This window comes from Chaetodon trifascialis, chromosome 16 (genome assembly GCF_039877785.1).
Source record: "Chaetodon trifascialis isolate fChaTrf1 chromosome 16, fChaTrf1.hap1, whole genome shotgun sequence".
NCBI lineage: Eukaryota > Metazoa > Chordata > Actinopteri > Chaetodontiformes > Chaetodontidae > Chaetodon > Chaetodon trifascialis.
The window spans coordinates 8,651,963-8,722,378 of NC_092071.1; the positions used below are offsets into that span (position 1 = coordinate 8,651,963).

A 70,416-nucleotide genomic window follows, 5' to 3' on the forward strand; every position below is an offset into this window, starting at 1 on the left:
CATTAATCTTAATGCAATCTTTGCACTTCAAGTTACTCGGGCTGCAGACATGTGACATTCTGATGACTGGGCTGCAGCATTATGGACAGTTTTGTGGTCTGCCACACCCAAATTCATCATCATCGCTGTCATCATCAAGGGCCTGGTAGTCCAGGGGTCAACAAGTTAAACTTGTGATTGCAAATACCAACAAAATCATTACCATTTTATGCTAAAATTCATATATTTAAAGCCATTTTAACATGTTTCTCTTCAGCAAAATAAAAAACTTTTTACAACAGCAAATGTGCAAGAGCCTTAAAAACAAGCCAATTTTATTTTACAATGAAATAAGCAACGGCAATGTCATAGCAACAGCACCTCCTCACTTCAAACTAATTCAGAATTTCAGAAACAGAACTTTTAATTCGGTGCCCTTCAAAAGGTCTCACATCAGTGTCTTTCCTACACTGGAGATTGTTGCTTTGTTAACATTGTGAGCTGTACAGAATAAGTTTGACTAAAAATATACTTTAGTACAAAATCACAAATTGAGCAAGAATATGCTCATGATATATTTAAAATTCAGAACTAGAAACTTGAGAAAATATCACATTAAAAGAAGAAACATGGGAAATATGTTTTGAAAACAGAACATGACACAATGGACATCCCAAAATAATCTCTTCTCTCTAAGCTCCATTTCCTTAATGTACAAGCATGTACATGCAGCTGTTACATTTACACCTCTAAAGATGTCCTATCCAGCCTGATCCAACCAACGATGATGGATTAGAAAAACAAAAAACGGAACAGCTAAAATTACTCAGAGAAACAAACAACAACAAGAAAACCAACTCATTCCAACGTATTTATTCATTTCTTCTTTTTCTTCTTCCTTGGAGGTCCCTGATCTGAATCGCTGCTGCTCCCCGAGTCTGAGCTGTCTGAGGACGAAGAGGAGGAGGAGGAAGAGGAGGATGAGGAAGAGCTGTCATCGTCGCTGTCACTGCTGCTGTCGCTGTCATCTGAAGAGGAGCTGGAGGAGTCGCTGCTGTCTGACGATGAGTCACTGGAGGAGCCGGCTGAATCACTGCTGCTGTCGCTGGAGTCTTTAGCCCTGAGAGCAAGTGGCGGGGTGCAAAGGAAAAACACGAGCACAGGAAACAGCATGTATTGTTATTGAGTTCTCAGGCTGTACCTGGTACAGTCTGGATGCTGTACCGTCACTGAGCAGAGGAGACGAGAAGAAAAGATGATTCTGAACTGCTTTTTTTTGCCCGGTTGACTGTTCTTCAGTGACACTGACATGCTTTGTTTACCTGCTTTCAAAGTGAAATGACATGAACTGCCAGTATGCCAACTTTTTGTTGGGTTGTTTGACTTAAACAGAGAAATAGGGGCAAACGGGGGACATTATCTGTCCATGCACTATTTTTTTTTCCCCTCTGGACATTGTTAAGACCAGTATAGTAAAGCAATCAGATTAGAATCAAGTGTCTTTTATGAGGGAGAAAGCCACACCTCTAGTTTTCCCCACAGTCACCAGCCTTTGATTTGCCACTCCAAAACAAATAAAGCAACCTCACATGACACGACACCAGAAGTTATAATAACAGTAATGCAAGTAAGTGGTTTCCAGAAGGAGTAGAGGAGTGAAACTGAAGTTGAGCAGACCTTTTGTCACAGCTGACATTTCGACTTGGCTAACGCAGCCGGCGTAGCTAATAACATTATGAACATTTTTAATTACTGCATAGCACTGCAACAACTTCTGGAAGCGAGCCATCGTTGAGGTTATTAGTTCCACCTCTGAGTTTCCTGCTACGACAAATCAAACAATGTCTGCTGGGAAGAAGTTCTACGAACGTGATTCATTGGGGAATGATTAAAAAACACTGTGTGCAGATGCTTGCAAGGCAACACTCTGGTGGCTTTCAGGGACACTTGAATGAAGCAGAGACCTTGTTCATAGTTATTTGTAGCACCTGGGCTTTTCCCACTATAACAAGTCAAAATGTTTGCTGTGAAAAGCCCTGCTGCCAAAATGTGATTCTCAATGGGAACCTAACCTTGGAAAAGCAAAACACAGAACTTATGAACAATGAAGCATAGTTTGGGAAATCCATCAGCATTGCAATAAGATTTAATGGTAGAATCTTTGGACATATTAAAGCATTTACTACTGCTGGTCTATCAGTTGTTCACAAACTGTCGTGGCTCATAGCTGTCACTAGAGGGATCTGTTAGTCACACCTCTCTCAACAATGTTCATACTTCTACAACTGAGGTTTTGAATCAAGCGTGGGACACCAAATACCTCAAAGGAGTTCGCCTACCCTCCACCAACACCCTGACACCCTGCCCCGAGCAGATTTTCACACCAAACTGAAATCACACGACTACGACTCTCACACGGCTTTCATGTGACTCCGACCACTCATCCGTGATCTGATCATCCCCTTGAGTGACAGAGCCAAACAAACTAAAATGTCCAGGCACAACATTCATTCATTCATTCATTTTCTATACGGACTATCCCTTTTTTGGGGATGCAGGGGGGCTGGAGCCTTTCCCACTTGTCAACGGGCGAGAGGCGGGGTACACCCTGAACCGGTCAGCAGACGATTGCAGGGCAACATACAAAGACAGACAACCATTCACGCTCACACTCACACCTAAGGACAAAAAAGCACTGTGTGGAGCCGAAACACCAAACACTGTCAATATATGGTTTAAAAAACATCTTCACTTACTTCTTTTTAATTTTCTTCTCACTGGAGCCTTCTCTTCCTGGTCTGTAAAGAGAAAAAAGCGACAGCCGTCATGATCTTACAATAAGCTGAGCCAGTAAGAAAACGTGTTGTTGATCAAAGCAGACGAAAACACATTCTCCCCATGACAGCTGGATGTGCAGACTGCTGCTTTAAACACTTGTTAATTCCACCTCAAGTACTGACAGTAATTATGAAATCAATTTCAGATAGGAAAGGGAAATATTGACAAACAGCTGTTCATGCAGGATGCTGTATTTATCATTGCATCCTCTAGATGGCGACAAAGAGCAATAACGGATCAGTTTTTGTACAATGACAGTGTCACAGTATAAACTTAATTACTCTGTGTGTTTTCTGAGTACAACAGTATCTCTATTTAATCTACACACTAAATTATCCAGTGCTCCATGGTACACAGAGTCTTACAACATGACACCTCGGCTTAGTTTGAGACCCTCTGTGTTCCTCTGATGAGTCCAATTCCCTGACTGACTCAGACAACCATGAAAATCACATCAGTGTGGACGCCCACCTAATCCAGACTGTTTAGCAGAGCAGGTAATCGTATAGCCTAAAGGTGAAAACACAAGCTTCCACACTGTTTAGAGGCTTCTGAATTGCGACACCATGAGTATTGAGCCAAACGGCAGGCAAGTTGTTCTTGTCTATGTCTAAGTCTTATCTAAGTGGGGTTTTTGTTTTCCTCAAGATCTGCACATCCGAAGAGTAAACTCCAGTCCTCATCTGTATACCCATATGTTGTAAATGGTGCATATGGTGTAAAAATTGGATTTTTGGCATCATAGTGTGTCATTTTGCATACAAACTACCCACATGACTGATATTTGCAGAGATCTTACAGACAGTTCATGCTTCTGAAGCTCTAAATACATGATCCAATCAAGTTGTTTTTCTGGGAAAATGCTGAAATGAAATTTTATATCTTACTACAATTCAATGTGTAACACTGAGAACAGTCTGAAGCAGTGAATAACCCATAAACAGTGACATTAAGTCCCACTGTATCAAACAATAGCATTTTGACAATCACTCTTCTGACCAGCTTGACAGAACTGTAAATGTATGTTCTCATCATAAACTTGTATTTTAGTGGAATAAAACAGAATCAGCAAAGACGTGTTTCTCTGTCACCAGAGGTAAACCTTACCCAGTGATGCCATCGGGTTTGTTTTCATTCTCCTTGAGTTTCTTCTTCATCTCAGCTGTTCGTGACGGCCTGTGCACGTATTTCCTCTTCCCAGTGCATTCATAGGTCCAGTGTCCCATCTCCAAACACTTCTGACAACGCACATGTTGTTTGTTTGCCTCCCTGTGTGTGAAAAAACAGACAAATCGGAACGAGGCTGAACGATGACAGGTGACAAAACAAAAATCATCACAGGTACATTTACTTGTCATCACTTGAGTGTTAGCTGATTATCAAGAGCTATCTCCATGCAAAGTGCAGCTTTGCAGCTGACAGAACTGTTGGAGGTTTGAATTTTATTTCTCAATATGCTTTCCAATATTTTAATTTAAACATACGGTCTGTGTAGTCACACTTCCTGAAGTATGTGCATGCACGTTTCTCCTACGAGTCCTGAATCAATCGACAACTTTGGCAATGAATTACTAAACAATCTATATGAATGCTGTCCGACCTCCATCTAACCATCCCAACCTCCACAATCTTGTCCTGTCATTTTCCATCTGCTGAGAAGGATGAAATAAAACTTGGAATTGTTTCAGGGCTGTTCCTGTGTACTGTGTGTGACTGGCTCTGTTGTGATCTGTGTTCTTATTTATTCTGCTATACTCAGGTCTCTCTTGTAAAGGAAATACTGATTTCTATGAGCTTATCTTATTAAACAACAACAACAACAACTGCAGTTGTAATGATTTCCTAAGAGGCTGGATTCTTTTGTTTTCTAGGGCCTATGGCTGGTTAAATAAATGCTTTACTACTTTGATCATTTTGAGCCATTGAGCCCTGACTAAGACACTAAACACAGAGATGAATAATGTAATATTGTAAAACTATAACGTCTGACCAATCAGTTTCCACAGTAGCAGGATTTTCCTGAGGGGCCTTTCCCATTTAATACGAAAATGAAGCCAAGGCTCAGTTTATTTCTTCAGCAATGTGAAGATCACGATCAGAGGTGGTCCCTGAACTGATATTGTGGCAAGCTATGTGTTGATATGAAAATAAGATTATGGTGATGGTTTATCTCCATATGACTCAGTCCTAAGGCGAAACATCCATAAAACAAATATTTCAGTCGACAACGTGTAACTTAGACTGGAAAAACACACAGTTAGTTAGTGTTACTTGTGAAATTTCACTATAATTTCAAATAAGCCGAATTTTCACAGGTTATTTTGGGTATAGAAACACAACAGGCACGCGTTCAAAGACTTAGTCAATGTCTGAGGACAGAAAACAAACAAACAATTAAATAATAATTCTGTAATGAAGAGAAAGACCGCGGCGCATTTGTGCTCCCATTAAGCCCTGTGGGCTGAAGGGACCGTGATTTCCCTCCTGAATCTGACACGAAGCTCGACGAACTCATCGCCATTTGTGTTTAAAAGACCACAACATTCACAAAACGGTAAAAAAGACGCTTTTTCATCTACTTATCTAGATTATACTCACGCTTGTCTCCTGGCTATTATTCTATGCATGGGAGTCGCCATGTTGCGGTTTACTTTTTCTTCTTCATTGGTATCGGGCCAGTACGTATTTCCGGCAACCTTAATGCGCACCAGTGCCCACTGTTGGCAGCGATGGTTCGCTGCATCTATATACTGTATATTCAGTGCTTCATTAGTTCCATTTATCTATTTTTCTACATATTCAGGGGTGTTAAAGGGTGGCTTTTTGTTCTTTCTTTTCGTTCTTTTAACTTTTTCATTTTCAAATTTTTAAGGCTGTATACTTTATGTTGCACTGGTGTTTATTTTGACAACATCATTAACATTTCGAATTAAAATAAAGCGTAATGCAATCTAATATGATAACACCACAAATCACAGCCAAAGTTTTGGCTTATACAGCGTCAACAGCAATTACAATAAAAAGGTTCACAATAGCAGCATTTATAACAGAACGGCACTGGATTGCACTGCACTGCACTGCCAGGGGTTTTTAATTCACTCACTATCAATCACCCAGAAAACGAGAATGCAGCACCAGGTATCAAATCCGATGGGATTTACGCATTTGATCGACATTTTGACCACATTCAGTTTGGCAGAGACTTTAGAGGTTTTAGGGCAGGCTACTGCAGTGGGAAAATACTCTACCGTCATCCTTTAATAAAACCTCCAGTATTTTATCTTAAATGGTCCTGACTTGTATTAATGCTTCATTTATTAATTCTAACTATAACAATTTATAAAATACAATTCATTTATTTCGTTTGGTTTTATTCTTTGTCTTGGCATCTCTTGTACTATGTTGGATTGCATTTGTGTGTATTGTTATGCAACAGAATAAAATCACTTCAGCTGATATAAATGCTAATCATTATAATGTAAGGAAGAAAAAAAAAGCTAAATTAAAAGCAATGTGGAGCTGTGGTTTGTTCACTCAAGAGTTTAAACTGTGCGGCTGGCTTGTAAAATATGACTTCATACTTTCAACACCCTCATACGGCACAGTCTATTTTTGGTTTCCCACCTAGAGTTGATCCCAGGGATCACCCAGTAAATCAGTCGATGCTGTCTTTGTTCTACATGAATTTACAGTAAATCTCAAGCGCCGACATTATCTCGAGATTTCGAGGCATCTTATGGTTCTCGCAAAACCTCGACTATTGGAGAACCGTCCTTCACATGGTTATAGAAAGGTCCAGAGATATCGAAAACTCCTTAAATCTCGCGATGACTCGACTGTGCCAGTACAGATCACAGACACCGGTAACAGTCATCAGTGTGGATTATGACTACAAGTAGCGGTAGTCCTGCCCAACATAGCGCAAGACAACTATTTCACCCGACTTTTAATACACTCTTCTAAATCTGCAGCTTTACGTTTGTTTTAGTTTTCCAAGTTCAGTTGGAAATAACGTTATAGCTCGGAACTGTCGTATCGCTGAAGATGTCAGTGGTGGGATTTGACTTGGGCTTTCAAAGCTGCTATGTAGCTGTAGCCCGAGCCGGAGGGATCGAGACAGTCGCTAATGAGTACAGCGACAGATGCACACCGTAAGTACCTAAAATACAGTTATTATTGACTGGACTTCTGGAGGTATGGCTTGAGCTGAGAGGGTTTTTTTTATTGTCTAATGGTTGTCTCACCGGCATTGGGGTAACGCACGTGAATAACGTGACAGCTTTACCAGCTAGCGTTAGCTAAACTTGTGTCCTTATGTCTTGCGTTGGCTAATCAGTCAGCCGTTCAGTATGAGTAAATCAGTGAAACGTTTCTTAATGTTTTTATGGGGAACGTGGAACCATCTATAATTCATCCGTAACTCAGACTCCTCGTTGTTCACCCACCAACCATGGCGCTAGCCAGTTAGCTAAGCCTATAGTTTTTTGGTTTTGTTTTTTTTTAACTGTACTGTACGGTTTGAAAACGGGCTTCAGTTGTCCGGCGATCACGAGCGGGCGGTGCTCCCCCATCTCTGTCTATATATTGAAGGCGAAAGCTCCGACCAACCGGTGTGCCCCGTGCGGCAAACTGGGCGCCTTACACCATGACGACAGAAGCAAATCGCTGTTTGGAATATTCTAGCAATTCTTAGCAATGACTTGTGCTAAAGGTAATATATTTTTAAGACATAAAAAGAGTATTCATTAAGAAAAGCTGTCATAAAGGTCTTTGTTCATACATTGTCCAAGTTCGGCTACTTTGACTGATACGGCACACTTTGTACCCACAGTACCTGTGAGTCCTGCTGTATCTAAGGAACAATAATCTTAATGAATTTGAAGGGGTCTTTTTGTGTTGTCTGTAAATGGTGTTGGTATGTTTGGGTGTGTTATAAAGGAAACGTTTTTAAAAAGTTCAAGATAAGGCTGTTTATAACAAATTACTAAACTACATCTTTATAAAATTTTCATTTTGAAAAGGTTTAGCGCTATCTCAGATATTTAGCTTTTTGTCCTGTTTATATGTTTGAAGTCTTGGAAGGTTTTGAGGAATATGGAAATGTATTAAAAACATGTATGTACAATATAAAAAAGTCTGAAAATCATTCTTCCAGAATAGTATTTTTAAAGTCATTCAAAAAAAAGTCAATGTATTACACAGGGTGATTTTTGTAGGAAAAAGTTTGTGCGTGTGTGTATAGTGTGTATAATACAGTTTGGTCTGTAGTGAACAAAACATTCAAGGAGCCTTTAAGTATATTCTGAAGTTTTCATTTATTGTGAAATGAAACGGAAACATTGATCAAGGTTTTTGGTGAGTTTAGCCCGCATGTTACAAACTAATTACGACTAAACAAATAATTGATTTACCAAATTAGTCAATTGACAGAAAGATAATAGATTCTGACTTTTTAAAATTAAATGAACTAATTTTAAATCTACTTGTGTGAAAATAACACCTCCCGATTCCATCAAAAATGATGATGGGAGGCTTGCTTCTTTCTGTTTCTTAATATATCCTGATATTTGGGTTCTTGACTGTTGGTACAAAGGAGGAGGGTCTGCTCACTGTTAGGCTCCAAATAAATAATTTATTTCTCTTTTAAAGACAGGCAACATTTCGATCTGTAAAATCCTCTTTAGGTCTAAGGAAGATCTTTGTCTCACACCTGAATATTGTTGCCTGATGTGTTGCTCCAAATCCAGTCCACAAGTTTGTAAAATAATCTATAAAATGGTTTTAATAATTTTGCAACAACTTTTCTCTGAATGTTCTTTTGTTCTGGTGGTCTGTCATTCACTAGCAAAAAAAAAAAACAAGAACAAAACACCACATCTTACAACTCACTACTCTGTTCTTGGGTCAGCAGGTGGCCCAGCGCCTGTTGAGCCAATTTCCTCAGGGACTTGTTGTGTTGGCCAATCTTTGACAAAACCAACTGGACTTGTGTGTTGACAGTGACTGTAGCTCTGACATCTGTGTTTGACACGGATGACGATGACAGGCATGTTTAGACCACTGCCCACTGGCATACAAGTGGACTGACCACACCACTTCAGACTGTGTTTATACAACACTTTGTGAACAGCGAAAGATGGCTCTCAACAAGCCTGCATGCTGTCACGGTCCTGGTTTCAACAGGGCGTTCTTTGAAAAAAGTTCTGATCTTTCATAGTTAAAAAAAATCTATATCCGTTATTATGCATTTTGGAAGATTTCACTTTTACATTATGCAAAACATCAGAAGAAAGCTGAAACCCTGATCATATTTCACATTGAATTTTACTTATGTGCAAGCAAAAACAAACTGCTAGTGTTGCTGCTGCAGACATGGGAAACAGTCTGTCCAGGTTCATGTGGGTTGGGCTCTGAGATGTCCTGTCATGTGTTGGCATGAGACCCAACTGACAAGTGAATCTGACTTGATTTTGGGTGTATTCACATAATGGTCGATTATACAAGGATCTTAGACTGCCTGCTTGTAATAGCATGTCAGGTTTGGCAACAGTATTCTTATAACCTTGTACATAATGTATATATACACAGTTGATTTTTGTATTCTGTTTCCTTTTTATCTTGATCTTTTTGCTGCTTTTGCTGGTCTTTTATATTTTGCTGGCTGTAGCATTTTCCCCAGCATGGGATTAATAATGTTTTATCTTGTCTTATCTTATTTTACCTTACCATAACATTTTCTTTTGTCATCTTTCAGGTCATTTGTATCATTTGGACCACGAAATCGTTCTATAGGAGCTGCTGCAAAGAGCCAGGTAAAATCAGCTCAGTCCTGTTATCATCCATCCTGTTAACATCCTTGCACTGAAACACTGAAAATGCACCACGGTTTATGCTCATTGTTGTAACATCATTTTATTTTCTCCTTTTTTGCCTCCTTAATCACATTCAGGTGGTGACCAACTGTCAGAACACAGTACAGGGCTTCAAGCGATTCCATGGCCGGGCTTTTGCAGACCCTTATGTTCAGTCAGCCAAGTCTAACTTGGTGTACAATCTGGCACAGATGCCCTCTGGATCCACCGGTATAAAAGTAAGGTTAAGGATTTTATGGTACCTCTGTGCTATGCTGTATTAGAGAATACATGGGCATAGCCGCCAGCAGTGGGAGAAAAAGAAGCAATCATTTCTAACAAAATGCCAAAGTGAGACTTGAGTTAGCACTCTCAGCCACCGGATGCTGTATATATCAGTGACACTGTATGCTGAACTTGGGTAATCACGAAAAAGGGACAGCCATAAGAAATTTAATAGAGAGAAAGCATAGAAAACACAACGTCTTGTTCCTGACTGTGCTGCCCCCCCTCCTCTTACCTGCTGTGCTCCAAGAAGTGCCTCGTGTAATGCTCTTTCCTCTGAATCATAGCTCTTCTTCATCATCTTCTGCTTCTATCCTGTCCACCCTGCTTTTATCCTAAAAAACAGTCTCTGCTTCGTCTCTCTGAAGTTGTGGTATTTGTTTTCTTTGGCGTTTTGTCTCACAGCATTATTCTGTGATAAGAGATTGACGGTTGCCCAGTGTCTGTGAACCAATCAGCTGAATATGTAAATGTGAAATATTTCAGACATCAGATAGCTAGAGCAAGACTCAAAACATACCCAAAGTTCTTGCATGTACACAAATGACAATGCCTAGCTTGCACACTGCAAACACAGAGCCTGGCATGATTCTGTGTCCCTGTGGAGATAATTAATGTGACAGGACCGCAGAGGAAATGACAAAACCGAGAAGACTGCATCAACCGGTTGTTACAAAAAACCTCTTTTATGAGCTCTCACTTTGTTAAAAGGCCGTCAATGAAACTGTGGTGGCCTTTTTCATTTTTAATGAAAACTATGTATAATTCATAGCTATTGAAAGCTATTCATAAACTATTTAAAGGATTTGCCTGAAGAATGAACCTCTCTCTAATTCCCGTCAACTCCAGGTGATGTACATGGAGGAGGAGAAAGTGTTCAGCATCGAGCAGGTCACTGGCATGCTGCTGACCAAACTGAAGGAGACTGCTGAAAGTGCGCTGAAGAAACCGGTTGCAGACTGTGTCATCTCGGTAAGCATCTCTGCAGACATCTGCAATGCTTTCACGGCTTCAGCAGGGTGTCTGAAAATCTAAAAAACTCCTTAAATAGAATTGTCTGTGCAGTGCATTCGTTGACTGCTTATCCAGGTCCACCTAGACGTCATATTTTTGTGGCAACATATCTTATCTAATTGGCTTTAAATGTCTAATGAGGTGTTAATTTTCTTGTCGGATTCCTGCAGACAGCTTATTTAAGGATGTGACACTGCACTGACAAGGCTTCAAGAAATGCGTGACTCACCTTACTTACTGTACTTTCTGCCATTCTCTTCACTTAAATGAAATATTGCATTGCATTTACATCCTGCTATTTTGAGTGGCAGCTATTAATGTCATCCTCTTGAATTTTCAAGTAGATTGGGTTATAAAATACCTGGAGAAAGCTGCCTCCAAGGTGTTTAAATGTATTACCACCTGTTCATGTGACATTTTGAGCTCAAAGCACTTCACCAGATGTCTTGTCTGAAAGCTTAATTTCCTCCTTTGCACCTTGTTGGTGAAGAGTGGGATGTGTGTGTGTTCCTTGCTGTGCTCAGTATATGAATCCACCAGCAGCATCTGTTATGTAATGTTACAGATCTCGACAAAGAGGCTGTTACTTTCACTCGTCCTAAATCTACAGTTTGCGTCAGCCCTGGAGATGGATAACATGTTATTATTACCGTAGCCAATAGCTAAATTTAGCCCTTGAGCTTTTCCACAAGGAGATGTTTTGTTTTGGCACCCGGAGTATCTGACATGGTAACATTATCCAGACATCTTGTGATGCAGGCACTTCATTTTGGACGTCTTTGGCATCTTATCAGTGTCTTACAGTAATAGCATGTGTATATTTTTTTGTTATTGGTGGTTACATGTAAATCCCTTATTCTGAGACTTGTCGACACTAGTACCTTCACTCACTGAGACTCAGTAATGTTTTGTATTAACACTACATTCCCCCCCAGGTCCCCAGCTACTTCACTGATGCGGAGAGAAGATCTGTCATGGACGCAGCTCAGATTGCAGGCCTCAACTGTCTACGACTAATGAATGAGACCACTGCAGGTACGCTGACACGTGGTTTACACTGCAAGACAGGCAACACCTGAGTCATTGTAACTAGTTCATCCCATTTGGGGCTTTTAGATAATTATAACACTGTGCTGTGAAATGAATGAATATTGAGTTCTCAACTAACACCAGATTATACCTGTTTGTTGCAGTGACTCTGGCATATGGCATTTACAAGCAGGACCTGCCAGCTCCAGAGGAGAAGCCCAGGATAGTGGTGTTTGTGGACCTGGGCCACTCGGGTTACCAGGTGTCAGTTTGTGCCTTCAACAAGGGAAAGCTCAAGGTGATTAATGAATAATTCGTGTCCATTTTGAAACGCAGTACTGAAGGGGTGAGAGGTAGCAGGGCAGGTTATGATGATACGGCATTATGTGCTTGTCAGTTTTGCCCCAAAAAGTTGCTAATGGCTTTTTTTCCTCATGTGGGCAGTAATAAACAGTGCAGGCTAGGATGGAACCTATTAGCGAAAAACATTTAATCTGCAGAACTAGGACTGTATTTTGGGCCAAATGAGGCCAAAACCAGAGTGATTCGTTTACAAAAACAGTTACCATTTCTTAACTAATGTGAGAATTTAATAGAAAGACCAAATAGTTTGTTTAATTGAAACCTCGTATGCATTCAACCTAAGCACAGACATATGCAGGGATTTAAAATATTTATCCAGTAGTTTGATAATTTGCCATCACTTTCAAATATTTACCCTGTTATCTTCCTCCGTTGTCAGATCTTGGCCACGGCGTTTGATTCAGAGCTCGGCGGGAAGGGCTTTGATGACATCCTGGTCAACCACTTCTGTGAGGAGTTTGGGAAGAAGTACAAGCTGGATGTGAAGTCCAAGCCTCGAGCACTGGTGCGACTCTACCAAGAGTGTGAGAAGCTCAAGAAGCTGATGAGTGCCAACTCCTCGGACCTCCCTCTCAACATTGAGTGCTTCATGAATGACATCGATGTCTCCGGTAAACTTAACAGGTGAGATGCAAAGTTATTTTCAGAACTGAAAGGTCAACAAGAGGTACAACACAAACAATTTATTAATGAGGGCTTGAGAAACACTAGCCTTTTTTGAGTTTTATTATCTGTGGACTCATGTCAGAGGGCTGTTTTAGCTCAGCACAAATAAAAAATGGTGCTGATATAATTAGAAATGACTTTTGTCAGAGGTACCCAGCATCCATCTGCCTGTCTCACACCGTTCCTGAGTAAGTGTGTGAGTCTATTAATAATCTATGATCATGTGTCCCCAGAGGTCAGTTTGAGGAGATGTGTGCAGGGCTGCTGGCCAAAGTAGAGGGTCCCCTGCGCAGCGTCATGGAACAAGCTAGTGAGTACATCTGACTTCAAAAGCAGCTGGACTATCCCTGTCAGCACATGCACGCCCACACAGACAAGGTTCAGTCACGTGCTCTCACTGAGACAGCCCTACCCTCCGGACACTGGCAGCACGCCAGCCTTCCTGCCTTTCCTTTAATCATTTCTTGCTTTCTCCCCATCTGTGCTTGCTCTTGCTTGGCCATTTGGAGCAGCCATGTGGCAAATACTTAGCAAAAAATCTATTGGGGTGTACCAGAATTGTAGTTTTAATTGTTGTGGAGTAATGTGTTTGAAGAAAAAGCATCGTGGATGTCACAACACGTGTGGCTTTAAGAACGCTGTGCTGCTCCCACTGCTATTTCAGAATCAGCCCTGTGTTTAGTCTGAATATTTGAGTGAAGCTGCAAACTTTAACAAGCGTGTTTTGTAACATTATTTTACCTGCTTCCTGCATCCAGAGCTGAAAAAGGAAGACATTTATGCAGTGGAGATCGTGGGCGGTGCCTCCAGAATCCCTGCCATCAAAGAGCGAATCAGCAAGTTCTTCGGCAAAGAGCTGAGCACCACCCTGAATGCAGACGAGGCTGTTGCCAGAGGCTGTGCTCTGCAGGTACAGCTCACCTGTCATGACTGATGCTTTGGTTCATTGGGAGGAATCTGATACATGCACGTGTTACTGGCTTTATGTCTGGTTACAAATGCAAATCAGATATCGTTTTTCTTTTATCTCATGGTTGGAAATTCAGTGTTTGTATTGTTCAGTGATATTCTTGCTCCTGGTCACATGAAAGTGACTTCAAGACAAAACTTGTTAACTTGTGTTATGTAATGTTCTTCTCTTCTCAGTGTGCTATCTTGTCACCAGCATTCAAAGTCAGAGAGTTCTCCATTACAGATGTTGTCCCCTACGCCATCTCCCTAAAATGGAATTCAGCCGCCGAGGAGGGACTGAGGTACGATCTCAGTGTCACCTGAGAACATCAAATAAGGAGTGAGCTCTTTAGTCTCACAGGGAGAACAGGAAAATTTATCACCCCAATTAATTTGAACATCAGGCTTTACAAACCGATATCCTGCTTTGATTTTACATTTTTTCCTCTGTGCCGTGTTAAAATAATAATAATAATAATAATACTAATACATAACTAATACATTTTATTTGTAGAGCGCTTTTAACAATGCTCAAAGATGGTTTACAGGAGAAGGGTCAGATAAATACATTAAGACCATACAGGATAATTAAAACACAGTCAATAAAAGCAAAGTGGAGAAGAAGAAACAAGACAAAAACAACAAGAACAAACAAAAAAAGAAAACATCTAAACAATTCAAACATTACAAGCTGATCTAAAGAGTTGGGTCTTGAGGAGTGATTTGAATGTGGTGAGGTCAGTGCAGTCACGGAGGGATTTGGGGAGTGAGTTCCAGAGTGTGGGGCCAGCAACTGAGAAGGCTCTGTCCCCACAGCTCCGGCGTTTGGTCCTGAGAGGGGTAGAAAGGAGGTTGGCATCTGCTGAGCGGAGGCTATGGGGGGGATTGTATGGGTGAAGCAGGTCAGTGAGGTAGGAGGGGGTGAAGTTGTGAAGGGATTTGAAGGTGAGGAGGAGCAGTTTATATTGAATGTGATGAGGGATGGGGAGCCAGTGGAGGTTCTGGAGGACGGGGGTGATGTGGTCGTCAGAATGGGTTTGAGTGAGGAGTCGGGAAGCATAATTTTGAATGTACTGGAGTTAATTGAGAGCTTCGGAGGTGGAACCGAAGAGAATGCTGTTACAGTGGTCTAGGCGGGAAGTGACAATGGCGTGAATGAGGGTTTCAGCGGCTGAAAAAGAGATGGGCGGACACGGGCAATGTTGTGGAGTTGGAAGAATACAGTTCCACGTTATACTTACCTTACCTTATACTTTAGTTGTCCATCAGAAACTACTCAGAAATAGTCTTGTTTTCAACAATCCTCAATATTAAACCTGCAGGTCAGACCTTTGTGCTGCCACCAACTTGTGCTACAAGATTTTCTTCCACACCTGCACACACCCACAGTCCATTTATACCTTGTGCACTCAGTCTCTGCCAGCTGCACTGACATTTCACTAAATTATGACGCAATCCCAAGTAGTGTACAGTTCTGTAAAATATGGTGATTTTCACATATTGCTGCAAAACCTGGATCTAAGTTGTAAGAGTCTGAACTTTTGTTGTCCCACTGACTGTGTCTTCACAGTGATTGTGAGGTTTTCCCGAAGGGCCACCCAGCTCCCTTCTCCAAAGTTTTGACCTTCTTCCGGAAAGAGCCCTTCAGCCTTGAAGCTTACTACAATAACCCCAAGGAGCTGCCCTACCCCAACACCTCTATAGGTACTGCAACTTCAACTTCTGCAAGAGATATGTTGTGGACAATAAGTATGGACATAAAGTATGGAATAAGTCCTTTTTTTGTTTGTTTTGTTAAAAAAAATAAAAATAAATAACTACAAGCAGCTGCAAGGAACTTGCCTTTTATGTTGAGTTTGGCGGCCCCTGTGGACAAATGTGGTAGTTTTTCCTAGAAGGAAGACTGCGTTTCCCACAAACACCACTGGCTTTTTTGTGAACGTCTTGATCTGGCTAGTGGGTGCATTAATTTTGGGTAATGAGGGAAAAAATTTCTGTCTTTGTATGTTACACACAGCTGTTTGCGGAATGCATAGCATGAGGCAATGCATCTATTTGTGGCTATGTAAGATGAATAACTGTCATATGACAGCAGTGAAACAAAGTATACTTTGTTTTAGCCACCAAAGTGAATTCATATATTGATGTAAAACCTCATCTTGGAATCTATTTCATAAATGATACAGACATTACATGCCTGTCGAGGAGGAAAAAGGCCAACACAGGATCAGTTTTGAATCGTTTCAAATCCCACATTTCTCTCCATCTGTTGAATGACCGAGCAAGGTTGACTCGTGCTTTCACCCACACTCTATCACTATCCCTTTTATTTATTTTATTTTGTTCTTCTGTCAGTTTCTTTTCTTCTCTCTGCTGATCACAATATAATGTCAACTGCTCACTGCCAAACTTTGCTTTGGAAAATGTAAAGTTCCAAGTGTGACTCTTGTGAATGACTTGGAGATAGCTGATTTTAACTTTGACATATGCTCCCGCTCCTCGTTAGATTTGTTAGCTCCTACTTTTGAGTGGTTGCAGCTACTTTGCAATTAGAATGATGCCAGCCTTTAAGCATGTAAACATTAATCACCAACTGTATTCAGCTTTTAGTTGCAAGAAGTTTGATATCATACTAAAGATGCAATTTCTCTTCCTGTAATTCAACTTATTTGCTCTTTCAATTCTAATAAGAGCATAATCTCACTATTCTAACCTGTGACCCTTTCCTCCGACCCTACAGGCCAGTTCCTGGTCCAGAATGTGGTTCCTCAGGCGTCTGGGGAGAGTGCAAAGGTCAAGGTGAAAGTTCGGGTCAACGTTCATGGTGTGTTCAGTGTCTCGAGCGCCTCACTAGTAGAGGTTGTGAAACCAGCTGAGGGAGAAGAGCCAATGGAGACGGACCAGATTGTGAAGGAGGAGGAGGTGCGTACCGTGTGTTTGCACTGGGCAAAAAGAAGAATGATATACGGTGTGTGCGTGCACGTGTGGGTGTGTGTGAGAGACAGAGATACCCCTGGTTTGTTGTATGCTGTTTGCCTTGTGTTTCCCCACAGAGATCCCATTGTGTCAATCTGGCCACACACCCGTTTTTAATAGTCATCACTCTGGAATTTATATGTCCTGCCTTAACAAGCTTCAATGGGTTAGATTTATTTCTCTAACATGTCTTTGGAATTTGTTTGGCATTTTATTTTGCCTTGCTGGTTAATGTGCACTCCAGAGCCATCTGATGGACTGCATTTGCATTCATGCTGGCCTTTTTCCTCATAGTAATGCCTCTTAATTATGAGGAGGGTGAAGACAGTATCAATGCCATCAAACGTTAAATACGTCAGCCATAAAAAAACATGTGTGTCTTTAATACCTTTTACATACTATGTCTTTTCTTTTGTTACCGTGTGTCAGAACAAAATGCAGGTGGACCAGGAAGATCAAAAACCTCAGGCTGGAGACAACGGAGACAAGAAATCAGAAGCTGAGGAGATGGAGGTAACCTTGTGCTGGGCGATAAGGCAATCACCATACTGTCAATGAAGTTTTGATTCTGTACACAATTAAGAACCAGAGTGTCCTTGTTTGAATTTATAATCAAGACCAAGAATTGCTTGTTCTCTTTCCTTGTTTTTAGTTATTTTTTTAAGCATTACATGATGGTACGTTAGGTCTCATGTTCAGATTGAGAATATAAGGATTTCATGGAAATGGCACGTCAGGAGAAATATCGCTCTGGCATCACATGGAAATTGTTGTGAAATAGTTTTCAGCTGTATCGCCCAGCACTAAGGTGACCATTAAGAATTCCTAACTTTATATTCCTTTACATGTTTTATGTTTCACAATGGCAAAATTGGCATTCAGCAAAGGATATTGTGCGTTTTCATGCACGCACACACACCTGCACATACAGAAAGAATCACTATATTTGAACATTTCAGTATTCTGTTTCTGTTTTAGTGAGTTCAAGGGAAATTTGTAACAGTAACCCCACTAAAAACATTTAAAGAGAACAATAAAGATTCAGAACAATAACTAAGAGAATAATGACTATTTCAAATGTTATGGTTGTCCACTGATCACGTCCACATCCACGTGTCGTGTGGACAAGAGGTGTTCTTGGGCAAGACACTGAACCCCAAACTGCCCCCGATGGTCAGGCCAGCACACTGCGTGGTAGCTCACCGCCATCTGTGTTTGAGTGTGTTGTGTGTGTGAATGGAACCTTGCAAAGCCATTTGGAGAAAATATATAAATGTGACATTTATTATTTTTTACCACATGTACCCACTGAAAAACAAAGGGCAGCACGGTGGTGCAGTGGTTAGCACTGTTGCCTCACAGCAGGAAGGTTCCTGGTTCAAACTGGCCATCAGGGACCTTTCTGTGTGGAGTTTGCATGTTCTGCTCGTGTCTGTGTGAGTTTCCGGCATCCTCCCACACTCCAAAGACATGCAGGTTAATTGATAACTCTAAATTGACTGTAGGTGTGAGTGTGACTGTGATGGTTGTTTGTCTCCATGTGTCACCCTGTGCTGAACTGGCGGCCTGTCCTGTCAGCTGGGATGGGCTCCAGCCCCCCAAGCAACCCTCCAAAGAATCAGTGATGATAATTGGACGGAAATTAATGTTTTCACCAAAAAAACAAAACAAAAGGCAAAATAAAATCTGACCCCACGCAGTGACTGTAGCATCGCAGTTAAGAAGCTTCTCTGCTTTAAGACCATCTTTTAGAGAATAATAAGATCATCCAAATTGACAAACATTGAATTTTGAAGTTGCACTTGCGTATGTCATAGTGTCATAGAGATTTTCATCTCTCTTTTTCCAGACGACGGAGGACGCTAAGCAGGAGAAGAAGAACGACCAGCCTCCTCAGGCCAAGAAGCCCAAAGTGAAAACGAAGACAGTGGAGCTGCCCATAGAGAACAATTTGCACTGGCAGCTGTCCACTGACGTACTAAATATGTTTGTGGAGAATGAGGTAATGCTCTAAAAATCACCAGGAATGTCTCATGTGCACTCATGGTATTTGTCCAAGCAATGTGCTCGTCAGACTCACCGGTCCTGGTTTCATTAGCTTTTAAAACACAAAGGAATGACTGTCGGCAACTTAATCATTTCGAATTATAGTTATTTTAACTTTTATAGAGACTTTTCCTACTTCTAATCTTCACAAGCTTACATTTAGACAACAACATGATTTGAACATTTTACCCAGTTTACTATTATTATTATTATGTTCTCTATTAAAGGTTTATTATCTATTACCAGGAAGTGTGTAGAATCAGTCATGATAATGTTACGTTCTAATCAGTGACACCTTCTTTGTGACTCTTCCAGGGTAAGATGATCATGCAGGATAAGCTGGAGAAGGAGAGGAATGACGCGAAGAACTGTGTTGAAGAATACGTGTACGACATGAGGGATAAACTGCACGGCGCCCTGGAGAAGTTTGTGAATGAAGCTGTGAGTATAGACCGCACTCGAGTCCTGTATATGCCAATATAATACATGTTAGCAGATGCTCGGTAGAAATGAGCAATATTATGGTAATTTTTGGTGGGTTTTAATCTTAAATTCATACATACTGTATATATTTCATCTTCTCCTCTCTTGATGGACAACATGCAGGATCGTGACGCGTTCTCCTTAAAACTGGAGGACACAGAGAACTGGCTGTATGAGGATGGAGAGGACCAACAGAAACAAGTTTACATTGACAGACTAGCTGAACTGAAGGTAACCAGGCATGGAGGGTGTGGCTGGACATTTGTTTCTAAGAGAAACAGTAATGCTTCTCTCACTTTACAGCTTTGTATCCAGAGTAACAGATGACAAAACACCAGTTTATGACGGATTTAACGTGGAGCTCATGTGTGCGGGGGCTTTAAGCAAACACCCTGCTTGTTCAGATGACTGTGATGTACAAAATATATTTATCTGCCGTATTCTGTGTTTTGATATAAAGCTGATATTCATAGAAAAAGTGGTGATGATTGGCTGACTAAACCTAATGATTATCCCCTTTTCCAGAAATTTGGTCAACCAATTCATGAGAGATACTTGGAAGCTGAGGAGAGGCCAAAAGCATTTGAGGAGCTTGGCAGACAGATCCAGCTGTACATGAAGATCATTGAAGCTTACAAGGCAAAGGTAACCTGGCACAGAGAGTCAGCTCAGTTAGATTTTGTGCAACAGCTCTCAATGCTTTTATTCATTGTATATCAGGTGTATATTAGGTGTCTTGTAGGTCACGTGTAAAATACTGTAAATACAGAGATTGCCTTAAAGCATATTAAAGAACAGTTAATGCTTCTGTAGTTCAAATTGTTGATGAACGGTCACAAAACAGATGTCATCACTTACCTGCTTCTCCCAACAGGATGAGCAGTACAGTCACCTGGATGAGCTGGAGGTGACTCGGGTGGACAAGCAGGTGAACGATGCCATGGTCTGGATGAACAGCAAAATGAACCAGCAGAACAGCCAGGACCTCACTCTGGAACCAGTCGTCAAAGTTGGAGAGATTAAGGCCAAAATTAAGGTACTGAGAGTGTGTTCAGCCACACACACAACACTGCATTCTGTCAAGGCCAAGGCAAAGATGTGTGAAATAATAATGTCTTCATTGTACAAATTGATTGTCGAAATCCACGTAATTTAATTTAAAAACTCAGATCGAGTGAGCAAAAATGATCTTTTTCTACTCTTCCTCTCACAATTGCTTTCTTTTTCCCTGCTCAGGAGCTTTATTCAGCCTGCAACCCTGTGGTGTCCAAACCCAAGCCCAAGGTGGAGCCTCCGAAGGAGGAGAAGACAGAGAATGGGCCCGTCAATGGGCAGGAGGGTACAGAGAATCAGCCATGCAACCCAGACAAAACCACTTCCGCAGGCACGGAACAGGGAACGGCGGAGAACAAGCTCCCCGAAATGGACATTGACTAACTGTTGCAGCTGCCACGCCTGAGTTTCACTTCCGTCTGTCCTGCTACTCGCCCCCAATTCTGTCGTTCTTCTGCGATTGTTATTGATGGCACAGTAGCCTCTTTTTTTGAAGACACAGACAGCAGCATCCCTAATCAGTAAAGTTCATCAGTCAGCCTCCTCGGCATGTCAGTTCTCATTTTCTCTGAATAAAAAATATTGCATAATATTAATATTGAATGGACTACTTGACATAAAAGTTGTGAGCGTGGGATGGAAACTGCTTTCTCTGTGTTGCTTTGATGGCAATTATGATAAAGATTGTTTTGTTCAGCACTTCCTGAGCATTTACGCTAAGAATGTCAGATTTGAAGAATTTTAAGCAAAGTGGCTGTGAGTAAGAAAACTAGTAATACACCCAGCAGTCATGATAATGTTAAATATTGCAGTATGTCTAATTAAGGTTTAGATACAGTGGCACATGTAAACGAACATGGATTGTTCCAAGTTGTACATGACAAACAGTGCATTTTCTCCGCTACAAATAATTGTAACTGCTGGATTATGATGTTGTCAGTTTGAAAGGACGGAAAGGATTTTTGTTAAGTTTACCTGTTCTGTATGTTGAAATTAGATACTACAAGTTACTGTCATGCAGGATTTCATTGTTTGGCTTTTCTCATTCAAAAGCAATGATCCGTTGGTTGTTCTCTGGTAGCCTTGTATTGTTTTTTTTTTCTACTCAACAGTGTGAATGCTGGTCCAACAAGTCACCTTCTGGGTGCTGCTGTTGCTGCCACATCACCAAAAAAAGCAAAAATAAATCTTGTCAAAGAAAGTGGCATATTGACTGACAGTATTGTTGTTAGTGAGCACAATGGCTCTCTGCTGTCTTCAGTCTACAGACAAAATGAATGGAGGCTTCGGTGTAACCACATAACTTGTAAAGTCTCAAATCAATTAGTAAACCTGTCTTACAATGTTACCTAACAAAAAAGTACCCACGATAACAGTTTGACTGGGGGGAGATGAGGTAAACTTGTCGTACACTAAGCAGACTACAGGCGGCGCTGTTACACCATCATGCCTCCAAAGTGAAGGACTAAGTTCTGCTTGATACAGAAACGGCTGTCATTCACACACACGCCTCATAGTCTACGATTACTGAATTCAGTATCTTTTTATTATGCTATATTATGCTATTTAATTGCTTATTGTTTAATTGTTTCTTGAAACGATGAAATTAAGGATTTGTTCTTCATTATTGTTACTACTCGTTATAACTGACTATAAAAGTAATTATTTGTATCGAGTGTATTTTTAAAACAACATAACCTCCGTGGCGGAAATAAGGACATTTAAAAAAAAAAAAAAAGTACAAGAGATTTACGGCCGCTGACCCGTCGTGAGCAGAGAAACTCTGGCCTCTATTTGACAGCGGGAGCAGGGAGGCGTCTCTCAGCTGCCGACCGAGGCCGCCCGCCTACCGCTGGCTGCCACCACCTGCCAGTGCCACTAGGAGGATCCTGCCCCTGCTGGGTGCTTGGGTCGGACAAGGTAAGAACCGCGTCATTTTCACGTTATTACTGTGTTATCGTACTTTCTATAGCGCTACTTGAACGTTCAGATGAATTCGCCTGTTCTGAAGCTGCCACAGCAGCAGAAGTTCCAGCAGGGCCGAGCTCTCGCTGTCGCCATAGCCACTGTTTACATCAGCTAACACTGCTAGCTAGCTTGAATGCTTTACCCACTGCTAGTTTCCGAGTTTGCTAGCTTAACTGTCTCCTGGCCTGAAGTTTGGCAGCTTGCCCCAGTCCACAACACTCGTGTTATTTAAGAGAGCGTTAAAATATCATTAAATTTCGAACGTGTCTAAGAACGATAAAGTTTGTGTTTGCTAGCTAGCGTGCTAACAGTCACAGTCTAGCCTTGACGTCAGCTTAAGTGAGATGATGTTATTGTTACAGCAAAGTTGCGTTTGCTGTCATCATTGATGTGGCCTATCACCTACTCTCTGTTTAAGAGAGCCTCTTGACTGATGATTAACTAGCATTAGATCAAAGTCAAAACACAGAAGGGTCTTCAGTGCTGATTTGGCTCTGTGTTGACAGTAATTAGTGATAAACGTGATTAGCCACAGCTCTTTCTGACAGTATGGTGTCTGCTGGTATGGTTGTTTTGGCTTTGCTACTTCTATGTGTTGCTCTTGCTGTTTGTCGTTTTTTTCGTAAATGTTCATAATGTTTAAGTTGTGTTTCACGTGTGCCTGTTATTGCAGGAATGTAAATGTCTGAGGACAAGGAAGCCCAGGAGGATGAGCTGCTTGCTTTAGCAAGTATCTATGATGAGGAGGAGTTCCACCGGGCGGACTCTGCACAGGGCGGAGAGATCCAGCTTTGTCTGGAGCTCCCTCCTGATTTCAAAGTCATTGTCAAAGGTACACCTGTCAGTAAGAAACAGGAGTGTAGAACTCAAGCACAACTCTTTTGCAAGTCAAATGTAGTAGGCGCTTTTCATATGTTCCCTTAGGCCTATATTTTAGATGATTTTCAAGTAGACATTCTCTTATTGAAGCATGTTTTTCAGTCTGGCTCCCATTAAGATTGTAATGAAGTCTCCTCTGTGTGTTGCAGGAGAGAAGCAAACTGAACATAATGTTTGCTTCTTGCCTCCTTTGGTGCTCAATTTTGAGCTTCCTGCAGACTATCCATCCAAATCCTCCCCAATCTTCACTCTCAGTTCTAAATGGATGACCAGAGCACAGGTAAGACTCATGTTAGTTTATGTCATTCTTATAGACCACTAACCAAGAGCTGACCAGCACATGTCAGCAATGTTTGGTAAACTAATCAATTTGATTGTCAGCTGAGGTAAAGATATTTGTGGTATCACTAAAAAGAAGATCCCTACATTCATCAGTCTACATACCTGTTCCTTCTCTTCTTCCGTCATACCGCCTCAGATGAGCTCCCTTTGCAGACGCCTGGATGAACTGTGGGAGGAGAACCAAGGCTGTGTGATTCTTTTCACATGGATCCAGTTCCTCAAAGAGGAGGCTCTGGACTTCCTGGGTATCCAGTCTCCTCTTGAAATCATCAGGGGAGGAAGTAAGGCAGTTGGGGAGCGCAGGAAAACCGACCCTGCCGTCACAGGTACAGAATGCGTTTTGTTAAAGGATACAGCTCTGTTATCTAAGATACCGCTCTAATAGTCATACCAGCATATAGCTATAAAAAGTAGGTATTTCCTTTCATTTAGAGTTAAGTTGAAAGAGGAACTTGGTCAGCAGAAGCACAAATATACTCTTCAATTGTTCTGCTATTCTGCTGTGAAGGAGATATGCTGATACTGTGGATTTAATGGGTGCAGTACAAGCAATTACAATTTATTTACTCGGCCTAATTTGCTATAGAACAACTGCTCGAGTCTCAGATAAGTACTTCATATGATCAAAGTACATATTGTTTAAGAATTCAGTTACATGACAAGCATTTTTCTTCCATGAGAAAGCTGCATTAGCTGCATTATTTTCTAATAATATTGTGCTGCGATTGCAGTCTGCCTTTCACTTCTTGGACAGTTTGGCGTTCTTCTTGGCGGCTAAATTTAGCCTATTTGTAGATCTTTTTCGACTCCGTCGCTTGTTTGAAAAACGCTTTAGTAAAATGCAATATGGAAACACCGCACTCTAGCAGCAGGATGCCGTCATTTTGTGGGTCACAAAATCGACATGCATTGTGGGAGATGTGGTAGTGTAAAGCAGCTCAGACCCTTATTTTAAGACGATCATATGCCTTTTAAGCTCTTGCGGGCCACATCAAACGACGTGGGGTGCTGGATTCAGCCTGAGGGTCTTGAGTTTGACGTGTGCACTTTTTAAAAATTTTAACTGAAAAATGAAAAAAGGAAATGTTTTCTGAATGTGGTTAATAAGTTGATCAATTTCGTTCAGCTCTGCCACAGAGTGAGAGTCATTCTGAAAACACTGAGGAGAGGAAGAAGGAGAAGCGAGAAGTGAAGAAGGAAAAGTCTGAACCGCAGTTGTCTTCGTCTTCTCAACTGGACCCGCGGGCCGTTCTTTTGATGGACCCGCGTGCCGACCTCCTACCTCAGCTCCTGGACTTTGACGAGGCGCAGCGGCAGAGGGTGTTTGACAGCAAGGTGTTCTGCTGTGGAATCTGCTTTGTAGAGAAGCTGGGCTCCAAATGCCTCTGCTTTAAGGAGTGCCAGCATGTCTACTGCAAAGCTTGCATGACCGAATACTTCCAGATCCAAATACGGGACGGCAACGTTCAGTGCCTTAATTGCCCTGAGCCCAAATGTACCTCCTTAGCCACACCATTGCAGGTGAGCGAGCTGTAAAGTAGATGTGTGTCTTCATTGAAGAGGGTTTATCTAAATCCCCACTCTTAAACTTCAAATCGACTTTTTAAAGTTTTCCCACCTTATCACTTGTAATGATCCAGTTCCCTCTGTCTGTTTCACCTCTCAGGTAAAGCAGCTGGTGGATGAGGAACTGTTTGTCCGTTATGACCGTTTGCTGCTCCAGTCCAGTCTGGACCTCATGGCTGACGTGGTCTACTGTCCCCGGCAGTCCTGCGGCACCGCCGTTATGGTGGAGCCAGACACAACCATGGGCATTTGCTCGGCCTGCCAGTATGCTTTTTGCACACTGTGCAAGCTGGGCTATCATGGTCTCTCCAACTGTAAAATTCCTGCAGGTAATGTCACGGAAAATACAGCAATTTTAGTTTTCAGTGTAACAAGAGACGTGGAGAAGAGTTAATAATTACACTGATGACTTAAGTTAAATACTAATTGGCATGCGTATCTTAAATATAACTCATACTTTACAATACATTTAAAAAATAAGTACAACCCTGATTCCCTGATGTGCAAAATGCAATTTAAAACAGAAAGTTTACTGACAACAGTTTCACAAAGTGTTCCTGAGCTCATGTACTAATATCCTTTATACAATCATGTGTTCACAAAGTAGTGAGCCTCGCCTTTCATGGATGCCCCTTTCACACCCAATCATGATCTATCACCTGTTACCAATGAGCTTGATTACCTGTGGAATGTTCCAAACAGGTGTTTTTGGAGCATTCCACAGCTTTCTCGGCCTTTTGTTGCTCCTGTACCAACTAGTTTGAAATGTGTTGCCACATCAAATTCAGAATAAACATATATTTACAAAAATCAAGCCCAACGTTTTCAGAATTGGGATTGTAAGTTTCTGTTGAAGTGGAGACATTGTGAATAGTTCTCAGGTGTTGTATTAGTAAAATTTTACCAAGAAAAGGTTAAAGAGTTACATTTTTAAAGAAGAATTATTAGGTACTACATTTTGTCAATCCCAACCCTGAGTCCTCAGTGATGTTGCCATTTTCTGTCCTGTGCCACAGATGAATTGCGTAACCTCAGAGATGAGTACCTGTCAGCCACAAACGAGGGGAAAAAGTTCATGGAGCAACGCTTTGGGAAGAGGGTGATCCAGAAAGCAGTGGAAGAGTCCTTTAGCAGAGACTGGCTCAATGAGAACTGCAAATGCTGCCCACGCTGTGGAACCAACATACAGGTTGGGCTCCCCCTGCTGGTCACAGTGGCGTAGAACAGGCTTTGACTTTGCCACCAGGGGTCACTGTTCACCTGTGGCGGGTTTGGAAATGAAACAAACAGCATTTTTTTTCATTCTCTCTGCATCTCTCTAGAAAGTGGATGGCTGTAACAAGATGACCTGTACCTCGTGCAGACAGTACTTCTGTTGGCTGTGCCTGGGCCTGCTCAGCAAAGTCAACCCGTACAGTCACTTTAACAACCCACATTCACCCTGTTACAACCAGTGAGTGATCCATATTGTCCGTTTTGTTCATCACATCAGCCAGTTTGTCGTTGACACTTACGATCCAGGCATAAACAGACTGATTGAACGCATCTTTTCGTCCTTTTGCAGACTGTTCCAAGGCGTAGATCTCGATGAAGAAGATGCCTTCTGGAGTGATGAGGAGGACTGATCCCAGTGCAGTTCTCCCATTTGAATGCACTTTATCTCACATAACCATCACTCATTTACACCTGCATTAGCACAGCAGTGCCACTGCGCCCGATAACCCGGTACCATTGTCTACGTTTTGAATATGATGAGGCGTCTTTGTTATGGATCATTCAATGCCTGGGTGCAACTTGTTCATATTTACTCATTATAATGCAAACATCGTGTGTAGAAAGTATTCGGTCTGGAATGGCAAGAGCAGTTTTAGGTTTTGTCTCAGAGGGAAATAGAAACAACTGTGGTCATTTTGGTAAAAGTAGACGTTTTTTTTTAGATGACGCTCTTTTGGTAATGACAATCAAGGATATATACTTGAATACGTGACTAATTGGCCTTCTAAATAGGATGTCATAGGACCTGGCTTGTAACTCAAAAGTCAACGCAAGTGAGGTTAAATTTCTCTTTATATACAGTAAATTAGGCCTGCAGATTTACACTTCTTAATTGGACAAACGCTGACTCACATGGTTTTAGATCTTGCAAGCTATTTATGATAATGGAACCACTGATTAAGCTCAGTTTGGTAAGCTAAAGGTGTTTGCTGTCAGTTAGCCAGCAGATGGACTGTTCATTCGCCCTTCTTTGTCATAATAAGCATCCTGCTTCCTATATTAAGCATCTACCCCTCTTTTCTTCAGGCAACCTTAAACGTGGATAATTCAGTGAAATTTCTGATTTTAATTAGACTTTCTGACACACACCCACCATTGATACAGGATTAAATCAATAGAAGCAAATCTAGATGTTCATTACCCAGCCAGTTGCAAAACTACTGAGGTTTTGTTCTTGATCCATAATGGGAAACCCTTGTTTCTCTCGGACAGACACGCTGTGCTCCATCTGTTAACATTTTCAGGCTGGGGTCATCTCTTGTCAGGATGTGATTTTTCTTTTTCTTTCTTTCTCTCTGTTCTGAAAATTATGTTTATGTTCAATTCTTCTGGAGATGAGTTCATTTACAGGAAGGTGTATTTGTGAGTCATATGATAAAAAATCTGGCAGGTCGAGGACAGGAATGTCATTTCGTTGATTATGGAGGGCGCTTTCATAATTAGTTTGAGTCCCATGTTTGTATATACAGAATGTACTAAAGGAGGACACTGCAGGAAATACTCCTCTGATGGGAACACTGGGATTGTCATTGTGGTGCATGTGGGAGAATATTTGAGAATGTGAGAAAATGTATTCACACCCTCCTTGGTACAACATTTATTTTAATTTTGCCAAACATTAGTGCCAATGAGAGGCCATTGAATCTTGATAAGATGCATAAATAGTTCCGTATAATGTTATTATTATTATTATTATTTTGTAACGCTTTATCAGAAGGAAGACTGTCTCGTGCAGGCAGTTCTGTTTGAAATTGAGCCCTGCATCAAACCCGTTCTTTTTCAACACTGAGTGATTTGCCCGTCACTGCTTTTGAAGCGCGGGTCACTTTTCTGAATTCATGCTGGTCTGGATGGATGAAAAGACAATCTCTTGTTCAGGCTTGAAATGCACATGGATTCACTTTCTTGTCAGTGCAGAGCCACTGTCATTTCACGTCTCATCTACGAAGCGTTTGAATACATGACCTCTTGACCCGTTCAGCATACTGTTCCTTGAAATAAACGTTACCACTGAGCATTTCGTCTGTTTTATCCGTTGCATCTGGGACTGAAAAATGTGCCTTTGTGCCAGCAGAGTTCCTCTGAGAGGGTGATATAAAACTCAGTGAATGATCACTGTTCCTGTTCTATAGGCTGCATTTCGCTGGGATTCTACCTTATATGATTACATGTGACAAATAAATGATTGTCAGGAAGTAGTACCAGCAGTGAATGATCAACATTAAGTCTCCGTAGGAAGCACAGCACAGTGATTAATCCATGTAAACATGCACAGAAAGCCCACAGACAAAAAGAAAACAGATAACAGTTTTTTTTTTATTTTTGACCAAACAATTGCCCAAATTGAGATCCTTAAATGAAATCTCAAAATCAGGAATATTACCAAGATTGAGTATTTTCTGTCCAATTATTTGCTCGCTGTTGTGTTATAAGTAGCCTTTACTTGTCGTTACCTGAAACCTTACCCATATTTACCCTGTACTCCAGAGGTTATGCTGTCACAGAGCGAGAAACAATGAAATACTAAAGAAACAAAGAGCCCATGTTTTAGCCTGAGATTGAAAAGAGACGACAACATGGGGTAATCCCTTTGGCTAGAGTTGCTGACAGGGGATAACCCTTTAAAACGGCCCCTCTCTCCTGTCCTGCCCTCTGTTCAGCCGCCCCCCCAGCCCCTGCCTGTCTTTCTCCATACACTCACTGACTGGCTGAACTACTGTTACTATGCTCGTAAAGACACCTGCTCTCACGAACACAGGAAACCACCAGCAGCACCTGACCAACACCGAGGAACTTCACTGACCCCTCAAATCGCTCGTCGTTTCAACCTCGATCAGGAAAAGGTTAGTTGGCTGATGGGATGCGGCTCGGGCCTCGGATGGTGAGGATGAAGTTCCCAGAGCTCAGTGTCATGGATGTTCCATCAGTTGTCAGCCATGTTTTTGTGGAATGCGGTGTTGAGTCGACTGGATAAGCTATTCTGTTTTTACAATGCTCTGGACTAACACAGGCCTGCATTTATGTCATTATAACCCAGGGAATCATTGTGGTGTGATTATGTGTAGAATATTTAATTTTTTGATCTCTCTAAGAAGCATCTTTGATTGAGTTGAAGCAACTCCAAGTATTTAGACATCTATTTTTTGCAACAATGTCTTGGTCAGATTTACATAACATCTGAAATGAATATCCTCACACAGTGCTGACAGGTGGCCGTGTAAATTAAATTCATTTTTAGCGAGACATAGTTAAATATGAATGAATGAAAGTCTCATATACACAACTGTGCCCCTGACCACATGGGCCTACAAGCCCAAAATGAAGAAGACCAATTTTAATCATTTTCACTGTCAGATTTCAGGCCCTTCTGTCTACAATAAAATCCACAAATCACTGACAAACATGCATAATACAGGAGAAATTAAAAAAAAAAAAAAAAGCTTATTAAATAATATATTTTGCAGTTTTTTCAGGCTTTAGAGAAAAATTGCCTCAAACAGCAAATTTAAAAAGCAAATCTAAGTTTCTGATCATCTGTACACCAGAATATTTTTGATCAGCCATTTCATGAGACATGAACACACACTTACAGTAAATCAGTGTATCCAGAATGAAAGAAAATCACACGCTTCATGCATGTTTTCCTCCTCAATAGTTTTTGAATACCTAGAGGAAAAACACCAGTCCTGAAAAGTGCAAGCAATGAGTTTGGGTTTCTAAATAATGAACACCTTTTGGAGCATATTCAGAAGCTCTTTGAAAGAAAATCTTTGCATTCATACACTTATCTTTGAAACTCTTCGCCAGTAATGAAGTAAAATAGAAAGTACCATTTACTCAAAATTGTGCTTTACTAGAGTAAATGTGCTTTTTGTTACTATCCATCTCCTGTTAGAGACATATAGTGAGACCAAAGCATCCACAGCTCAGCCACCGCGGGACCGAGAACACAACTGAGCCATCCCATCATGATTGAGAGTGACAGAGAGCTGTCGGCTATGGTGCAGGAGCTATGGGACAACGACGTCAACAGACTCACGCCTGGGAAAGACTACAGGATCTCTCTGCAGGTGCACACACACAGTTTCTATCACTTCAGTGCACATTACATACACTTACATTAACCATAACCATTACCACCGCTTACCCAACCCTAACCCTAACTAGAACTCCAACTTAAACTGAAACCTAACCTTTACTAATTTAAAGATTTACATAATTAGGACTTTTGTCCTCTCAATACAGGTTTATGTCCCCACAATGTGAGGAATACACATCCACACAGACATGAGGCTGCTGCCTTCATCAATCGTGACTTAAATGATCTTATTACGTGCAGTTTGCTTGTTGCCTACATGTTTAATCTGGACTTAAACACATCTGCAGTTGCTTATTTGGTCATCTTCAACAGGTTTTGTGGACCACATTGAACCATCAATAAATTTCCACAGCACTCATTTTAAGACATTTAATGACTGCAATGAATGCAAAATGTATGGTACCAGACAAGAAGAGCATTTCCTGAACAGCATATTAAGTGTACGTGAAAACATAACTACATAAACTATTTGCACAAGTCGAATCTTAAAGTGTTTGTGTGTTTGTCTTCCTGCTGCAGGGCAAAGCTGGAGACAGCATGGCCATCAACAATGATGACAACAATGATGGAGCAGGATATCCTCTGTTTACACATGTCGATGAGAACATTTTCAAAAAGGAGACGTTTTTGGGTGAGTGCATGAGGGTGGACACGCAGAGACGTAGTTTTTGCACGCAAGCTGCAAAATCGCCACTTGATTTCAGTCAAAAGTGAGTTATCTTTCTACATGATGAGGCTGCCTACAACTGGATTTTGTGGATGGGGAACGAGTTGCTGCTTCTTACACGGCTGCAGTGCAGTGATCTCTTCACACATTCAGCTGCACCATCTGATACGATCCTCCCCGTCACCTCCCTTCACAGTAAAGCTTTTTCATCTACTCATAATCTCCTTATGACGAACGGTGGCATGTTGCATAAGCACAGAGCACGCAGAGTTCAGTGCACTGGGTGCAGAGAGATGCTCATCTACAACCACTCCTTCACATCTTCCTCCGCATGATAACTGCTGAAGCACGTTTCCCTCCGGCACTTTTTGTCTAGTGATGTTTTCACAGATCTTTGTTGTGCAGCATGTAGGAGAGAGCTGTATAGGGAGTTGTGTTATATAATAGTTGGGATTCAGAGTTCACCCTGAGGCTGCGGTCCCATTGAAAAAGGAGTATTCCCCCCTCCTTGCTATTTTTGTGCTTAGTTTGTCTAGTCTCTGGAAATCTGCTTCTCTGCCCATCAGTGCTCACTGGAGCTGCTGAATTTAGTCATGCCAAATGGATCCAAGCAGACCCACAAATCTCAGTTTTGAGACTTTCTCCCTATTACTATCCAGATTTTGTCAGTCACTTGTAAAGCACTTTGAATTGCTTTGAAATTGTTGAAAAGGTGCTGCATAAATAAAGTATGACTGATTGATTGATTGATTGATTGATTGATTGATTGATTGATTGATTGATTGATACACTCTAGCTTTGCTTAGCAGTCTTCGTAATTGTCATCATATCCATGTTCCCAGAATTGGACAGCACTCAAACATATTACCTGTTTTGAAAAATTACACCATGTTTTATTCCAGACTGAACAAAATCCCTTTTTTGAAGAGCATCTGTGTTTGTGTCTGCAGCTTTCATCTCCCTGTTAGATAACTATGAGAGTGACACCGGTGAACCAGAAATTGTAACCCCTGAGGAGGTAGCAGAGAACCACAAGTTCCTGGACTCCATCATTCAGACTCCCACGATGAAGGTACCTGTGGGGAAGTAACCCCCCCCCTTTGCTGTGGGGCCCATCTCTACTCAGCATATCTCATACACATGACATCAGTGCCAAACAAAGAAAACATGCAACAACTGCAGAACAAGAATTCAGATCCAAAACCAGTTTTGCCTCTCTCGCTCTATGATGCTCATGATGGTGAACTGGACTGAGGAGACTGATCCCAGTTCAGCATTGGGCAGGCTGTCTGTCAGCCATGATTACGACTCTGTTAGGGAGACACAGCTTTGCTTTGGGCTAAATGCTAATGTCAGATGCTAACATGCCCACAGTGGCAATGTTAACATACTGATGTTTAGTGGGTATAATGTTAACCATGAACACCATCTTAGTTTAGCATGTTAGCATATTTATTAATTAGCATTAAAAACAAAATATAGCTGAGGCTGATGAAGATGTTATTAATTTTACAGGTATTCATTGTTCAGAGTGGACCAAAGTGTTGGACTGCCCAGCTGATATTGCCAGCCTGTGAGCCACGCCGCTAGCATGGCTAACCGTGTAAATAACAACATTTTATAGGAACTTCTTGTTTGTTTGCAGATAGCTCACAAATACCTGGTAGAGAAGCACCTTTCTCCGGCGAATGAGACAGAATTCAAGGAGCAGCTGTACAGGATCTGGTTTGAACTTTATGCGAGGAGAGGCTCCAGCAGGTGGGTGGAATCTGGCACAGCATTTAAAAAACTTCAGCAGTGGAATCTGGCGCTATGATGGTACCACATTCTGAGAAACTGCCTGTGCAGCTCATCCAGAACTATACTGAAAACATGTATTTGTTGTATGTTCAGGATGGAAGCAGCAGACTGAAGACAGCTGCATAATTTTCATTGATGCAAAGCTGCACAGTTAAAGAGACAAAGAGATTTCAGACCAAATAACTGGCATGTGTTGTGTCTCTGTCTCCCACCAGGCCAGACTCCTCTGGGTTTGAACACGTGTTTGTTGGAGAGACCAGAGGAGGGCGGACTGTCATCGGCTTTCACAACTGGATCCAACTCTACCTGCAAGAAAAGTTAGGACACATCGACTACAAAGGCTACAGCGTCAATGCAAACTCACCCCAGGTATGAGGCTGCGTGTTTCTTGCTTACACTAAGATGGACCAAAATGGACCAAATACAGCACTGCTGCATTTATACAGTGTTAAAAGTATAATCTTAAAAATCTAAGCTTCCTCTTTGACTTGATAAAGGACTCTTTCTTTTGCTGTTTTCACTCCCAGTTGACTTTCTCTCTCTCTTAGTCTTTCTCTCCTCTCTTGCTCTCTCCATCGTTTCTGCACACTGATGAGAAACCTCACATCCTGCTATGACCAGCTTTGTTTTCTCGCCTTTTGAGACGCTCACTGTAATCTGAGCACACGTCCGGGACCTACATTTAGCAAACTAACCTGTGCGCACATTTTAAATATGAAATCTTCACTCGTCTCTCTCAATAGATGAAGAAAATAGATGAAAGGTGATGATAGTAGGAAAAAAGTGACACTATCAGGTTTGCTTCCAGTGATCAGCACCTTACTACAACCCTTGGTGTCTTTTCTATCATCAGTTATGGATGAGAAACATAAACATACTAATGCTACATCAAACTTTGCTAAGTCAGAATAATGAGATAATGAGTTATAATTATGAGATACTAAATCAGAAGTCAACAATTTTCACTTATTAATCAATTATTATGAGATACATACTCAGAATATTCTCCTAGTTAAGCCTGATAATTACATGCTGACACCTCAAACAGCTGAGTCTGTCTCACATCTTCAACACTTTCTTTCCATCCTGCCTCCTCTCATCAGACTGAAGAGAAGCTGCTTTTGTCAAACACTCCTTCCTTCTCCGTCCCTCACCATCCTCTTCTCCTTTCGTTCATCACTGGCCATTTCTTTTTGTTCTCTCTCTCACTGCAGCCTGATGAGAACAAACACATCCTGGCGTTACAGTTCAGCTGGAAGAATGGTATAAAGCCCAAGGGCAGCATCTTCATCGGTGTCAGTCCTGAGTTTGAGTTCGCCCTCTACACCCTCTGTTTTCTCACCTCGCCCAATGAGCGTGTCAAAGTCCAGTTCAGTTTCTACGATGTGGAGATTGTTTGCCACCACTACAACCAAAAGCACATAGGCACCACATACCCTGTGCTCCTTAAATACCGGAAACTTGAGTAACTTGACAAGATATCAGTTTGAGGTATATCTTCTCTAACTCTTGAGCTTACATTCAAAGTGTCACAGGAATTGTTGTTGTCTTTTTATTTTAGATAAAGATACAATAAAACCTTACAAGACCCAATTACATTTGTTTTAGTTTTCTTGCACAATGATGCCAATTCTGAGACTGTGTTAAATAATACATATGGATAAGAATATGTATTCATGTCACATCCATCCACGCACACGCACGCACGCACGCACGCACGCACGCACACAATTTTTCCCCTATGTAATTCTGTCAGTAACACTTCAATAATGTTCATGGTTGTTTCACTTTATTTCAAGTGGGGGCGGTAGAGGGTTTGTTGTGACCAATGACGTCAATCGCTTGGAAAGCAAGACCTGCACCAAGTTAGCAAGAATGAAGAAGAAACTGGTCGCTTTTGGCTTCATAATAAAAGCACGGGGAATCTCTAAATAAATAAAATGTTATTGTTCTACAAAGTTATTTCATAACGTGAACAAGAAATGACTGAATAAATTAGAAATGATACAGGGTATTTATTGTTTCAGTAAGAATAACCTAATATACTTGCAAAGATGCTGTCTGTGTCCCCCGCATGGATTTTATTTCTAAATGTTAACAGGAAGTCTTGTGATTTATGTTGACCAATACTGTAACTTTACGACAGTGTGAGTGCTGAGCAGTCGAGGCAGAAGCAGTGTTTCATTGTGGAGAGGATTGAGTTTACAGTTTGTACTGTTATATAATTTCGTTTTTGTTGGGTGTCTCGGCGGCGTGAACCTTCTCTGTTATTGATAACCAGCCGCTCAAATCGGAATGGCCGAACCGAGCGCCCGATATCAGCAGGTATGAGAACACCATCAGTTAATAGGTAGCTAACACGTTAAAGATTTATCATGACACTTTTACGTCAGCTGTAACATTATACTGTTAACAGTGTAACCCTGACTTAAAGAAGATCACCCTCACCCGGGTGTGTTGGTGTCACTCTCCTGAAAATGACGGTTTCCTGGATGTTTGTGTTGTCAATTATATCTTTTTATATGATTAACCTCGTCATTTTCATCGTTTGAAGCTGGCTTTTAATAGCACGCTAACAAGCTAACGTTATACTGATGCTAGCGTTTCCTTGTTAGCTGTTTAGTTCAAGCTAACGTCACATGAGCGTGAACTTGATTGTCTGTGCGGCCGTTTTGTCTCTACTTGTTTGTGGGTGTCTAGCGTTGAGTCATGTCAGGAAGGCTTTGTGCCAGCTAGTTAGCGTTTTTTGAATACTAACGTAAAAAAGGAAAGGTGTAACTTCATGTTACTAGCGCTTCTCGGCGGTCCTCGATGCAGGCTAACCTGAATGTCTGGGCTGTACATGACCTACAGCAGTGGGTGTGTTCGCTGGTCATCGAGCTTAACTTCTAAATCTGACAGCTAACCTGCTTAGCTAGGTGTTGGTAGGGCAGACAGTACTTATTATTACGTCTTGCTTATTTTGTGGAAAAAATTATTTTAGTTGGCGCTTCTTAAAGAGCAACACTGGAAAAAATAGATTCCAGCTTCTTAAATGTTAATATTTCCTAGTTTTTTCACTCATTTGTGACACGAAACTGAATATTTTTGTTGTGGACAAAACAAGACCTTTGAGGATGTGGAACACCCATCCATTTCACCTTTTTCTGACATTATATCGACCAAACAACTAATTGATTAATCGATAAAAATCAATGACAGATTAATCAGCAAAGCATTCATCTTTAATTTATTATTTTAATAGATGAGATTATGAATCCTCCCTATATGTTGAAGCATGCCTGTGGACAAATTAAATATTTTTGCATGTTAGGTGATGTGACTGACTAAAACAGCTTCTTGGTTAGGTTCACAAGTAATTGATGTTAATTAATTGGTAATAATTAATAAGTTGTTCCTTTGAAATGTGCCAGTTATTGATAACTGCTGTCTTCGTTATCCCTGTAACATAATCTTATCAATTTAAGGTGGGTTAACAGTTCCTTATATAGGAAATGTTTAGGAAACTGTGGGATCTGTGAAATAAAGTGTCACCTACTGTACACCAAAGAGGTGTTGTTATTGTGTAATTTATACCTCTGCAAATCCAGTGTTGCAGACTTACTGTGTGGTATTCTGTAGCACCTTAGTGTCCTATCTGGAAACTGACACTCATCTTAATTGATCAAATGGGCTAAAATCTTTAGCTGAATCAAGAGTTAGGAGTCTGGCCACTGTGTTTGAAGTGACAGATAAGACTGTGATGAAGTGTTTTTTGATTGATTGCTCTCCTCACATGTTTCCTACTTTTGATGAAAGAAAGAGAAATAAGGAGAAATGAGAAACACATTGTGGTCATTTCTGCTTTATAGTTTTCATATGTTCTTGAAAAACATTTTTGTTGTGGTCCTGGTTTCTGTTCCTCTCGTCTGATCATTTTATTGATGCTGACTTTGTGAGTTTTTTTTAAATAGGCCATGGGCCTTTAGATGATCATTCATCACTGCACAGGAAGTGTGAAGTGACAAGCGTGTGTTTCAAATGAAGAGCAGCCTGTGCTGCCACCAGTGCACTGTAGCCTTAAATAAACCAGGAAGTGGTTTCTCTCTCCATCCACAGCTGCCCAATGAGGAGGACCCAGAGGGGAGTCCGCAGGTAGCAGCTGACGCTCCACCCCCATACAGCAGCATTGCAGTGGACAATGTTGGTAAGGCTGTCTGGTTATAATAGTTGACTCACATCAGTCGAAAAGAACCACACCTTCTCAGTTACATTACTCGCTATAGAGGCAAACATTTGGTCACTGAGCAAAATCTCACTCAACAGGGATTTGTCTTGTTTGTACAAACAGTGCTTTCAATGTAATCTATTGTCAGTGAGTCAGCTGTTGGTGGGGATTAGTTTGAAATTCTGGTTTAGACATCACCCCAAAGTCTTGAGCTTGTTTCCACTTCAAGAGCTGCTTCAGTGATTTAGCAGAGGAACAAGAACGCATGTTAAATAGAGCCTTTAGTTTTGGTGATGAAAGTAAACACAAGATGCAGTTGTCAAAATATGAAATGAGATTTTGTATCAGTAAAGCTGTCGCCTTTATGTGTGATTTCTTGGTGCTTTCTCCCTCAGCCTACTTTGACTACAAGGAAGACGGGGCTCTCCCCAAGCCTCCATCATACAACGTAGCGACCACGCTACCTTCCTATGATGAAGCAGAAAGAAGCAAGGCCGAGACGACTGTTCCCCTGGTAACTGGAAGAGTGAGTGTCTCACTTTTTTTCCTTTTTGCCTGCAGTCACATTCAGTATGTACACTGCGTGCGCTCACATAAACGCTGTAACTTCCGCTCAAACTCTCAGGAAGTGCTTAGCGCCCTGCTACGGAAAGTTTTTTGTTTTGTTTAGTTGTCAGAACAAACTGTCTCTCTGTCTTTCCTGCGTGAACTGCTGTCTGCCTTTGCTGCCGGTTCGATCAACGGAAAAACATTTATTATCAGTCATATTAAAGGACGTTTAGTCCACAGTTTGTCTCACAAGTGCTCACAGTTGCCTCCCCTTAACTACCATGTGTGCACTTTGTGGAGGTGAATCTCTGATGTTGTAGTTTCATGGCTCAAGACCTTTTCTGACCTCAAGGCCTGAACTGAACTGATTTGTTCTTGTTAATATACTGTTTTTGTTAGACGCGATAAAACAGGGTTCTCAAACTTAATGCTCAAAGGTCTTTCTCTGATTTTTATTCAGATCAGAGGTCTGGAACGAGTGGCGATAAGAAAATAACACTGTTCCAGTTCAAAACCAAGGCATGCAAGGCTTAGACAGCTAGTCCGTGTTTATTTCTGCCTCAGACATATTCTCACAGCTACATTTACAACAAAGGAGACACACTGTGTCTCTGCGATTTAGGAGCTGATACAAATTCTCCAGTGTAACGTCTTTGCATGAACTTGGCAGAAAGAACGCACAACAATCTCTCCAGCTGTTAACAATGTCAGCACTAGGGAAACAAGCCACGTTAAAACCACTTTCATCTGGGACAGGATCGCAGTGGATAATCTCTGGCTACAATGTATTTTCAAGGTCACTAAGAGTCACTAATTGATCAACAGAAAATGTATCTTAGAAAATGTTACACTGAATAACTAATTGTGCCCTATTCATAACACCAGGTGTGGGCTGGGTCTGGATGTGGACCAAGATCCGGACTTTGAGAAGCCTTGCATTAAAAGTTTCCAATGCATGATTGTTTTTGGAAAAATCTGTGCTCTTTTATACTCACAAAACGTTCGTGTCTGGGAGCCCTTTCCTCTCAAGTTATTATGTGGTTATCCTTTTATTTATAAAGGGCAACGCACACCTCATCTCCCACAACATGCCATTAAACTTGTATTTAATGCGTGACGGACTGTTTGAAAAGTAATCCGACCCCCCGTGTGCAGGCGTGTCACGAGCAGCTCATACAGCAGCTTTCCTGACGTGCCTTTAAAGGACCAGTGTGTGAGATTTAGGGGGATCTATTGGCAGAAATTGGATATAGTATTCATAATCATGTTTTCATTCGTGTATACTCCATCAGCTCTCTGTATCTACAGAGGGAGCAGGTCCTCTTCATTTGAATCTGCCGTGTAGCACCACCGTGTTTCTACAGTAGCCCAGAATGGACAAACCAAAGAGCACCTGGCAAGTTTTGTGGCCACCCAAGGTTTTCCTACATGCGTAGAAAGGGAGGGGTGAGGCGAGATGTGTTCAGTTGTTCGCAGCCTTCACCACTACATACCACTAAATCCTTCACACTGGTCCTTTAAAACATTAACCTTTGAAAGGAAAACACGTACTGTATATCCAGCAAGTGAAGAACCTCCGTTAGCGCTCACTGTGATGCCTTACTGCCTGTGGAGCCACCGTGTTTGATTGTTGGTATTGTGTTTCTCTGCCACACACTGCCTTGCGCTCAGCAGCAGCCTCAGCACAGAGAACGCCTGGAGACTTTTGACGATGTAATTCGCAGTTCACTGGAGGTAACTGGGAGGAGTGGGAGGAGGGTGTATGATGAGAGGAAGTGTATTTGGTCCTGGTGTGTGAAAACACAGATGTCACTTCAGTGTGTGTATTCAGTACCCCACCCTTTATAGTATGTTTTTGTCTGTAGAGTGCTAGCTAGTACTTAGTTGGTAGTTGTACAAAATCTGCTGGTTCCCCCGATGTCCCACATTGAATTTGACTGACTCTAGATCTGTGGGTAATGTGACAGTAATAGTAATTAAATGGGCTCGCTGTGTTGTGATGGTTTCATTGGTCTGCTGGTTGTTTGTGTTGTATTTACTCTTTGTTGTCAGCAAAGTTTGGTTTCCACGAGCAGGTGCTTACCCGTGCTTCATCTCACGTTGATCTCAGGCACCACAAACACATCACCCTGAACTGGTTAAAATAAATCAAACTTTATCAAAATTGATTGATTTGTTTGATCTGGAGACAGGAAAAAGCTTGTCATAGCGAAGAAAAGCACTGGAAAGCTCTGCTGCTGCTTTGTTGTGCCGTGGTGACGTTGGTTAAGTGCTTAAAAAGCTTACTTTTTGTTTTGCCCTTCTGTCGCTTGTTCCATCACAGGATGAAGACTTTGTGACCAGAGACGACTTTGAAGATGCTGATCAGCTGAGGATAGGAAATGACGGAATCTTCATGCTCACTTTTTTCAGTTAGTTGCCCAGTCTGGTCATCTCTGTTGTTCTCTTTTTGCTAATTAGCGAACTTCTGATGACATGTCTAACACTCTTTTTCCCCTCCGTCCTTTGTCCAGTGGCATTCCTGTTCAACTGGATCGGTTTCTTCCTGTCTTTCTGTCTGACCACCTCAGCAGCCGGCCGCTATGGGGCCATCTCAGGCTTTGGCCTCTCTCTCATCAAATGGATCCTCATAGTCAGGGTACATCAAGGAGCCCACACACAAACACAGACGTTTCACAGTGCACATACAAACACATAAAATGTGGTTTTATGTACGCACAAACAACTCAAAAGCCCCAAACACCACTCTGGTATTTTAATGTTGTTTCTGTAGTGGCTGGCTTGTTGGCGCTGCACTATTTCCTCAAAGGTCTCTTTAAAGCAGCGTTGCTTTCTTCCTTCACTTTAAAAATGCAGGACTCATTTGAGTGAAACCATCGCAAGCCATATTTATTCTAACCAGTCATTTCTGTCGCTCTGGTTTGGTTTCTAGTTCTCCACATACTTCCCTGGTTACTTTGATGGACAGTACTGGCTGTGGTGGGTGTTCCTGGTGTTGGGTAAGTAGCCAACCTCTGAACTTAAATCAATCAAATAGGGAGTCGGATGGTTTTTGCCCTGCCTGTGACAGATTTCTGCTCTGTGGAGCTCCATTGGAACAGTGTTGATGTGTCATATGCTGCAAATATGTTATAGAATAGATACATCAGGATAATTATCTTTACAAGATGATAAGATTTCTGTTTGCCAGGAGGGCTGTGCGATATGACCAAAACCTCATATCCCCATGTCAGTCATTTCATATCCAGCTCATGATACATATCATGATATATCACATTTTCTGATGAATACATTTCTATGACCATATGACCACATGAAAAGACAGACTTCTTGTCCTATCTCACAGCCTCACATGACAGTAAGTGCAGCTTTATATGTTTGCTTTTGTTTACATTGGTGATCCAGTCAGAGCACGTAGTCACGTTCATCACTGCTCACAAGTCCTAACATGGACTAACAATGGTGTTCCCTGTAGCCCTTCTACTTGTGTCTCACTGTCTCTGTGTTTGCTCTTCAGGCTTCTTGCTCTTTCTTCGAGGATTCATCAACTACGCCAGAATCCGCAAGATGGCGGACACCTTGTCCACCCTGCCCCGCACCCGAGTCCTCTTCATCTATTGAGCTCACAGTCCATCAGTTTACATCATCTTTTTTTTTTTTCCTCCTTTTCACTGAGACACCTTCTGGCTTTATCCAATCAAAAAGGGAGAAAAGGACTTCTTATTCCCCCTCTGCTTGACATGATTTTGGACAAAACGAAGTATACCGTCTCCTCTTGGTGTAAAATAGTGAATGCTGAGAAATCTGTAAAACCCTTCAATTGTTAGTGGTGAACTGTTAAGTGCTATTTGCGGTTATGAAGTGTGTGATGTATTAAATTAATGCCTTATTTACTGTTTGTTGGTAGCAGCAGCGTGCACTGTTCTCCTGTGTAGACACCAGGGGGCGGTCTTGCTTGTGTTATTTTTCACCACTCTTCTTTCTGATGAACTCATTTGTATAGAGAGGTGCTCTCAGCCCAGGGGCCAGTGAGTAGTGTCAGGGTTATGGGTTGATCTACGCAGTGTGAAATAATATATTTCAAGTACCGGTTTAATGTGTATTTAACTTTTCCAACCAATATTTTTTTGTCCCTTGTGAAATAGTGCGTAATTCAGGTAAGATAAGAAGGGAAAATTAGGTTTTTTTTGGGTTCAGGGGCTGAAAAGGTTGAAGACCACGTAAATGAAAGATCAGGGGAGATCAGAGTCTTTTTTTCCTTCATGTGTTTAGGATTTGTCCATGCTTGCACACAGTGTAATCAGGAAAAAGGTTGCTTATGTATGATACATCAGCAAAGAGGAAACCCTGCCCTATGAAGAACAAGGGATGCAGTATGTTAATACAGAACATTGATTTTTTTCTTTTTCCCCCTTTTGACATTACAGTGAAAAAAAGTATTGAAAGAGTCATTCTTATTATGTTTACCCTCATTCTAGTGGAAGTGGAATGATTATTTTGTATTGCAAGAATTTTAAGAATCTGGCTTGGAAAATGTTTGGAATTAAAGTGGCAAAAGTCGATTTGGAGTCGAGCTATTTATGAAACGGCGATAAGCTTCCGGTAAAAATATCACATGACACAACAGCCATTTTAGCCGTGCTGGTTATTCAGGTTGCAGGATACCGCTTCCTCTCAGCTGGCTCACCACAACAACTTGAAATTATAGCATGCTGTCGGACAGTATAGGCTGACATCAGAAGTGAGAGCTATTTCTGTCACCGCTGGGTTTTATTAAACTTGTTTACATACAAACATTTCAGCTCACTTGTTCCGTGCTGTCGCTCTCTGGGCCGCGTGAGAGGTAGCTCAAGTAACATTTCAACAAAAGGCTTTTCCCCCTTTCAGGATCATTAAGACATTGAGATTTGGATGTGTTGTTTTCTCCAAAATGTGGAGAGAAGAAGAAATTTGAGGAATTCTGTCAGTGTATAATAAACTGTTTGAAACGTTGATGGTGTTTAATTTGAACTCAACCTCACCACCATGTTCAGTATTTTAGAGTGCGGATGGTGTGTGGAGGCTTCGGAAAGCCCTCAGCCGCAGAGAAGAGGAAGCCTCGCTGACCATGATGTTCACTTACTGACATGAGACGCCAAATTTAACACACGAGAGACACGTGTGCCGAGGAGGCGACATGATTTACTGTTGGTGGCTAATAACACACGTTGGCTGCGTTTTTTCCTTGCAGTTTGAACAGGAAGTGAAGGTCATCCCACCTGGAAGACATGTCACACCAACTGAAACGGTCTTTGGTTTCACTGGAAACTTTTACTGTCACTCAGTGTCATCTCTCCACCCCGCCACGGCTGGATGTTGGCCTCTAGTGGTGCTCAGCTGTTATGACATTCGTTCCGTTCAGGTCATCTTTCACAGGGCACAGAGGGAGGATGTGTCACTCTCAATTCACTAAAATGGTTACTTTCCAATTTATGATTAAATTATTCCCAGCACAGGAACACAAGAGTCGAGCAAAACTGATTTTCATGCTTGCATAAAACTTTTTAGAGGAGTTAAAGTGCTGTGAGTGAGATGAGATGAAGAGAAACTGAACTTGACACTGCATGCTGAAGGGCAACTGTTGAATGTCAGATGATATTTTTAACAAATCTTTCTCTTCCCCGTGAACTGTAAGTTTTCTCCGTTGTTTACCTCTGAGTTGCTGCACCACTGCTGCTTTCTGAAAATCAGATTTCCTGAAGTCATTTCTCCTTTTGCATTGCACACTATGGAAAAATAGAACCAGCTGTGGTTCAGAAATTACAGATGTTCAGTAGCTCTGGGCTGAAAATGTGAACTTTAAACCGTCTCAGCTTTAGAAAATTCATTACTTGAGCATTTTCAGACTGTTTTTCCGTTCATTTCTTCGATTGCGCACGGCACAAACAGCCCGTAAAGGCAGGGGAGTAGAAAAAGACAAATGGGGCAAAGGTCACGTGCCAGACCATCATCACCGGTCCAGTGAACCACGTCACCAGTCGACCTTGAACAAATAAACCTCACTTTGCCAGGTGTAGACATGTTTAACTGCTGACAGTGTTTCAGCTGTAAATTTTGGCAAAGCACACAAACAACAGAATTCCTTATCATCCACATCTTACACAAATTCAGCCTCAGTCCACTTGGATCCCTCTGTAACGTCATTCTTCCTCCGCTCCAGCAGGGTCACCCAGTGCAGGTGTTCTTGTTATCCAGATGTCATTCATAAAATAACTCCATTGTGCCAAGAGCTGTCTGTGTCTTGTCAGCTGCCCTCGATTTACTGAGACGGAAGTATTTCTTGGAGTAATTGATGGGAATTATGTGTGCTAGCCAAGTGCCTGCTCTGCTTGCATGTTTTAGCTATCAGAAGATAAGAGGAGGGTTTTTTTGATTTACAGAAATCCTGGGAGCGAGCCATCTTTCCCAAAAAAAGACATGCTTTACTTGTCTGGCTTCTGTTAGACAGACCTTTTGTGCAAAGAGAATTTGAATTTACGGTGCTTGATAATGGCATGAAATGCTTAGGTTGTGTTCTTATGGCTATTTAAACAGGAAAATACTAGACTGGAAACTAATGTAAAATCTTGGTTATATCTAAAGCCTGATATTTTTAATATAAATAATAATATTATATATACTTTAATTTAATAAGAACTGAGTGAGTTATCTGTCTGATAAGGCAATTTGAGCATGATTTTAAAGAAAAATGGCCGCTGTGTGAATATGGTCCTTGTATAACTGTCAAAAGCACGGCAGACTGGTGGACCAACTATCACTAAATTTCACAATGTGTCACACAAATCGGATAGATTGGTTGATTGACTGATCAATTTTATCACCACAAAGTGAGGTTGATTTGCAGCTTGGGGCCAAAACTGAACATGCAAACAAATCGCAGACAGCGTGCAGTGCTCATAAGAGTTCCAGAGGGCAGCGTTCAGAACAAATGGAGCTGAAGCTTTCAGAGTTTTCTCAGAAAGGATGACGATGGAATGAGTGAGAGAGCCATGGAAAAATCACTTGTAACATGTTTATCCTTGTCAGACAAAGGAGGATAAAACCTTTGGCTTTAAAAAGATCTGTTCTGCTAACAGGAAGAGGGTTCTGGGAAATGTGGTCTTAAGTCTGAGATACTCTAGAGCAACAACAACAAAAGGCATCTAATGTGATTTAGAGGATGATGATCATTCTCCAGCAAGCTCTAATTAAAAAATTGATTTCAGCCCAAATAAATACATATCAACAGATGAGAACATGTGAGACTGGAGACCTTGGGACCGGCGTGGACAAACTGCTGCAAACTTTTCACGTTTTGACTTTATGCATATTTATTCAAAATCAGAACGTGCTGCCACAGAATTCCCATCACCTTAGACAAACTGCAGTCAGTCAGAGCCTCCTGCTGTCAGTCTGAGTTTCAGATGGGAGGTTCCCCAGGATGTGGGGAGGATGTGGGTTGCATCCAGATGATACGTCCTTCTTCTGTGTGTGTGTGTGTGTGTGTGTGTGTGATTGGGGCAAGGGGAGGGGTGCTATCATTGATGTGTGAGTCATCCTGACCCTCCCCTTCTCTCCCTGCACTTCATGTGGCGTGTGTGTGCGTATTAGTGTGTGCATCTATGTGCTTATGTGAACATCCTGTAGGCGACGCGTGTTTACGTTGCATCGAAGTCTACATGCCTCTAAGGCCACGAAGCAGGTGCATTTTTACATGTATGCGTGTCATGGCGAATGACGTCCCTGTGTATTGTGTGTGCGTGTGAGGTTGGTAAAGCGGTGGTGAGTCATCCACAGGCCAGCATTGCTTGTTACCATGGGTCACACACAGCAGGTACCCCACCTCCCCATGTAATCTTTTTTTTTTCTTTTTAACCCACCTCTCTTCCTTATCCTCTTCCTCCTCTTCTTTTTCCTCTCTGACTCACAGATGACTCCCCCACCATCACCAATGACATCACCATCCCCTCCCTAACACTTTGTTGTGGTGAATCATACTGTACGTTGAGATTTTCTCTCCCCATGTCTTCAGCCAACCAGCAGGGCAAACCTGAATGTCACTCATTCATTCAGAAAATCAGACTGAAGTCGCTGAAGCGGTTATCTGTCATTCATGGCCGCTGTGACTCTTGACAATCAGGAAATGTAACATTATTCTTTTTTTTTGCACTCAATGCAAGATAGTCTGCATATAGGAGTAAAATGCTCAGTGTGCCAAAGGCCAGTTCGAGAGGTTGTTTTTTTATGGCCTTCACTGTCACCATCAAGATTTTGCACCTTTCAGATAAATGGATCACTGCCCATTCAGTGTATTTCTTGTAATAATCCATTCATAGTAATGTAATGTTATCACATCTCTCCCTTAGGTTTTATTGCAGTGGGGCATTATTTAGTCTCTGATGTGAAAAATGACCCTAGTTCCTCACTTTACTGCTTACCTCCACAGACTGCTGACGAGCTGAGTTCCTGCGGACGTTTCTGAATGTCACAAAGCGCAAATCCGCTGTGTTGTCTGCGTTATTAACCGGCAGAGCGTCTGTGAACGCCAGCGGTTACTAAGATGCTGCTCTATCAGACGCAGGGAGACGAGTTTATCCATGACTTCATCCTGTAGTGATGTCAGAGATGAGAGAGTGCAGTCACCTTTTTTTTTTTTGGCTTTCACACTGCCTAAGAGACTGGAGATGATTGGTTAGAAGCTGTGACTATAATCTTCCCTTTGCTCTGAGTGTCTTGTATTCTATTATAAATCTACTGTTGTGATGTACTGCATGATGTGGGATTATATTACAAGTGCTGCATACATTCTATTATATTCTACCCATCACTGCCACCTATTACACCCATTATCATGCTGAATTGGACAATGTGTTTCAGATTGCATCACATTGCTGCATATTGTACTCTAAATTACATTTCTATTCTATTCAGAGTTTCAGATTTTGAGTTTTTGACTCTGACTTGTCTTGGACGCCTTAAAATATACTTCCTGTCAACAGTTTAATTACTGTTACAAATCGGTGCTCTTGGCAATCTAGCTCATATTTGACTGCACACGCTGTAACCATGGCAACAACAATCCTTGCAAAACATTAACGGTTGAACTCAAAAGTCGTGGTGAAACTAACCCAAGGTTCAGACAAAGATGCTCGTGACATTCGCTAAGAAGTTCCTTTTTTCCTTGTCTGCTTTCTTTAGTATAAGTACTGATAATTAAAACTGCAGTATTGTGTTGTGCTCTTCTGAAATGAAGCATATTCTGCTGGCGTGGCACGGTTTCTCTTCGTTCTGGTGGTGTGAATCCACCTGCTGTCTCTCTCTCGGCTTACAGGGCTTTTTGTGAATGGAGACTTGCTGTGCTCTGACGGGAGGATGGATGAATGGGAGGGAGCGGCGGGCGGATGAATGGGAGGGATGGAGGGACGCGAGCGGCGAGGGGAGGGAGAGATGGAGGCTACGTCACATTACGTTTCCGCAGTGCATCAAGGGAACTGGTCTGTCTGTGACTCATACTGTCAGGATGGGGAGGGGAGGAGGTGATGGAGAGGAAGAGGATGAGGAAGAGAGAGAAGGAAAGGAGGGGGTCTGGTCTTTTTTTGTCCTACCTTTTTTTTTCCCTTTTCCATCGCTCCATCCCCCATCAGTGATGTAATACAGGTGACCTATTCATCACAGGGAGGAAGCCTTCCTCCTCTTCCTCTCCTCTCCTCTCCTCTCCTCTCCTCTCCTCTCCTCTCCTCTCCTCTCCTCTCCTCTCATTTTATCTCTGTCTCTCCTCCTCCCTCCTTCCTCTCTCCTCACTCAGCTGACTGGCTGAATGCATGAATGAACAGGCCTCTCTCCTTTTATTGTGGTGGGGGGAGGGGATGACACAGGAAGCCATGAGGCAGAGGCAGAGCAGGAGAGGAGGAAAGAATGAGTGATAAAGAAGAAGGAGAGGGAGGAGGAGAGAGAGTTCCCATGGCATCTGAGCAGATACAGACTGACTGCTGATCTCACTCTTTACGTGCGAAGCTGCTGCTCTTGTCTGTCTGTCTATGCGAGTACGTGCGCAGGCATACGCACCAAGGTGCATAACGTATGAATGGATTCATTGACAAATCCATGCACATTCTCTGCCTCTGTCTAGCACGAACACTTCCTCTCTGTGTCACCTTAACCTGTTTTATGGAAACTATGAAAGTATGTAGGCAAAAAATATAAATATAGTGAGCTGCCACAAACTGAGTGTCTTGAGTCTGCAAATATTTTATCATATATCATATATATCAATATCATATTTTTGACATTTTGGTGTTTTTTTCTAAATTTCTCTTACTGTAAATCAGTGTTTGCTGTCTTTAACAGTGTAGTGTTCATCACAAAGCAACACCAAACAATGTCTGTACATTAACAATGGAATAACAGGTATTTTGTGAAAAGGTGCCTCCACAGTGATAACCCCACAGAGAATCATCACTGGACTCTGCAGTTCCCCTCAGCTATTCAGAGCATTTTAGTATCTTTCAGCTTATTGTTCTGGTCCACAACTTTACTGTTTTGGTTCAGTTTCTTTCAGCCTACTTTGCAGGTGTAGCATCTGACTGCAATCATCCTGATGAACCTATTGAATGCACCAAACCACAAAGTTAGTGACAAGCTGGTGAACACATGGAGCATTTAGCAGCTGAAGAGCCAGATATTTCCTCCAGGAGTTGGCAAAAGCGAGTTCTCGGCAGCAGAAATTCTTGAAGTCAGTTGAACTCCTGGTTAGATCTGTTTCACCAGTAAGAGTTGATGGTAGTGCAACACAGAATTGCTGTTCCTATGGTTACATGCAATTTAATAGACCTTGTGCACTGACTTAGAGCAGAGTTTAAACTGTTAACCAGAACTGTGCTTGAGGTAATTTTATTTTAAAAGACATCTGCCAGGCAATCAGACATATTTTCTGTGACCATGGAATAAATTATTCGAAGATTATCCAGTAAGCTCTAAAAGGAGCTTCACAGGATCTAGACAAGCAGAATTGTTCTCAAATATAAAACGTGATCTTAAATATTAGAATAAGCAAAACTGGAGGGAGTGGTGTATTTGATCATGCTAGTCTAGACAGATTTATTTATTTTTTCTGACCAAGGAGGCAACATATGTAAATTTCTAAATAGATATATGTCATCCTGGTAACTGACCATGTAGTCTGTCCATGTCCCTGTCTATCTAAAGTATGTGCAGTTATATATATTTTGCATCAGTGCACACACTGCGTGTATATTATGTCTATACCATATTACTTTGCTTTATAGACCATACAGTATATATGAGTGTGTGCATGTGTATGTATGTGTGCCTGCGTGTGTGCATGCTCATTGCCAGTCATCAGACCCTGGTTGTCTCTGCCTCCACCTTGTATGAGTCAGAGCTGCAGTACAGTGTGGGAGGGGCTGGGATTGGATATCCTGCTGGTGGCTCGTCCACACATGCACACACATGCGTGCATACACACTTCAGCATTATTATACTTGTGAGGGTCCTCGGTGATGGAAACCTCTGGAAGTGAGGACCAGCAGGTCACCCGCCGCAAAGGTCTAAATGTCAAATTGGTCCCAGATTAGATGTAGTGGGACACACATGATCGTATGCGCACGGAGACAGATACACACTCCCCTCATGTGCAGAAAGACATATATACATATATGTCTGCACTTAACACACATAAGCACATATACATTCAGTCCACAGACACACACACACACACACACACAAACACAGCATGCTGTCACATCCGGCCCTGCGCTCCACAGCATGGCCTATAATTAGCTGCCTGCAAAGCTGACTGCCTAGAGATGAGATGAGCTAACCAGAGAGAGAAGGCGAGGAAGAAAAGGAGATGAGCTAACCACATGGAGGTAGATGCTCCTCCACTGAGACAGGACAAAGAGGAGGATAGAGGAGGAAAAATGCTGGGGAGGGAGGTGATATAAGGAGGGGGAAATAACCAAATAGAGTTGAAACTTCATGAAGGGAAGCCACATATGATAGAGGAAGAGATGGAGCACATTCACAGGTATTTATCCAAAGTACTGCGAGTGCACACACTCTGAGTGTGGGTGGCCCCAGCAGGGATTAAACACCATCTCCAGCAGTGACACACACTCGTCCTCAACCCATTCAGCTATACAAGACGACCAAATAAGGGATTGGAGATGTGTGTGTGTGTGTGTGTGTGTGTGTGTGTGTGTGTGTGTGTGTGTGTGTGTGTGTGCCTTCCTCTGCACACACTCTGGAGCAGACTGGAGCATTTTTATGAATGGGGCTCCAGCAGCCAGAGCGGTAAAATATGTCAGAGCACTATAATGAGAGCTGGGATGGTCTCTTAAGTAGCACGATTTCATCTGTGTAACAAAAGTAGGCTTGAGACTGGGCTGTGAATGAATGAGTCAGGATCGACGTAACCCGGCTACATCGGCACCGTAGGCAGGGAAGAAGGGGCAGGGGGGCTGGGAGGGGGTGAGGGAGGTAGAGAAAGAGGGAGAGAGGGAGATGGAGAGAGAGGGAGGGGTTTGTGTATGACTCATACTCTCTCCTCTCTCATTGTCACTCCACTGCAGTAGCATTGGAGGACTTCTGGCCTGCTGTGGGCTCTCCCCCCTTTATCTCCATCTGCCCGTCTGCATCTCCACTGGCTCCTCAGCTTCCCTGCCACTGCACTGTCACTTCATCCATGTGTCTGTTCTCTCCCCGTAAGATCTTCATCTCTCACTTTCTATTTTGAAGATGCTGATGAGGGAGCCTTTTCGCCTCTTAAACCCACTGACCCAGACAGTGGGTCAGTCACAGTGATAACAGTAGGTCAGTTTTTATGTATAAATATGCAGTTCTAATATGAATAAATGCTGACATCTAAAACGCTGTATATTGAACATAAGTTGTTCTGTCATTCATTAAAATACCGTGGAACAATTTAAAAAGGTCGCATCGACCTTAATCAATCACTCATTTAATGCACCACCCGGCAAACACGCGAAGTGACACGAATCAAACACACCCAAGATGTTACGTGACCAACAGGTGTACGCCAGGTTTGGCTACACGCTAAATGCTAAATTTCTCACGTGGATCCTCTACATTAACTACACAGCTGAGCAACTTCTTCCTTCAGTGAGGTGCGTGAGGACTTTCTGATGTTTCCTATAATGTCTGTCACAGTTTTGACTGCAGAATCTCATTCAGCTCAAAATGCTTGCAAACCTTTTTAAAGCGCAGTGTGGCAGAGATGCTGACCCTGCTAGAAAAACCAGCATAGACCAGCAAAGCTAGCCACCAGCAAAAACCAGCATATGTTGTGTTTTGATGCTGGTTATGCTGGTGACCAGAATTCCATGTTGGTTATGCTGGTTATGCTGGTCCAGCATCCCGTACTGGTTATGCTGGTTCACCAGCATCACTAGCAACAACATGCTGGTCCACCAGCGTTATTAGCAACACCATGCTGGTGTACCAATATAGCTATGTTGACTCACCAGCTAAACCAGCATCAATCCAGCATAAACCAGCATAGACCAGCATGGACATGATGCTGGTCTATGCTGGTTTTTCTAGCAGGGGAGGGGACTGGTTACAGTGGTATCAGGCACAGAGGACTGGTTATGATAAGATCTGAGACTGGTCAAGCAAAGAAGACCATCCAGACACACAGAGACAACAACAACCACTGCCGTGTGTGTAACAACTGTGCAGCTCCTCTTAGTTTGTGTGTGTGTGGCTGCAGCCGCAGTGGAGTGTATATTGTTTATACACCTCTGTGTTGTCCACCTTAGTGATGTTTTTTGATTTCTGTAAGCTGACATTGCTTGTTGCACCTGCCGTTGTGTCCATAACTCTTTTTATTTATTGTTTGTTATTTGTGTTTAATCGTTTGAGATTTGTCCTCTGTTCTGCTTGTGAGTCTATGCAGAGGACGTCTGTTCATAACTCATAATCACTGGTATACATTGGCTGCAAAATTGTCCATTTTAATGGAAGTTATTGTTGCATTGGAGTTTAGGGCTTGGTGGCATGATGTGATGTTGTTCCACTAGTGTTGTTGGATTGACATTAAATGCAGCTGTTGCCTAAAGGTGTTCTACAATTTAACAGCAGCATCATCTTAGCTTTGTATGCAATCACACTACCTCTAAAATTAACGTCATGATCTGTCTGAACACACAGCAAACACTCCAGCTGTTGTTTTACTGTTGGACTACTTTGGGCTAGTTTTGTATTTTCCTCCTTTAACTTTTGCTCTTGCAGACTCGATGTGTGAGTTTACTTCATTAGAATTCCTTTGTTGTACATCCTGTGGGCACTTAATGATGATGCTACACTGGTGATTCTTCCTGGCATGAGGCACGATGTAACTAAGGTGACAAATACTGTACTGTTCACAATTGCTCCCACCGAAAATCTCAAAGGCCAACTGCTCTGTTTGAGTTTGCTTGCTGCATAGCTGTGCACCTACATGCATGGTCACATTTGTGATGTTAAAGCCTCTGTCTTTTACAGACTTGCCAACCTTGGGATACTTCATTCATCACATGAAATAAATGCTGAATGTTTTTTTAACAAAAGTAATATAAACTTGTTTAATGCCGCCAGTGTGCAAAGCTGCCGAGTGTAGCTGTGAGGAAATAATTTCCCTCTGATTTTCCGCTCTCTTAAATGTGCTGCTCAGTCCAGCAGCTGCCTTCCAATACCATTATTTTGGCTTTCAAGAATAAAAATAATAATAGAGTAGAGTCAGGTCTGTTTTTTATCTTTTTCCAAAACAGCAGACGAAATATTGGGCAAAGCCAGATGCAGCATGGATCATGGCTTCACGTGAGGAAAGACTTTATGGCCGGAGGCAGAGCTGTTTTCTCCTTGTAGCTACAATATTGGTCTGATGAGCTTGTTTGCACAACAGTAAAACTCATAATATAGTTATGCAATCATTCAGTAATGGAAAACAATAATAAAAAACTTAAAAAGTGAGAAGCTTTTATTAAAAGCTCTTTGTGACATAACAGCAAGCAAGCCTTTGAAAATCAGATGATGAGCAAACCAAATGCTGGACTACAATCAGATGCAGTGTTGTGACCATGGTGATTAATAATGACGCGGATGTAATGACAAATCTGGATAAAAACGATGGCTGTAAGACAACCTTTGGGAGACAGAAATATGTAACAATTTGTCCACTTCATAGCGCTGACAACTGAAATCTCCCTGCTTGATAGAGGATGGAAAGATCTGTTGAAGTGAGAGAGACTTACGTTTTACATGATGGAAATACCTCCTGGAAACTCACCGGCAGTGGCGGCGGCAGCGACGGTGGGCTTTACTTGCTCATGCGTGTGAGGTGCGTTCATTATTATTCCATGCCTTCCTCGGCTTGACTAATGGGTGCACTGGGCCCTACGCTTTCACGCCGGGCTGGAGGAGGCATGGAAACAAGATACATGGTGTGTGAGTCAGTCAGTGGTCATTCGAAATTAACAAACAGCTGGTAACCTAAAGACTGCATGCAGCCACCGCAGAGCTTTAATTAGGAGAACTTGGCAAGGCAAGTTGTGTGTTGCCATGCTCTGTCTGATGATGATCATGGCTTCTTGTGGTCTCCATTGAAAAAAACTGTACATACGTGAAGAGGATTGTTGATTATTAACTATGAGTAAATTATACTTTGATATATAATATGTAGAGAGCACTTTAAACCCTTCCACAATGTGCTTTGCTGCATTGTTGGTGTTTTTTATCTGACCTTATTTCATTTTTTATTTTTCACTCTTTTGATTAAAAAAAAAAAGAAGCAACATTTAACATTCAAACTCTAATTTAAAGAAATTATTTTTGAATAACAAGAACAAGACTGTCTGCAGCCATGCTAGCTGCTCTGTGAAGCTGTACTGGCACAGTGTGGCTTGGAGTAAAATGCTAATGCTAAATGCTAATGCTAAACACTAAGCCATGATGTGACAATGGTTAACATTGTAGGGCCTACTGTAGCTGCTAAAAAGCGGCATGTTAGCGTTACCATTGCTAGCATGTTAGCATGCTAACATTTGTCAAAGTGTACTTATCGTATATCTTATAATAATTGTACTTTAGTGTGCAAACAAATAAACAGACACTTACAAACACCATAATACATAAAAAGAAGCTGTTCATGGCGATCACTAGATTTGTTAGGTTTTATCGTACCTGAGATCTTCATTCAAGCTAGCCATGGGCAAGCTACTGTAGCTGAACACTAGTTATTTTTTATTTTAATAAAATAATGACCACTGTTCTGTGGTGCAGAAGAAACAGCTCTGACAATGGTTAACATTCCCTCTATGAGTCCTGTGCTTGGAGTGCAGGGTTCCCACACTGCCATGTACAGGATTACGTTACACAGGACTTGTTTGGAAATTCTTCCGAAATTGTACAGAGATTTGGAACTTTAATTTGAGACACATCGTCGAACTCTATGAAATAACAAAAAACAGACTTCTCGGCTGATGTTGTGTTATACATCAGAGCCCAATGAATCATGATTAGTGCTCCCATTTATGGTTCCCATGAGCAGCTCTCTATCAGACTGTTTTATTATTTTACCTCCCCACTCATTTTGACACGTTCACTTTCCAGTCCAACAGAGACGATGTGTAAAGATCTGTCTGGAAATGGAGACCGAATCCTCGGAGTGAGCCAAAACAAAGCTCAAAGCTGATCATTGTTCTCGTAAATCATTCCACTATTTGTAAAGTGATATTGTTTAAATTATTACCTAATATGACTTATTAATGTGATTTATTCAAGACAAATTCTGCAAGAGTTGCCTTTGTTGAAACTACGCCTGACAGAATTTGATTTTTGTTGCCCAGCAGACCAAAACACAAGTTCAGTCCCCGCGGTTAATGCTGTGCAGTGCCAAAATCTAGATGGGAAACTAATATCAGTTTTATATTTTGATCTAGAAAATATTCAGCTATAATTGGAAGATTTAGATGGACTGCAAGATTTTGCTGGTTTCAATAAATGCATTTTTTCTGGATAATGTACTTTTTTCAGGGAAATTACATCAAACATACAAAAAATGTCTTAAGGCAATTTTAAAAATTGAATTACATGCTTTTAGTATGATTTTAAAGGTCGGTTGGCTGTATTTAGCAAAACTAATGTCCATACATAATCACATAATGCAATGAAAAACCAAAAGAAATCCTGTAACACATAAGACTGGATGATAAAATTACATTTCAGGTATGTCATTTCTTCCAGTGTATAAACAAGGCCTTCCAATGATTGATTGCAAACTGGACCTTACATAAGGCCTCCTGGGCTGTGTTCATGTCCCTGTGTGTTACGTGTCATTTGCACAAAAATTTAGTGACTAACTGCTATAAAGCAAATTTAGGATGTCAAAGATACAGATACAGTAGGTAGCTGGAGAGAAGATATTTTAGTCGACACTAAGTTTTAGTTCATGTGCAAGAGTAACTTGCAAACATAAGATAAAAGCACTATTGTGGATTCATTTTTCAAAACTTTTCCTAAATAGGTGCTATTTTTACGAGCAGACAGGTCAGCTGCTGACAGATGTGAGGTGTCACAGGAACAGCGAGTCATTGTGAAGCGCTGGCCAGGAGGAAGAGAGGAAGAGGAGAGGAGAGGAGAGGTAATGAAGGTGTAATTTGCTAACCATCTGTGAGGTGCCTGGCTGCCCCGGGGGTTTCCTCTTCTCCGGAACTCCCCCTCCGCAGGGGCACAGGTGCTGGAGAGAAGAGGAGGAGGTGAGGGCCACTGTGAAGAAGAGGAGGGAGGGGTGAGGAAGGAAACATTGGAAAAAAACAGAGAGGGAGGATAGATGAGGAGGGCAAGAGGGAGAGAGGGAGAGGAGGAAGAGGAGGCTTGGAAGAAAGCAATAAAATAAAGGTAATATGTAAGAGGATGCTGGGATTATTGGGGAGGAGAAGGACGCTTAGGAATAGGAATGGGCAACGTTTGGTGCTTCGATGCCTCAAGCTTTTTTTCATCTCTACTGCATTGTTCCAATTTTTATTTTGAAAATGCGGCAGGAAGTCATCTGTTTCTGCACCACCTTGTCCCAGCAGCCTTCATCTCTTCCTCTTGTTTATGCCTTAGTACTCCACCGCCAAAGCCATTTTCCCTTCCTTCAAACCCTCCTTCCCCATCCTTCACCTCCTACTTTCCATCCTTAAGCTCTGCTATAACTCCACCACCATCACTTCCTCCCTTCCTGCTCCGTCCCATCCCACCACAAACATCCTCCCTTCAGATGACTTGTCATCCGCTGTAATGCTTCACATCGCAAAAAAAATCATTCATGCCAAAGGCCGTTTTCAAGGCTAAAGTGTACAAAAATAGCATTTTAGTTTCACTCATCAGTGTAACCCTGACATGACACAAGTGATTTAACTTTAGCTAAATTGTGACAGCCAAACAAAACTCTTTCACCTCCAATGTGTTGGCATGGCTACAGAAATCTCAGACACAGATATTTCAAAACTTCAGCAGATAAGACCAAAACTGGTGAAAACAAGTCCTACAAAATCATCTCCTTCCATCCAAATACCCTTGTATCTCCCCTTATCCACCCTGCGCTGTAACCCCCATCTCACCCTGTAAACTCCTCACTTCCCCTTGAACATGCAGGCTGGTGGAGGTGGAGGTGGAGGTGGAGGTGGTGGCTGGGTTCCTTCCTGCTTTGAAGCGCTCCAGTCAGCTGTGTTGCCTCTTACTGCCTCTCTCTGAGGGGCATGTAATGGCTTTAAGACGCCCTGGCTTCCTCCATAATAACTGCTTCCTCCGCTCCTGTCCTGTCCTGGCTGGCTGGGTGTGTGGGTGGCTGGCTGGCCACCTGACAGGCTGACCAACGCTTAGCTCACATCTGTAGTATGACTAAAAAACTACACTCTTGTCTTCCCGTATCTCTGATCAGGTTTTTGTATATGTCTTTGTGGTAATCGTTGTAGTGAAAATATGTTTCGACCTCCTTTCCCTGTCGCTGTGCTTGTTGTCGCTCTGCGCTAAGGCCTTTCTCTCTGCAAATGGCTGCTTGCTATTTAAGCAGTAAATCCCACTAACTGACTGAATGGTTTACAGATTGACTGGTTAGTTGTCTTGCTGATTAACTGGCAGGATGGACGGTTGCCTTACTGCCTGGCTCTTTGACTGACTGGCTGATTAAAAGCTGGCTCCTTAAGTAGCTGACTTATTGGCTGTGGAATGCAGCAGGTGGCTCAAAATCTGAATGGGTTTTGCGGTTGTGTGCGCGTGCGCGTGCACATTCATGTTCGAGTGTATGTGCGCGTGTCTGGGTGCATGTTTTTTCCCATGGTTGGAGCCATTGAGCTTGTCTGCAGGCCCTCAGATTGCCCCTCTAATCTGGCCTGTTTCACATTCCCAATTTCCTCCGCTGATGCATGACTCCTCCACTCTGTTTTCAGCTGGAGACTGCAGAGGGGAAAGTATGACAACTGCCTGTCTGTCCGACTGTCTCTCTCGCTCTGCTTTGCTGGAGAGCTTCCGCCTTGCTTTTGAATCTCACCTACTGTATTTGTCTGCCTGTCTGTTTTTTTTTCTTATCTCCTGTTCTGAATGCATGTCTGTGTTTCTGGAGTATAATTTCCCACACAGAGAAATCAGCTTGCAAGACAAATACAAAAACATAACATAGGTTTACACGAGCAGTCCTGCAAAATTAAAACACATACAGTCCTTAAAGATAACTAATCATGCGATACATGACAGGGAGGGTTAAAACAAACAAGACACAGTGTAACCCAGCGGTCATGTCTGTGTACTGACAAGCTCTTTCTTTAGCTCAGTATGTGTTGTCACCTAATGTATACAGACATCGCATTTGATAAAGTTGTTTTTTGAGGTAAGTGAGAGGAAGTTGCACTGATTGACAAAAATAAAAAGCCAATCTGTTTGCACAGACACTTCAAAAATTATAATGGAGTCAGGTCAATAAATGATTTTAAATGTTGTTTTTCTTGATTAGGAAATGTTAGTGTTCGTGGAAATTTTTAATGTCCTTAATATGACTTATCTCTCTGTTTGCAAGTCTCTGGACATATTCACAATCTACGACTACTTCAAACCGGGTGGATCCAAGAGCTGCTTCGCCAACTGTCTGCAGGTGAATCTGGGAACTGAGCTTGTGACTTTTAAGTTATGATGGCCTCTCTTACCTCGAGGCTGTCCTGATGCATGTTGCTTGAACCTGTCGTTCTGGAAATGCTTGTAAGGAGTAGATCAATTTCATGAGAGTGTCAATGTGCAAATGTCCTCTTTGCTTTGGTTTTTACTTCAGACTGAATGATACAGTAAAAACTACCACTAATTCTCCAGCCATACTAGTAACTCTGTGAGTTACAGCGGCAGTTTGAGCTAAATGCTAACATGCTCACAAAGACAATGCATACAGTGTGTTGATGCCTAGTTTCTAAGTAACAGTAAATGTGGTTTAATATTATAGGTCATATAATTGGGGGGGTAGATAAACAACCACTGTCGTATTAATAAAGAAGTCAAGCAATAATTGGCCTTTTCCATCATTATGTGAGCAATTGTGATCTGGTTTGATGCTGCGCGTGGCGTGATTCTCTGAACAACAGGGTGCAGTGAAAGGAGTTCGATAGTTCGCCGAGAAGTTGGAGGTGTGCAGCCTGTCGCCTGCAGCTCTTCATCTAGCAGCTCACTGTGCTGCTCCTTCTTGTTCCATCACTCCCTGCAATATTTCAAACTGATCCGCTGTCAGAACTGCCAAAAAAATAACTGCCATTGTCTTGTAGTCTTGTAGTTGCATTTACTGTGATTTCATAATAAAAGCCAAATTGTGTTTTCCCAGTTAAATGCGTTTAATGTGAAGCTGCATCAGTAGGAAGTGGTTGGTTTGCATTAGCAATAACTTAATACAGCCTTTTATCAGGGAATGTCGCCACAGATAGCCAGTTCATAACACTGCAAATATATAAAGTGTAATTAGCATTAATCTTCTTGAGACCACGAATGTCTGTACAAAATTTCACGGCAATTCATCCATGTCGCTAGATTATTCCGTATTTTCCAAATATTACAAATGTCAGACTCGTGTTTGGCCTCAGTCCTCAGTGGTTAGATTTACCAGTGAAATAACAAACCCTGAACACATGCCGATTTAACCGTCTCCTAGAAATTCTGTTTATATACTACTAACTGGATATAGCTAAAAGGTTTTGAGAGAAATGTAATGCCACCTGGACAATGTTTTTCGTTTTAGCACGAGGAAACGTTTTTAATTAACGCCTGTGCCGAGAGCCAAATCTCTGGTATCAAGGTCCTGCACTTTCCTGCACTTTCACCAGCATGTTGACACAGAACATAATCAAGGCAGAAAAGTTTCTCTAAAATCATATTTGGCAAAACAAATTAGTAGTATATAAATGTAATCTCTGACAGACGGCGATGCTCCAATTATACATTAATGTACTCACATAAGCATATAAAATGTGGACTAGTTGTGGCACAATGGAAGCTGTTCATGCGCACACACATGCTTACATACAGATCCACTTTATCATTAGGTAAACAGAGGGCAGCGGAAGCTAAGGAACACTCTATCAGCAGGCTATCTACAGTACTGTTGACTCTACCGTCCCTTATCTGTTACATGAACTCTACACTGTCACATAAACATGCTCTGTGTGTGTGCGTGCGTGTGTGCGTGCACATTGCATATTTGGCTACGCGCTCATATGAATATACTGTGTGAGTAGGTTTGTTAGTCTGTGTGTCTCCCAGTGAATATGTGTGTGTGACAGTATATATTTGTGCGGGTGGGTGTGTCTGTGTGTTCGGCTCAGGATGAATTAAAGCTGCAGCGCATGTGAACGTGATACCAGCATTTGCTGATGCAACAGACGCTGCTGGATTAATTTTGTTTGTGTTACACATCATCACACCCATTACTTCTTCACAAGCACCATGTCTCGCATTGGATGCGTGTGGTGTACTCACACAAAATGAATTGCTAACAATACTGATAATTGATTAATTACTTGTCATTTATCAAGCAAAAAAAAAAACAACCAGACACTCTCTGGCTCAATCTTCTCCAATGTTAAGATTTGCTGCTTTTCTCTCTTTTGTATTGTAAATTGAATATTTTAGGAATTTCATTCATTTCATTTAAGTAAAACAAAAGATGCAGACATCGCCTGCGACTCTAAGACTCATTGATTGAGAAAAAATTCTAAATTAAAATTTCATGCAGCTGTGTATACGTGCTTCATATCACGAAATAAATGTGAATATATAATTATAAAATTAGTCATTACAATTGCCATAAATAAGATAAATTTGTGGTTGAGAACAAGCGTCTAGGTTTAGTCTAATGTCAAAATTATGACTTTTGCAGTATTGTATGTATAGTATGTTTCATTCCTTCATTTTGTTTTGTGGAGAGATCAAAGAAAAAATATATGCTAACATGCTAGTAGGAGGATTTATGCTAGGCTAAGCTAACCTAACCTAAGCTAACGTCCTCGCCGTAGCCTCACATTTTAAGCTGGAGTTGGTATTGTTCTAAGTATCCTATATTTTAGGAAGTATACTGCCAAAAATCCCACTCCCCTCTCTTAGCATTAGGAAAATTTGGCTGCACTTTCTCTGTCATTCTTGTGTGACTAGCTCGCTATAACTTTAGCATAATATCTGCCATGCCTCGAGGAAGACTCCGGAGAAATCCACAATCTAATATCCTGCAGTATAAAGTGCAGTGTGCTCGCTGTGATAGCAGATAGCTGTCTTCTCCTTGACAGATGTACAGACCTTCGCTTAACATCAGCAAAATCAAAACAATATAACAACACCCGACACATGTACTGTAGCTGGATAGGAGAGGTTCAGTGGGATTTCTGGAAACGTGTCACGTGTTGCTCATTTGCTTGTTTGCATAGTGATTTGCCAGGAAAGGGTGACATACAGGTCTTTCAAGGATATCATAAAGGGAACCCAAGTACACCCGAATTTATCAGGTGTTTGTTGCAAGTCAACTTTTCCCAGGAGAGAAGGTCATCAGCATGAGTTTGCCATGTAGTAATGGTAATGGAGGGCAACCGAGGTAAGCCTTGTTGCGATGTAAATGAGAATAAAATCAATGCCTTTCTGTATTACAGTCTAGCTCCAATTCAGTTGTGTGGGTTTGAAGAAGAACAACGGGGACACTGTGACTTTCTTATCAGTTATCATGTCGAAACACCAGTTCACCAGTCGACTTTATCACAATCCCAACATCCCACCAAAAGACAGTCAACTCTGTCTTCATTTATCATTGCCTGGCAGTCACCTCTCCCTTTTCACTCACCCCTCTCGTTGTGTCCCGCTCCCCCTTTCTAACCCCCTTCCTTCCTCTCCCTCCATCCCATCCTCCATGCTAAATGAGAACCAGACGTTCAGCAGACCTAATCAAGATGTCCTCAGCCGAATGAGCCTTATTATGGGATGGGTAAACAGTGAGTTCCGATGTTGCCCGGGGATAAAATCCCGGGACAAACCGGGATTGATTGAGAGGAATGATAGTGACATCGCGCACTGAGCGCTTGTCAGGAACAACTACTATTTGTTGACGTCTGAGGAGGAAGAGGAGGAACAGATTTTTCTGGAGCCGACAAAAGGTTGTGAATGGATTTTAAAAACCTGAGGATTAGTAAACCGTGATTAACAGTTTACAAAGCAACTCATAGTGCACAGATAGCTATTTTCTGTAGAAATCAGCATAATATAGTCCAACTAAAGTTTGCCAGTGTATTATATACCTTGAGGTAGTCGCCTATGTGTTTGCTGTTACTCTCTTGAACTCTCTTAAGGAGTCTAAGAGGGGTTTTGTGGAGGGCCAGGGTTTCCTGTGGATTACTGATTTGAGTGGTCCTGCCATAAACTCTGAGCTGTGCTTGTTTTGTGCTTAATGATGAGAGGCCATTCAGACTAACAACCTGTACATAAAGCACGGCCGTAAAAAGCTGCGTGGTGAGGCTGCTCTCAAGTGTTAACTGTAGATCGGATTCCTCCAGGCAGATGTCTAACCCCAAACATTCACAGAGGGAGTTCATCTTTCAGAATGTCTCTGGCTGAAGATTTTTCCATATCAGTAAAAGATAGGAAGTGCGGTCTGTGAGTCAGCAAGCCGATAAGCTACCGACTGTCCTTTAGGTAGATAACAAGATGTACCTCATATAGAGTAAACGCCTGCCTTGCTGTAATCACTGTCTCCTATACGACAGAGGAATTTGACCCAGAGCCACTTGATGAAAGCTTTTACATTTTCTGCTGTAAAGACTCAGATCTTTGTTAGCAGAAGCTCCGCAGTGCAAGATGTGCTTTATTTTCACAGCAATCAGAGGCGATACTGGGTAACTGGCAACTTACTGCTTAAAATAACATAATGTATTATTAACATGCGTGATAACATTGCAATGCTTAAATGCAGTGTTCACACATAAGCATGTAGTTAATAGTTGCTCTTAGGTCTGTTTTTTTTTTCTAAGTAGCAGCTTTTACTTGCTGTTGGCTTTGGAAAATCTCTCTGCTCCACAGTCTGGAAGTGACACAGCCAAACAGCAGGGAGGCCTGTTGTGTGTTTCTGCGCATGCATGTGGATGTATGTTTGTGCTTGTGTGCATGTGTGTATGACAGACACAAAAGAGCACTCTGCTGTTATTCTTCTGTGCATTTTTGCTCTTAGTCTGCATTTGTTTCGAGTGGTCGGTCAATTAGTAGCATGTCATATAAAGCACATAGGCGACAGGCGAAGTTAAAGATTCTTCTTTATGCGAAAAGCAAAATGTACGTAAGATGAATTATATTAAATCAAGTCAATATGTGCTTGTTTTTTTTGTCTGACAAGAGATATCGTCTTACCGGGCAGGTTTTATGTTAAAGCGAGTCACTTGTTTTAAGCTTTTTGTCCTTAATTATCTTGATAAGATATTATAGCTTCTTTTTATTACTGGCGCTCAGTAACTTAATGCTTAATGTATAAAACTGCTTCGTCTTAGTCAGAATTTCTTTAGAAATGTCCTTGTTTTCAGCTGACTAATTTTAACAGCACTGTGGATTCTTTGAGACTAGATATTCAAACTTGTTTCAAAAATCGCAGTAAGTGAAAATTTCCTGCTCTGTTGGCAGATATTTTTGCTTATTTTAAGTGATATTTCACACATTTAATTGTTTTTTTTCTTGTTTTTGAGAGTTGGGCTCTTGCAGTCAACTTTCTGTAATTTCATGTGCGATCCTGTGCACCAAACTCCACACCCATCTTGCACCAGAGAACGACAAAGCAAACCACAGCAATTATTATCCCATCCTGTCTGGCTCGTCTGGAGTGCAGAGCTACCAGGCCAACTCGAATCACCAAGACGAGCAACAATTAGGTTTTTATAAAAACTATGTTCCCCACTGTGGCCTCTCTGTTGACTGCAGCTTAACTGGTAGTCAAACAGAAAGCTCTTATCATAGGTAAACACTAAGTGGCCACTCAGCCATCCGGCTACAGAGATAGGCAGGGAGGGATAAACATCTTTTGTATCGCCACGCAGAGCTGCGTTCAAATCGAATTTCCGCCCTCCAATTTGGAGGCTTGTTTATATCCAAAAGCATCTGGAATATTAACATGCCCTTGAAAGAATTTCCTGGCATGCCTCATGCAGTGACCACATGCGTCTCTGAATGCCATATTAATGCGAGTATGCGTATGTGTAGCAGGCCGTATCCCAGTGTGTGTATGTGTGTGATTCTGTTTGTACACGTTCCTGTTTTGTGTATTGTGCGTGTCCCTTTATTTGTTAAAACACATGCAGTGCCAAAGTCCTCATTAGAGTGAAACCCTCAAACGTTTGTCATTGTGACTCTTTTATTTAAATTGTCTACTTTTTCTTTAGAATTACTTTCAGTTGTTTTCCCTTCAATGCTGTTGCTACTATTTTTGTATTTGTCTTACTGTCTTATGATATATGCCATTTGTTCCCACTTAAGATGAAAAAGGGGCTCACAAATAGATATTTTCATAAAAAAAAAAAAAACCACTCTGGCTTTAAAAAACATTTCCTACATAATCAAGAGCAAATAGTCAATTTAAAGGGGACTATTTTCAGCTGCCCATCAATACACATTTGCTATTGAGCATTTACACCACCAGAATGATGCATGTGGGATTGATTCTAAATAAACTACAGCGCCCATGTTCATTATAATGAAGGATCATGTGACCCAGTGCTCATTGTGGGACTCATTTGTATGTTTTTAATCGTTTTTGGACAACAATGAAGGTCTATTTTACAGGAGAATAAGCTAGATCAGGCTTTTAGCTCTGCAGGTGATACATGTTCACGGGGTCAGTTGATTGCTAGTTTGTTTTCATGGGATTTGTATGTTTGTGCCATAAAGCTTGTCAATTTGAGCATAACTCAAAATAACTGAAATGATATACAGCTTCGTATTCATGTTATATGCGGCTGTCTTAGCCACACAAATCCTGTTCCTCACAATGAACCTGACACCAGAAACAGACTGGAGCAAGGAACGTTGTAAAAAATCTAAAAACAACTCGCTGCATGCTTATTTTGCTCTTGTTTTCCTGCAGCACACCAGTTTTTCATTTTGGGGAGGGATGGAGGGATGGAGAGAGGAAGGCGGGATGGAGTGCGTAGCGCTGACAGTATTTATAGCCCGGTGTTCTGACCAAAATTATCAGTGTACCACAAAATAACTTCCTCTGGCCTCACCGCCAAATAACAGGAAGCCTTCAATTGTGCGCATTTATTAATTTCAACGCACACGCATGCACTCACGCAGCGGCGCGCAGGCTAAAATGCACTCACGCAAACACAAACAGCACGCATGAAAACATGCTCTTGTGTACATACACACGCACACACACACACACGTACACACACACACGTAGTGAGGGTTTGCTGTCTTTATAAATAGAGCAGCTCCTGGAGCTCGGCTGTGTAAACTTCCTCCACTTTCTGGAGTTGGTTTTTCTTTGTGCTCACAAACTCTCTCTCTCTCTCTCTCTCTCTCTCTCTCTCTCTCTCTCTCTCTCTCTCTCTCTCTCTCTCTCTCTCTCTTTCCTTTCTGTCTGTCGCTCTCATGGCACATATAGATGGACACATGCAACCGAGTATGAGCGCACATGGAAACACACACACAAACATGCACACACTCTCAAAGTCTGGCCTCCATTAGAGAGCCATTCAGTGGAGTTCAGGCGCAGGAGGCGGGGGGGTCAAAGGTGAGAGTGTGTTAATGGGTGACGTGGGGGGTCTTTTCTGCTTGGCTGACCATCACTGCCATGTGCGCGCACACACACACACATATACACACACAAGAAAACACACATATACATCTATTTATGAATCATACTTAAGTCGTTCCTCCTTTTCCACCACCTCTGTCTTTCTCTGTCCCTCTCTGTGTGTTTTACCTTTGGGTCTGTAAATCACAGGATGGATGTTTCAACACAGCGCAAAATACAATCGCAGATGCTGCACCTGGTAGACGTGTTAGTGAGCATGTGCACATGTGCAGCTCTATGTGTATACATGTGAGAATGTATGAGTGCACACCTTCCAGCTGGTGACTCTCTAATGGCAACGCTCGTATGAATGTAACTGTTGACTCATTTTAAAGTGCCGGGAATATTTAGTGTCATCTCTGCCAGTACAGTAGGTTTTGTATAAATAAGCCTCGTTAGGCTTGATGAAACTAATACATGCAAACATATTATACTGTTAAATGAATTGTTACTATAGATGTCAAAGTCAAGATGGTCAAAGAGTTTACTGAACAAACGTGCTCTCCAGCTGCCATGCGGGAGATTGGAGCGCCCAAACCTACTCAAAAGCCTGTTCGCTGCTCTTCCTTCGCTGCTCATAATTTCTTTTTAGATACAGAATTAGCTCCTGGTTTCCAGCTGCTTCTGCAAATTGTTAGGCAATGTTCACATCTTGAACCCCAGGGAACCCAGAACATAGATTGTTTCTGTTCTTACAAATTCTGAGAGTAACCCCCTCCCAGCTTTTCATCACTGATCACTGGAACTGCCCCCACTAGCTTGAAGACTAATGTGGTTCAACCTCTACTGAAGAAACCACACCCGCTCCTCTGAGTAATTATCGACCGATCCCTAACCTTCAGTTCTTCTCAAATGCATGAGCAAGGGTTGTGTCTCTGAATCTTTTTTGCCCTCAATAATCTTTTTAAACCCGTTCAGTCTGCTTTCAGGACCTCTCACTCCGCAGAAACTGCCGTGAATGATCTCCTTGTGGCTTTTGATACCATTGATCACTGTATACCCCGTATACTCGACCAACTGGGAAATCAACTTGGCATCTCTGGCCTGGCTCTTGCATGGTTAAAGTCTTACTTATCTGAGAGAACACAGCATGTTTCTTGTAATAACACTACATGAACATTTTCTGATGTCAATTATGGAGTACCTCAGGGCTTTGTTCTTGGCCCTCTGCCTCTCTCTCTCTTTATATTTCACCTCTTGGACAAACTATACATAGTCATGGAATTAACTTCCACTGCTACACTGATGATACTCAGCTGTACGTGCCTTGTTTCAACCAGACTTGATTATTGTTTTGTTTTGTTTTGTTTAGACTTTGAACTAAGACTAAAAAATCTGGCCATATTATACCAGTTTTAGACTCCCAATGATGTAGACGGGCTCGCATCTTCATACCTGACTGATCTCCTTAAAACTTATATCCCATCCTGTGCTGTCCTCTCTCTGACTACAGGCCTCCTGTCTGTCTCCAGAGCTGTTGTGGCTTTAAAATCCAAACTTAAAACTCATCCTTCGGTTAGTTGCTTATTCTTTGATAGCTTCAGGCCTTGTACCTGTTACTGTTATCTTACTGCGGGTCGTTCTCTGTCTGAGTGGGACCTCTCTGTCTCCTCTGCGTCTCCGTGCCACATTCCAGATGTTTTGGATCTGCATCTTCGTCCTCCTTGTGACTCTCACTCGTCCTTGTGTGCATATTGTCCTCGTCTCTCCTTGTCTGACCCTAACGCTGTTGCTCGTTTAAGTTTACAATCTATCTATAATTTTCACATCCTTTTTGGCAGTCCTGTAATTTCACAACGTTGGTTTGTTCTGTAAAGTCGACATCTATTGTATGTCTCTGTCCTGGAAGAGGGATCCTTCCTCTGTCTCTCCTCCTGAGGTTTCTTCCATTTTAACCCGTTGAAGGTTTTTTTAGGGGGAGTTTTTCCTCTTATATGCTGCATATATCGTAATGACCCTTGAGGCAAATTCGTGATTTGTAATTTTGGTCTCTATAAAGAAAACTGATTTGACTTAATTTAAAGTGAACTTATAGTTGTGTTGTAGCCATTTTTAGTGCAGTTATTTTGGCTATATAGCGAAAGTACAAGCTGGATCGATTGACTGCCATCAAGTGCTGCGATGGTGCTTCAACAGTTTGCTGTGTCGAATCCTTCACTAAGCAATAAAAATCAGTTTCCACATGCAGCAGGAGCACCAGAACTTGTCAACAGGAAGCACAAATCTGACTTTGGTAAAACTATTCTCGACAGCATTTCGTGATGGAAGCCGTTAGAGTGGCCATTCATGTTGTTTTGTTTTATGTAAGTATTATGCAGAGTCAAAATCCCATTCAGCTGGTGTGAGAGCCCTTCAATGTGTTTGAGTGTCTGTTTCCTCACCCAGGTGAGTGCATTATCTGTGTGCGTGTGTGTGTGCGTGTGTGTGTGAGAGAGAGAAAGAGGAGTTGGCCGGGGTTGCGTAACCACCATGTGCCTGGGTGCCTGGAGCCGGCAGCTCGTTAACCTGCCTTCCTTCCTGCTGTCACCTCAAACTAAATAAACACAGAGGCTATCTGCTGTGCATGCACATGTGCACTCACACACACACGCACACACACACGCACACACACATATGCACATAAATACCCACACTTATGCTTGCATTCATGCACTTGGACATTTCTTTCTGTCTTTCTTTGCTTGAACACATGAGCTGTGCATGTACGTCACCAGAGGCTCTTTCCTTTGAGGAGAACAGATCACATATCTCTTTCTGATCACAAACACACACACACACACACACACACACACACACACGCTAACGTTGAGCTTTTATTTACCCTGTGGGGAGGATGTTACAGTTAGGATGGGATACAACATGTCATTAAGGAATCCTGCCTCTCTGACAGTTGAAAACAAGCTGCTGGGTCTCCGTGGACTTTAACCTCTGCTTGGTGTTTTCCAGCGGGCGGCTTATTGACACCCAGCCGAGGTTTGCAGATGTTGTGACAGGGCAGCTGAGATATTATGAAAATAAGACATGAAGTATTAGGCCGGGTTAGAATGCGGATAGTGGTGCCGCATTGCAGTCTCCAGGAAAATACTGATCTGAGCTTATTAAAATAATTATGAAAGATTTTAATTAGGAGTTTTTAGATTTGGTTTTACGTTGAGCAAACATGGCTGTAAATACTTCACGAGTAAACAATGACAGAAAACAAACTTTACTGCCACACAGCAGGCTTACGTCATTGTTTTCCAAAAGCTCTGCTTTCCTCATTCACACTAAAGTCAGAGGTTGGCTTTTTCATATTTATCCTTTTTATGTTTTTCTGGTTTTGGGTGTGAAAGTGAAAAAAGATGCATTTTTAGATGTAGCTGTTGTAGTTTGTACAAGATGCTGTATATTAAACATGACGTATTTCCATTGCTGCCCATAATTTGGAGATGAGCTGATTTCCATTTTTCCAAATAAAAATTCTTTAACATCCAAACTGATTACAAGACACTGGTAAAGCTTGACCTCATCCGATTTTAGCTTTTCACTTTCTTTGTCCTGAGGCCTTTAAATCTGTTTAATACCCAATTTGAAACTTCGGCTTTTCATTCCTCAAACACAAAACATATCAAACCACATGTAACAAACCCACATCAAGGACTCATGTTTGTTTCATAAAAAATAATTACATTAACATCCCCCTTTCTATTTTTTTGGCTTTTAAACTTGGACCCGGTATTTCAACATTAAACTTCGTTGGGCCTCCCAGTCTGTGAGGTTTTTGTATGAGTTTCTGTCTTTTAAAGAATAACACAGGAACATGGGGGAGGAGTAGCGGTGGAAGCATTAATAAACAATGAAATAAATAATGTTTATTGCGAGCCAGACATCACAGTGGGTTTATGGCTGGACTGTAAACTAGAAGACCCGGCTTAGAATTTACATAATTACTTCCTGGTGTAAATTACTCACCCCCTCCCTCTCCCACTCTCCATCTCCCAGCCTCTCTCTCTCTTCTAGGTCATGTCATTACTCTTAATCATAACCGCACCAGAATACATTTTTTTCAGTAGCACTTATCATGGTTGGATGACGTTTTTGTGGATATTTTTGCACGTTCTAATAGGACGTCACTCTATATATTTATGTGTTTTCACTAACATCTGGTGCTCACTTGTGAAAAGGAACAAAAATAGCTAAGTGTTGCTTGGTGATGGTGGACAGTGCTGTCCCACGACACGGTGTACGACTGAAAGGGATGAAAAGTGCACAAGAAAATGTGGACAGTGGAGGAAAAGCAGTAGTAGTAACGTAGTAACAGAGCGAACAAAATCACAAAGTCACAAAATTCTAGAAAAACTTATTTTGTTGTTATAAAGTTGCTGTAAAGTTGCTAAACTGATTGACACCCATCAATGCACAACTAGCAAAAGTTAAGTGGTGCCTTTGAACAACCCTGACCCCTAAAAACTACCTCTATCTGTCACTAATTTGCAGCAGCAAACATGTAATTTAGTTTTTTCTTCTCAGAATGATGACGAAAAGTTTGTTTGAAGGGTATTTACCAAGTGACAAAATGTTCATACACAGCACAGTATGTGCAAAACATTCGCCTGTACCTTATGCCATTCTGACAACATCTGCTCCCAGCAGTTAAAGTATCATATAGATGCTTAGTGCAGATCATTTGGTTAAGATTAGTTTATAAGAGAAATTTTTCTTTTTTTTCTTTTCTCTCTTTTTTTTTTTTTTTTTTTTACCATTTTGTGCTTATTTTTGCTATTTCATCTCATCATTATCACCCTTTTACTAATACAGCCTCATCAGTGTGAGAGCATTCATCGCAACCTGGGACTTGATCAAATGGAGAGTGACAAATGTACTGTTTTGAACATTTTTCTCTTGCATTTACATGGTGAAATGAGACACTTTGCAGTCAATCCCTTCAGCTGTGAGCTTCAGGGAGCGTTTTCTGTGTCTGGTCCAGCTCTGAATTGTAAAGCACAGGGTTAGGTTAGGTTAGTGGAGGTCAGAGAACACAAGGACAAATTGTTAAATGAAGCGTTTCTTCTTCTTTGGGTCAGACTCTTTGCCTGTCTGCTGTTTATGTCCTGGGCTCGAGAAGAGAGGGATGGAGGGAGGAAGTGAGGACGACCTGGAAGGAAGAATGAAGGCCTTCACTTTCTC

The 70,416-nt window shown here is 41.7% G+C and overlaps 5 protein-coding genes across 7 annotated transcripts; 4 read left to right on the forward strand and 1 right to left on the reverse strand.

Annotated features, from left to right (window-relative positions):
• Window positions 1-297: 297 nt before the first annotated feature.
• Window positions 298-5,485, reverse strand: zcchc10 (zinc finger, CCHC domain containing 10). The gene is made up of 4 exons (XM_070983175.1): window positions 5,416-5,485; window positions 3,925-4,086; window positions 2,736-2,777; window positions 298-1,099 (listed from the first exon to the last, which is right to left on the reverse strand). The coding sequence occupies exons 1-4, from the start codon at window positions 5,454-5,456 to the stop codon at window positions 856-858; spliced, it is 489 nt and encodes a 162-aa protein (XP_070839276.1). The 5' UTR covers window positions 5,457-5,485; the 3' UTR covers window positions 298-855.
• Window positions 5,486-6,646: 1,161 nt separating this feature from the next.
• hspa4a (heat shock protein 4a) lies at window positions 6,647-21,740 on the forward strand. Its single transcript, XM_070982708.1, has 19 exons — window positions 6,647-6,968; window positions 9,572-9,629; window positions 9,767-9,907; window positions 10,803-10,925; window positions 11,903-12,002; window positions 12,161-12,294; window positions 12,739-12,983; window positions 13,259-13,335; window positions 13,784-13,935; window positions 14,172-14,278; window positions 15,547-15,680; window positions 16,717-16,898; window positions 17,382-17,465; window positions 18,802-18,954; window positions 19,314-19,439; window positions 19,605-19,712; window positions 20,007-20,126; window positions 20,356-20,517; window positions 20,718-21,740. The coding sequence occupies exons 1-19, from the start codon at window positions 6,862-6,864 to the stop codon at window positions 20,916-20,918; spliced, it is 2,514 nt and encodes an 837-aa protein (XP_070838809.1). The 5' UTR covers window positions 6,647-6,861; the 3' UTR covers window positions 20,919-21,740.
• Window positions 21,741-22,350: 610 nt separating this feature from the next.
• rnf14 (ring finger protein 14) lies at window positions 22,351-28,581 on the forward strand. The gene is made up of 9 exons (XM_070983753.1): window positions 22,351-22,454; window positions 23,176-23,334; window positions 23,531-23,661; window positions 23,860-24,049; window positions 24,850-25,244; window positions 25,390-25,618; window positions 26,306-26,478; window positions 26,612-26,742; window positions 26,854-28,581. Exons 2-9 carry the CDS (start codon window positions 23,184-23,186, stop codon window positions 26,912-26,914), a joined length of 1,461 nt encoding a protein of 486 aa, XP_070839854.1. The 5' UTR covers window positions 22,351-22,454; window positions 23,176-23,183; the 3' UTR covers window positions 26,915-28,581.
• A 304-nt stretch (window positions 28,582-28,885) lies between these two features.
• On the forward strand, window positions 28,886-34,599 carry endou2 (endonuclease, polyU-specific 2). The gene is made up of 7 exons (XM_070983447.1): window positions 28,886-29,407; window positions 30,460-30,634; window positions 31,183-31,294; window positions 32,281-32,402; window positions 32,976-33,088; window positions 33,346-33,499; window positions 34,345-34,599. The coding sequence occupies exons 2-7, from the start codon at window positions 30,533-30,535 to the stop codon at window positions 34,597-34,599; spliced, it is 858 nt and encodes a 285-aa protein (XP_070839548.1). The 5' UTR covers window positions 28,886-29,407; window positions 30,460-30,532.
• A 675-nt stretch (window positions 34,600-35,274) lies between these two features.
• Window positions 35,275-42,448, forward strand: LOC139344244 (NEDD4 family-interacting protein 1-like). Of its 3 annotated transcripts, none has more exons than XM_070982208.1 (8): window positions 35,275-35,455; window positions 37,229-37,316; window positions 37,733-37,863; window positions 39,558-39,620; window positions 40,210-40,297; window positions 40,400-40,524; window positions 40,819-40,885; window positions 41,404-42,448. In XM_070982208.1, exons 1-8 carry the CDS (start codon window positions 35,426-35,428, stop codon window positions 41,505-41,507), a joined length of 696 nt encoding a protein of 231 aa, XP_070838309.1. In that variant the 5' UTR covers window positions 35,275-35,425; the 3' UTR covers window positions 41,508-42,448. The 3 variants fall into 3 exon arrangements, with proteins under 3 accessions (XP_070838309.1, XP_070838311.1, XP_070838312.1); XM_070982210.1 differs by having other exon boundaries at window positions 39,561-39,620; XM_070982211.1 differs by lacking the exon at window positions 39,558-39,620.
• The last annotated feature ends 27,968 nt before the right edge of the window (window positions 42,449-70,416 follow it).

Excerpts from the sequence above, each read along its gene's own strand:
- zcchc10 (XM_070983175.1), bottom strand. The coding sequence starts at position 5,456 with ATGGCGACTCCCATGCATAGAATAATAGCCAGGAGACAAGC. Across the intron at positions 4,087-5,415 it reads ATAATAGCCAGGAGACAAGC|GGAGGCAAACAAACAACATG; the intron begins GTGAGTATAATC and ends TTTCACACACAG. Across the intron at positions 2,778-3,924 it reads AAACCCGATGGCATCACTGG|ACCAGGAAGAGAAGGCTCCA; the intron begins GTAAGGTTTACC and ends TTCTCTTTACAG.
- hspa4a (XM_070982708.1), top strand. The coding sequence starts at position 6,862 with ATGTCAGTGGTGGGATTTGACTTGGGCTTTCAAAGCTGCTATGTAGCT. Across the intron at positions 9,908-10,802 it reads CTGGATCCACCGGTATAAAA|GTGATGTACATGGAGGAGGA; the intron begins GTAAGGTTAAGG and ends CGTCAACTCCAG. Across the intron at positions 16,899-17,381 it reads AGATTGTGAAGGAGGAGGAG|AACAAAATGCAGGTGGACCA; the intron begins GTGCGTACCGTG and ends ACCGTGTGTCAG.
- rnf14 (XM_070983753.1), top strand. The coding sequence starts at position 23,184 with ATGTCTGAGGACAAGGAAGCCCAGGAGGATGAGCTGCTTGCTTTAGCA. Across the intron at positions 23,335-23,530 it reads TTTCAAAGTCATTGTCAAAG|GAGAGAAGCAAACTGAACAT; the intron begins GTACACCTGTCA and ends TGTGTGTTGCAG. Across the intron at positions 25,245-25,389 it reads CCTTAGCCACACCATTGCAG|GTAAAGCAGCTGGTGGATGA; the intron begins GTGAGCGAGCTG and ends TTCACCTCTCAG.
- endou2 (XM_070983447.1), top strand. The coding sequence starts at position 30,533 with ATGATTGAGAGTGACAGAGAGCTGTCGGCTATGGTGCAGGAGCTATGG. Across the intron at positions 33,089-33,345 it reads GCGAGGAGAGGCTCCAGCAG|GCCAGACTCCTCTGGGTTTG; the intron begins GTGGGTGGAATC and ends GTCTCCCACCAG. Across the intron at positions 33,500-34,344 it reads TCAATGCAAACTCACCCCAG|CCTGATGAGAACAAACACAT; the intron begins GTATGAGGCTGC and ends CTCTCACTGCAG.
- LOC139344244 (XM_070982208.1), top strand. The coding sequence starts at position 35,426 with ATGGCCGAACCGAGCGCCCGATATCAGCAG. Across the intron at positions 37,864-39,557 it reads TTCCCCTGGTAACTGGAAGA|CAGCAGCCTCAGCACAGAGA; the intron begins GTGAGTGTCTCA and ends CCTTGCGCTCAG. Across the intron at positions 40,886-41,403 it reads GTGGGTGTTCCTGGTGTTGG|GCTTCTTGCTCTTTCTTCGA; the intron begins GTAAGTAGCCAA and ends TTTGCTCTTCAG.